The sequence below is a fragment of the Nuphar pumila genome, chromosome 10 (assembly GCF_984573655.1).
Source record: "Nuphar pumila chromosome 10, dmNupPumi1.hap1.1, whole genome shotgun sequence".
NCBI lineage: Eukaryota > Viridiplantae > Streptophyta > Magnoliopsida > Nymphaeales > Nymphaeaceae > Nuphar > Nuphar pumila.
The window spans coordinates 81476833-81537780 of NC_143258.1; the positions used below are offsets into that span (position 1 = coordinate 81476833).

Below are 60948 nucleotides of genomic sequence, written 5' to 3' on the forward strand. Positions count from 1 at the left end.
GAAAAAAATAAAATGGCCCCATCCATTATTGGACCCAATCTCCACCAAACGCATGTTTGTTCAAAATTTGACATCAACATGATAACATTCATATCCCTTCAAGTTTCAGGTTAGGTATGAGTTTACACGCAACTCAAACCATAGTCACAAATCTTATTCTCAGGAAAACCATTCAGGGAAAATACCGTGATATGTTTAAAAATTTGGCTTTTTCTTATAAAAATATTGTGTAATTTTGGTATATAAGAATATATATATATATATATATGTAATATATATAAATCCATGTAAATAATACGAAGAGATTTACAAAGAAATTATTTTAGCACATTAAAAATGTGAATATTTTTCAAATATGCAGTTTTTTGGAAATATTGCATTATTAAAATTATCGCAATCTAAAATCGTGATTCTGACCCTTGTCTCAGCTTGAATCCAGCTATGTTGTTTGGGATCTAGGATTTTCAAAATCCAACTAAATTTTAGTAGAGTCCAACTTGACATTGTTGAGTTAACTTGAGTCCAACCCAAATCCAGCCTGACTAAACATATCGCCGGCCCTATTATAAACACTTCTGAGTAGTGATACGACAAGATATACATATTTCATGCTGTAACTGGCACTATGTGAGAATTGTTTCTTGAAATTGAAAAAGAAAATGTCAGTTTGAGGATCGAGAAAATTTCTGACTTGATTGACGGCATCAAACAGGTGTCAATCTTCCAACTTGCAAAGGTAAGGAAATCATTTTCCAAGGATTATAACGGAAACCTTTTACTCCTTTTTAAAGTAAAGCCCGCCATGTTAGGCTTGTTTTATAATTAAAAAAGATTAAGAATTCATTTTCTTAGGGAAAAAATATACGTTGTCACTTTAGGTGGGAGAGATGAGGACTAAAAGGGTGAAAGATGAACAAGTTAATTAATTAATCCTTTTGTCAATAGATACAACCTTGAACCTTGACAAAGATTGTGATATTAAAAACCTTGCCCTCCAAATTATAACGAATTAAAGCGGAAGATACAAACAAGCTGCTAAAAATAGTGCTTTCACATGACAAAAATTGGAGTGTTGTTTTTAAAACTAATAAAAACTACACGATTTGTTAGAAAGATGCTCTTACACCTTCACACATTGACCAGGCATAACTCGGGTTGCTTTTGACTTTTTATGTTAATTGAGTAAAATGGAGTTCTGTTCTTGGTAGACTTTTATTAATTTTTTTTTTAAAGGGTTAGGCAGACCTCACAAATTATTATTCAACGTACTACCATAAGGAGACGTGCACTGACAGCTCTATTTTACTGAACTATAGAATTCTACTTTTTGCATGTTTTGAGTCCTCGAGCACACACTTTCCACAAAATTTTAAAAAAAAAATCATCTTACCAGCTCCCACCCTTCCTACATATGGTAAAGTGAGCATCTTTTCTTTTTTTATATTAAGTTTGAGTTCGACCCCAAGGGGGCTCGCTTAGTGGGATGGGGCCTTGGCTGCTAGACCGACAGTCAAGGTTCGATTCCCATGGCCGTGCCCCTCTGTGTAAGGCACCATGTTGCATAGGCCTCGGGTGTAGGGGTCCTAGCTTCGGAGTTTTATGGGCAGGATGACCATAGGTATGGTAGGTTGAGCCAGCGTGACCAGGCTTCTTCATATCGGGTGCAGTTTCTTCGGGTAATAAATCAAAAAAAAAAAAAAAAAACTTGGGTTCGGTACACTCCTAATAATTGAATATGGTTTACAAATCATTGACTATAGGAAATCGTTCGGGTGGTTTATCTTTACAGAATCTATCACATGCCGCCATAGCAAGGTCAGCTAGTGGTCGCTTAGAATTTTTTTTGTTTTATAGACAGTTCAAGGAAACAAAAACCATCACCCACCACATGTTGGCTGGCCTCCGGTTGGTAAAGCCCTTGAGGCCCTCCTGCCCACCAAAAAGTACACCCAGCTTTGACCTTGCAGCAACAGACGCCACCCATGTGTTTTGAACTTGTGACTTTCTATCAACTTGGTGATACATTTACAAGCTGCCCACATTAGACTAGTGGAGCCCTTATTAGGGATGGCAGTGGGGCAGGGCGGGGCGGGGGACAAGGTCTCCACCCCCGCCCCGCCTCAAGATTTTATCCTCCACCCCCGCCTTCATCCCCGTTTCATGTCCTCCATCCCCGGTTCAAACGGGGATGAGGCGGGGCGGGGCGGGGACGGGGCGGGGCGGGGAAAAGTGCACGTCCATCCCCGCCTCCACCCCCGGACGGGGATGGATTTTAACCTTCGTCCCCGCCTCCATGCCTGTTTCATACCCTTCATCCCCGGTCCAAACGGGGCGAGGCGGGGTGGGGCTCCGCTTTCCCCCGGTCCACTGCCATCCCTAGCCCTTATGGGCCAAGATTTTGAAAATGTGATAAACATGAACGTTCTGGAATTTATGGTAAAAGCCTCAAACAGAAATGCTAATCAGACTAGGCTGTCCACACCCTTCAGATGGCTGTTAGTCAGCCGAATCAGGCCTGGCCTAGAAGCATCATTGACTACAGGAAGTTTGATTCCTAATTAACAAACAAGAAATCTGCCTAGCCCCAGATTGCTAATAAACAAAAATTTAATTAACAAGAAATCTCTCTTATTAGGGAAAGAATCCTATTATCACAAAACGATAGACAAAATGAAAACTGCATTGCTACTCTACCACACACAAATGTAGAGTTGTTTTAGACATCAACCAAAAACAACTAAAGATTGAGGAAAAGCTTGTGTTTCAACCTAAGAAAATGGCTTCTTCTTTTTTTCATGTGCATGCTCTAGGTGTCCAAGCTATCCCCATGGTGCCTGTACGTAGTGCCCATCTATGGCCTTAGTGGCACTTACATGAGTGTAATCTCCTCGATCACTTGCAGTTCCACTTAAAGGGATGAGCTATGCTACTCGACTAGCAACTACGTACTAGATGTGTGAAATGATGCATTCCCTGACATACTCATGCATAGGATATTGAACTCGACAATAATTGTGAGCTACATACAACCCCATGTTAACAAATATGCAGCTGGGTTGTGAAGTGAGGAAAAAGGTGAAAAGATACGTACACATCTCATTTCTCAGTAAGATATACAATATATAACAATTACAGATTAATTGTACAGCAAGAAAGCAAATTTTAGAAAAGGAAAGAATCCACGATATATGTGGTTACATATATTTAGTTACAAATGCAAATCAGTAAGAGACTGGCAGGCATGATTATCGGATCTGGATAGCTCAATAATCCCCCTCAAACTGGAGCATGAAGATTAGTAATGCCCAGTTTGGAAAGGAGGAACAAGAATTAATTGGTCTCGACCAAGGGCTTTGGTGAACAAGTTTGCGACTTGATGTTTAGTTGAAACATAAATTGGGCAGATGTGCTTGACAGTCACTTGATCACGAACAAGATGGCAATCGATATCAATGTGCTTTGTACGGTTATGAAAGATAAAATTAGCAGCAATATGGTTTGCAGCCTAATTGTCATAGTGTAGTGTAATAGGGCGTACAAAGGTAACTTGGAGATCGTGAAATAAAAAATTTAACCAAATTATTTCACACATTGCATTCGCCATTGCTCGGTACTCTGCTTCAGCGGAGGATCAGGAGACGATTTGTTGTTGCTTTGTTTTCCAAGAGATCAAACTATGGCCCAAGAAGATGCAATATCCAGCGACGGGTGGTGGGGCAGGTTCCCCAATCAGCATCACAAAAAGCATAAAGTGTAAGATGAGAAGAAGATGAGAGAAATATGCCTTGACCAGGATGCTACTTAAGATAGCGGAGAGCAACTTGCATATGCGATTGATGGGGGGATTGCATGTAGTGACTCAACATGTGCATTGCAAACTGAATATTTGGACGTGTGATGGTGAGATAAATCAACCAACTGACAAGGCGCCTATTGAGCTATCCATATCCGATAATCACGCCTGCCAGTCTATTACTAATTTGCATTTGTAACTAAATATATGTAAACAAATATATCGTGGATTCTTTTCTTTTCTAGAATTTGCTTTCTTGTTGTACAATTAATCTATAACTATTATATAATGTATATCTTACTGAGAAATGAGATATGTATGTACGTATCTTTTCACCTTCTTCCTCATATTGAGCTATCCAGATCCGATAAGCACGCATGCCAGTTACTTATTTGTATTTGTAACCAAATATATCATGGATTCTTTCTTTTTATAGAATTTGCTTTCTTGTTGTATAATTCATTTGTACATATTATATATTGTATATCTTACTAAGAAATGAGATGTGTACGTATCTTTTCACCCTTTTCCTCATGGTATCAGAGCCAAAACAGAGGCTCCTATTCTTTGTTTCTTTACAGACGGCACTCTGGCCATATTTTGGTATAAAACATTAGGTATACACCTCAGCATATTGATTTGTTGTTTTTTTTGTTGCGGGTTGGACACGTCGAATCAACCTCCATCTTATTCAACTATTGTGAGTTTCTCTCATCATGAGTGGAGACCAGGTTTCATCTACAGCTACATCAAGTAAGTCGGACTCCAACCCCGACTCTTTAAACCCATCTTATCTGTATCATTCAGACAGTCCAGGGACTGTTTTGGTTTCTCAACTCCTCAATGGCGACAACTATACTACATGGAGTCGTGCAATGGTCATGGCACTTAGTGCTAAAAACAAGTTGGGCTTCATTGATGGATCAGTTGCTCAACCTGATGCGTCTTCATCTGAATTTCATGCTTGGATGCGCAATAATCAGATGGTTTTATCATGGTTATTGAACTTTGTTTCTCGAGATATTGCGGATAGTGTTATTTATTTATCTACAACTTTTGAAGTGTGGGATGATCTTAAAGATCGATTTACCCAAAGTTTGGCCCCTAGAATCTTTCAGATTTAGTGTGTTATTTGTCGTCTACAACAAGGTTCTATGACTATTTATGCATACTTTACTAAGATGAAAAGTTACTAGGATGAATTGTTATCCTATTCCCCTCTACCTACGTGTAACTGTGGTGAAATGAAACGCATTGCTGAACAACAACAATGAGAGAAGCTGATTCAATTTCTTATGGGATTAAATGACTCATATCATGTTGTGTGAGGACAAATCCTATTGATCGAACCCTTACCTTTTGTTGCTAAAGTTTACTCATTGGTTCTTCAAGAAGAAAAACAAAGGGATGTTCAAGAGGCATCTCCTCAATCTCAAAATAATACAGTCATGCTTGCAAATGACTCTCAAAATTCGAAAAACAAAGGGGACCGGTTAGAACACACCCAATTTGCTCATATTGTAATGGTGTTGGACATGTCAAGGACACATGCTTCAAACTCCATGGATATCCCCCAGGGCATCGCCTGCATAAGTTACCTTCATATGTTTCTTCAGTCTCGAACATCTCAGCTCCTTCATGGCAACCATATGGCTCTACCAAAGATGCAAATGCAAGTTTGAAACCCACTGTTGTAGCTCTGGTTCTTACTTTGGAAGAATGACAGCGGCTTAAAGATATGCTAAAAAACAACTCTTCAATGATAAATTTTGCAGGTTCAGTTTCTAACCCATCTTTATAGATAATTAACTCAGGTGCTAGCAAACATATCACATCTACCCTTGATTCTATGATTCATGTTCATTCTCTTCATAATTTTTCCTCTGTTACCCTTCCAAATGGAAAAACTGTCCAAGCTTCTCATCAAGGATCTGTCAAACTTTTTCCAATTTCAACATTCATAATGTTCTTCGTATACCTTCATTTCACTTTAATCTTTTATCAGTTAGTGAGTTGACTAAAATCAACAATGTTCTGTTATTTTTTCTCCTCATTCTTGTGTTATTCAGGACCTTTCAACGGGGACGACAATTAGAGTGAGTAGGGAACATGATGGCTTGTATTATTTGACGGTTGGATCAACAAATATCTCAGCATATTCCCAATTGTCCACATTTTTTGACATTTTGCATTGGAGACTTGGGTATTCGTCTAGTTCACGTATAAAAAAATTATTTTCATTATGATTCCATAATTGTTTCAAGAAATTGTCATTGTGATGTTTGTCCACGAGCTAAATAGACTCGTCTTTTATTCTCGTTAAGTGAAATTTTTACTTTTGCCCCTTTTAATTTAATTCATTGCGATATTTGGGGAGGATATTCTCATCCCTCTCTTTCTGGATAGTTCAATATGAAGGGACCTAATTACCTTCATGAGCAATGTGAATGTTCTAGTGGTCGGCCCTCCTAAGTGGCACCCCAGTTATGGGCCTGCCAAGCTGATCACATGCTTGCTAACAGCAAGTTGCCCCTACCATGATACACCACACAAGTTCAACCAAACCATGAGCAATTTAAAAAAATGTTTGACCCTTAGCTCTCATCTTCTATGAGAGGGGGAGTGATGTTACCCTACAATCACTAAGAACCCGATCAATAGGTGCATCAAGAAAGGTTTTGGTGTCCCAAACAGTAATTAGGGGGCTATTAGGGTTGGGCGAGAGAATAGGTATGCTAGTGAAAATAACTCAGGCAAGCTTTCAGAAAGCCGCTTTCTCCCTCGAAGTGGAAATTGACTCTCTCTCTCTCTCTCTCTCTCTCTCTCTCTCTCTCTCTCTCTCTCTCTCTCTTATTACACACACTTTCACACCCACACTCAACCCTCCCTTCTACCTTCTTCGCATTTGTCTCTCTATTTTCCTTCATGTCACCCTAGATAGGAACCCACCCTTGAGAATTGGCTGCACTCAATAATCATTAGCCTCCAATATTGACATTTTATCTAATTAAATCATCTCACGTCACCTTGCCTTCCTTTGAGATGTGCCTTGAAGGCCTTGATCAAGCTCACTAGATCCATCCCTGATCTTATTGTTGCCTTACCATTCTTTGCTTTTTCTTCAGTAAATATATGTAGGAGACTCACTCTACCCAGAACTTGGCCTGGTCCCTAGCAGACGATTGATTGAAGTGAGTCTTGTATGGGACTTGATGAGTATCTCAAGATCATCAATTTTGTGAACCAAGTTGAGCTAAATCAACATTGTACTATAGGAACCTTTGGACTATATATGCTTCCTTTCCCATTTTCCACTTTTTTGTTCTTTTGTTGATTGTTTAATTTAAGATCAGGTCATCTTTTTACTAATCATACATAAATTAAGGTGTTAAATGGAAAGAAAAATGTCGTCAACGTGTTCACCATACAAGTCTCTATCTCATTTCCATGTGGATTGGGATGTCTCCATTACTAATGATATGGTGACAAAAGTTTAAAACGGTAAGTTATCGCCAATAATTTTCTTGTGAGATTTTGAAAATTTTTATTTATCTTGAGTTTTTTTGAGAAAATATCAGCTAAAAATATATAAATGAATTACTATTTAATAAATATGAGGAAAAGTTAAAGAAATTTAGAAAATGATATGGGTTTAAGGTCTTGTCCAAAATTTAAACTTCTAAATAAAATAATTTAACACTTCAAAATATGGGTTTAATTTATACGTTGGACTTTAGGAAACCTTTCCTATTCTCAACACATTTAAAGCCTCATAATGTTTGGATTATAGTTTCATATTGGATACACCTTAGATCTATATTAGAATTAAGGTTTTTAAGATTTTCCTTTCTTTAATATATATATATATATATATATATATATATATATATATTCATTGTAGAGACAGAAAGAGACACAAATGAATAAATTATGAGTGATTTTTTTGTGAATTTCTTTCAATTTTATGTTAATTTTTTGTTTTTCGTACTTTCTTATTTGCTGGGGTGCCGATTAGTGTTGAGCATCAGGTTTGTGCTCAACACAATACTTCTTGGTTAAGACACTTGGATTCTTATGTATGAAGTCGAGCATACCTACCCCACCATCTAACATAAATTAAATCTAAAAGCAAGTTTGGATAACCAATATGAGGCCATACATGGAAATCAAGGCATACTCAAGCGCATCTATCTATTGGTAGAGGAATTTGAATTATAGGGGCATTAAATAAACCAAGTCAACCACGCTGAGCCATGTTAATGTCAGTATGCCATGCACCACATAACTGTAATGACCCGAAAACTTAATCCAAAAATATGAGGATTTTTTTTTTATACAGCGGAAATCATTTCACAATTTATGGTTAAGTAATCGGAACAATACAGGAAAAGGATAACCAAACACACTTCATTTATTTCATCAGAGTTTACAATTGAATGTTTACAATGAACAAATCAAAGAAAGAGAATCAATATCAAGCCAGCTCGGGAACCAGTAGATCAAAGCAAATAGTCGATGCCTCCCCTGTAGCCGCTAGTGGTGACTACTCGTGTCCTGAAAACAGTAGAGATATAGGAATTAGACTACAACTGTCTAAGTAGAAAATCTGTAACTTTTAATGTAGGTATATCATGAATCTAGTATGTGATGTGGGTGTCAAGTGCAATTCTTTAGCATAGGCAAAGGCACATAAAGAAAACTATTCAACAAAAATAACAGACATATATCTTAAGCAAGTAAACAGATTATGCAACAGCTATAATTAAGCAAGTAAAGCTTATTATGCAACAACAATAATAGTAAAATGCATAACTTTCATGTAACAATACAATATGAATTCAATTATCTTATATCCACACATTTTAGAATTTCATTTCATCACAAGCTCAGAATATAAAGCATGCTGAAAGTATATGAAACTGTCTCTCTGGTAACTCCACGCACTACGATACCTAACTGTTCTGAAATTATGTTTAAATTATCTTATCCCGCAGGTACACACGGGCCCAGGCAACCATCACAGAAGAGAACGTTCGGGGGTATATTATTCAAAGGTATTTTATTAACCTGAACATTCTAACTGAGACTATAATCTCAAGGGAGCGACCAGTAGCCGAGAGAACCTCTCAAGGGCTCGACTAAAAAAAAAAAAAGATGCATCATAAACTTCTGCAGAAGATGTGGGACTATCACCTAGGACACATAGGTAGTCTGGATCCCCTAACTCCGAGGATGGGGGACCAACGAGCCGCTTTACGCTCAAAAACCAAAACACAAGTCCTCAAAGTTTTGTACAACATACCCTCTCTAAGGTAAGCTCAAAAACTGAGTGGGTTGGTTTCATTATTTAATTACGTTTTCGAATTACATGGCATTTTCCCAACTTCCTCCTACTACCGTAGTAGTAGATTCCTAAGCTTAACCCCTTTTTGCCAAGGTTTATAACCCAGATATCAAATCTTTTCATATGAATTTCATATCCCACTCAGAGTGCTCTGGTGCCTTTAAACCAGTCAAGAACACAACCATTTAGTTTAAGATTTCTTGTCATGTATAATTTTCATTATACACAATTTATCACCCTCAAGTACCTGCATTGGGTACCTATATGTTATGTAAACTCAAATGATTCATTTGAGAATAATACCATGTAATCATAATGGTGTTATAACCAATTTATACACATATCAGTTTTATGCACAGTTAAATAGTAAATCCCAGGAACACTTAATTTGTTTCTAAACAGGTTGTTGTTGAGCAGTATATGATACATTGCAGACTAATCAATGATAACAGTAACATTATATGTTGTTGAGCAGTTTATGATACATTGTAGCCTAATCAATGATAACTAAGAAAATGAATCGAAATCAAGTCTGATAACATGTAACAAAAATATATGTATTCCGGCTTGATATCAGTTAATAAACCAGCATAGGAATAGATTTGATATAGTCAGCACACTGTAGTATAGTCTTTGTAATAATATAAATTCTGGTTTGATGACAGAACACAGGAATTCATAGAAATCAAATGTAATCACAGTTCAAAGGACAAAATCATAGGTAATTGGATTGGATGACAATCTACAACATAACTGTCAAACAATAATCACGCAGACAACTTTACATTACGAAAATCATATGAAATTTATAATCCCACAGCATTAGAATCTATCTGAAAACATGATGCACATCGTATAACATGCCTAAGTCAGATTATACATAACACTTCTCATACAAATTTAAAATAAAGAAACCCCATGCCTTAATCGAATAAAAAAAAATTTAGAACAACATAGATATATGGTGAGAATACGATCTTTCCTACTTTCTTTTAATGTTGAAACCCCATAATTCCTAATTGAATTAAATCTTTCGACTCTACCAACCAAAATCCCCAAACCTGGGGTTCCAATACTTTAGTTGAAAAGCTTTTCCCCTCCCCCCTAGATCTAGGTTATAAATTCCAAGATCGATAACCCTCAAATTCGGGGTTATCTTTTTTTTTTTTTTTTCTCACGAGTGAAATTACCCATCGTTTCAGCCAAAACCCCCAACTTTGAACAGATTTGGGATTTCTGGGTTAGGGTTAGGCAAGGAACCCCCAAATCGATGTCACAACTACCTAAAACCCTGACTCACAGAGTTGGGTTTCCAGTAGCCAAGAAATACATTGAAATGTTCGGATCATAAGAAAAGAATCGGGATTCCCCTTGACCGACCCAACCATAAACGGATTCAATCCACACTCAACAAAAATAGAGACAGAATCCTACATTTTTCCGGCGACTGGAGAAATTTGCTGACACTGCTACACGAAGAGAGTCATCGGCAACTGAAACGACAGGTGATCGGAGTCTTCTGATGTCAGTGCTTCTGCCGGTGTGAGCAAGAAGAGTCGAGAGAAATGAACAACAACAGAGAGAGGGGATGAGGGCAGAATATAGGGTGACCCGCCCTCCACCCCTCTTAAATGATTTTGAGACCCCTCCCCCTCCTCTGCGAGAGGTGGAAAGAATCGGTTACTGCCCTCCGTAACCATTTCTTTCCCCTTTCTTGAACAATTGCAAGAATCGTGCCCTAGGCACATTCTGGTATGCGGGTTTTTAATAACCTGAGGTCGGGTTCGGGTCCGGACCCTACGACCCGTGATACCGGATCCACCATAGCGTGGATCTGGTTCGGTAGTGAGTGGTGGATCCAAAATTGGATCTAATTGTGGATTCGACTCAACAAATATATATATATATATATATATATATATATATATTATTTTTAATATTATTCAATATTTATAAAAATATTTTGGATCTGGTACTTGATCCCATACCCAAAACATTTAAATTTTTGCAGTTATTACATCCTTTTCCTCCTAAAAAAGAAATTTTATCCTCAAAATTTACCTGTAAGAGCTTACTCGAAAAGATTGGGGTACTTCTTTTGCATCTCAGCCTTGGGTTTCCATGTGCTCTCATCTATGCCATGATATTGCTATCTCACCTTGACAAAAGGAATGGTCTTAGATCGTAAGATCCTCTCGTTTCGTTCCAATATTTTCATTGGCCTTTCTTTCATCGTCAGGTCTTCTCTTATATCAACGTCCTCGTATTGAATGACATGAGACGGATTTTGCTGATACTTTCTCAGCATCAAAACATGAAACACGTTATGTATCTGAGCATACTGGGGAGGTAAAGCTACTCGATAAGCCGTCTTTCCAATCCGTTCCAGAATCTTGAATGGTCGGCATTTCTTTAATACCATGAGGGAAATGCCTTAAGAAAATCGTGATAGTACTCATGCAGAAAGGTGGTCGTGGTCGTGTAGACTAAGTCAAAGGCAAAGTGCGCATGGATGCTATCAGAATTTTACTCGCCATAAATAAAAAGGACCATGCACCCTTAGCTTAATGCAAGCAACCTCAATTTTGGTGTTTTTCTGCTTTGGTCACAGGTGGCCATAAACAATCGGAAGCAGATCCCATGTACAGGGGCGAACACCAAATGTTGCTGTTCTTGCCAACTAGGGGGTGCTAGCTAGGGGGAGCCACTTATGGCTGCCTACCATCTTAAAAGACAACCCCGTCTCCCCACAACTGACAAAGTAGTTGTGATTGTTGATCACAAGGTCAATCTTTTGACCAACTTTTTTTTTACAAGATTGAAGGCAGAAATAATCACAATCATAACTTGTGCTTTTCTCAGGTTTCATTAACCTTGAAAAAATGTTGTAGTTGTTATTTGCAATTATAGCATCTTGAGCAATTGCAAGAATCACAGTGCATTGAAAACATGCCCTGTTACAAAGATGTTACTGCAAGAGAATATAGGCCTTGTAAGTTTAGTACTTTTAGCTATGATTATTGTTGTAATAATTTCATAAGTGCCAATTTATGCATAAAAAATGAGTGGATTATGCAAGGTCTTTTTTTTATCCATTATTATGTAGGGTCATTACATAAATTTGTGCGTGCACATATGAAAATTTAAAAAAAAAAGGAAGAAAGAAAATCTAAAATAAAATGTGCATTTTTCACGTAAATACATCATGTTCTATGAAAGAGACGCCATCATACGATTGTAAAGCCAATATTTTCACCAATTTGTTAATAAACAATGTACTCTATTCATAAAGATGAAAACAATGGATAAATAGTTAATTAATTAAACAAATACATGACGAAAATTTATCGCACACCACCACCATGTAGGCATTTATTTGTTGCAACATTGAGCTATCTGCTCTTCCTACTAGAAATTAACAAGCATAAAACCAATGAACTATCCCTCACTCATTCTAGGATTGCAAGAAAGCTTTGAAGGCACCCATCAATTGACCACAACACACTTCTTTCTTATTTCTCCTTGGTTCCCTGTTTTCACTTCAATTTCACCCATCTTGATCATTGCAGCAACGAATGTCTTTATCCAGATGGAGGGATGGTGGGCATTGAGTTGGACTTGTGCCTTGGTGAAATTGTTTGTTAGTGAGAAGTGCTGCATCAGATGTGAACAAGCCCATGTGCTTCAGAACACCCACATAGTACTTGTTGTCTAAGACATTTGGGGTTATGAAATCCAAAGGGACAGTGGGGTCTGTTTTGTGATCTGCAGGGCATATCTTATTTATCTCTGCTACAATTGTGGAGTTCAGAGTGGGGTCAGGCTTCCCAGTGTTCTGGAAGTCACTCACTCCCACCAATAACAGAGCAGTGTGAATCACCAATGGAGTCAGCACCTATAAAACAGATGATACATACATGCACCAGTTGTTAGAATCATGAAAAAAACTGCTAAAGTCGGCCTGATTCTCATCCGAGTTGAGAGAGAAAGATGCTAGGATGTCTTAAGAGCTCAAGATTTTCTTATTGTTTTTTGAAAGAGCTCAAGAATTGACACCTGCCAAGTCAGCTGATCCTCATCTAAGTTTTATATATATATATATATATATATATATATATATATATATATATATATATATATAGAGAGAGAGAGAGACTATAACCATCAACATTGCGAAAAATAGGTTCAACCAACATTGAACCTGCAGGAAATACAAAAAAGCCCAAGACAAGCCTAGAAGCCCAGAAAAGAAAGCAAGATACAAATACAGATGATCGACGAGCGTCACCCTGGTTCAGAAGGTGTCAATGGGTGCTGATTGCGCTGAAGCTCAGGAAGGCTGATGTGCAGAATGACGTACGTGTTTGCCAATATCAGGTTCACTAGTTTATTGAAAACCGTTGGAATATGCCGAAAAATGGCATTGTTGCGTGTCATCCAAACGGCCCACTAGGACGAGAGAAGCCAAGTTCGTCAAATAATCCGCCATTTGTTGCACTGATGTACTGGTTGAGGACCCCACAACAAGTTGTTGGCGAATGATTCCTGGCATACGCTGGCCACAGGCTTATTTTAGGTGACCTTAAAGATGTTTTGAAATATAGTGCACTCCCAAAATAGGTGAAACGCAGTTTCTTCTGCCGCCTCGTACAACACACATTTACTCGGCAGTTGTCAGTCTGCACCTGATCATGAAGGATGAGCCTTGCCAGGAAACGAGATCTAAGAGTCGGTCCCTTGCCCCAAATAAGGCTTGCCGGGAACCGATCCACCCCCGAAGGAAGGAGAGAGAGGTAGCATTCTTTTGCGCGGAAAGAGCCATTAGGAGCAAAGGCGCGTCTTAAGAATTGGGACTGCGAGTCAACAATATCATTATTTGAAAGAACCGCAGACTAAGCTTGGATCCATGAGCGACGAAGCTTTGACATTGCTTGCTGATTCACGTGAGTGGCCCCAACCAACGATTTCACACCTATGTATTTAGCAAGAAGAACGCTTGCGCACGGGGACCCATGTTGGTGTGCAAGCCAGCTCTGCTTCACGACGAGAATCATACTCCTCAATCTGATGTCCTTGATTCCCAAACCCCCCTATAAAGAGAAAGCCTTAGGGTTTCCCACCCTATCAGGTGACGCTTGTTGTTGGAACCACTTTCAGACCATAGGAAGTTCGTCAAGACCCGAGATAGCTTCTTACTAACCCCCACAGGCAGCAGGAACATTGACATAACAAATTCTAGTATGGCGTTTAAGATGTGCTTGATGAGAGTCAGTCTACCCGCGATGGAAATGTAGGAAGCTTGCAAGGCCAAAATTTTATTTTGAACCCTTTGAAGAGTCGTGCTCCAGGCTACCTCTGTGACCCTGCTTAGCTGAAGCGGCAGACCCAGATAAAAAAAGGAGTTGTCTGTTACCATGCATCTAAAAATCCGCTGGCCCATGGCTAGCATCGACTGAGGGGCATTTACCAAGGACAAATAACACTTATCATAATTCATAGATAAACCTGACATCGACAGGAAAAAAAGGACAAGATTGAATCTTAATATTTGTTAGATTGAAGCCCTTCCAAAGATAATCATATCGTCAACGTAGACCAGGATATGATACGGGAACTCCGGTATACCGAGTGGCTCAATTAGACCACACTCCACTGCCCTCTTAACCAAAACCACAAGGCCCTCAGAGACTACATTAAACAGTAAAGGAGACAGGGGGCAACCTTGTCGAAGAGCACGATCAAGTTTGAATTGCTTGCCTCTTACCCCCATTGATCTGAATCTGTGACTGGGCATTGGTAACCAGCTCTTACACCCAGCTAGAGAAACGTCTGTCGAAGCCCAAATTCACCAACGTGTTGAAAAGGAATGGCCAATGAACCGAGTCGTAGGCTTTATGGAAGTCAAGCTTAAGAGTGAAGAAAGTCTCCCCACTGATCTTGAGTGAATGCAACACTTCTGTGGCCAAAATGAAAGAATGTTGAAGCCTTATATTAGGGATGAAGGCAAACTGAGTATCAAAAAAAATCTTAGGAGCGACTTACCGCATCCTATTTGCCAAAACTTTTGTGATAATAAGGTATAAACCTCCTAACACAGAAATAGGGCAGAACCACGAGATGTCTGATACGGCAATCTCCTTAGGAATAAGAGACACAATGGCGAGGTGTGAATGAATCGACGATCGACCGTTGCAATGAAACTCCGTAAAGACACTAAGGATGTCACTCTAAACGCATTGCCAAAAAATGCGAAAGAAATCCATGAGATACCCATCAAATCCTGGAGCTTTTCACCCAGATGAATCCCGTACAACCGAGAAGATTTCATCTTTGGAGAACGACACCTGAATCGACTTTGAGAGAGCCTGATCCATGGACAAGAATAATACAGTACCCATAGCATTGCCTACCGCGCGGCTGCAGAAATACATGTTAGTGAAATAGTTGGTGACAGCATGAAGTACCTGATCACCCGAGTAGGAGACACCGTCGATAGACATAGAAAGAATCGCATAACTTCTATGCCTATGAGAGGCGAAAGAATGAAAAAACCTTGTGTTTTCGTCACCTGCTTTAAGCCAAATCACCCTTGATCGCTGCTTTCAGTGTATCTCATCTTTTAGACGCCAAGATTGCAACAATAGAGACAAGTCGGCCGATCTAGCATTGAGGCTTTCAGTATAGGATGCAAACATTAAGGTCATAACCAAGCGCGACTGATTGATGTTAGACAGCTCGCGCTCCCACTCCCCCATATTTTGGAATTTGATTATGTTATTGGAGACAAGCCAAGACTTGATGTCGCAAGATAACCGAAACAATTTAACCATGCACCGTAAAGTCGCCTGGTCCGCATAACAAGGTCTATTCCAAGATTGTTAGACTAACGACTCGAAACCTGCCTCCTTAAGCTACCATTGCTCAAATATGAAGGTTCTGTTGCCGAAAAAACCTTGACCTCATCGGATAACAATCTGACTATAGTCTGAGACAGAAGGAGGAAGAAGGCAACAAGAAATGTCATTAATAGGGTTCAAAAGATTCAGCGATACGAGCACCCGATCTAGCAGACGAAAGCATAGTCAAGAACGTCAATTGGTCCAAGAGAACGCTTCACCTACATGTAAGACGGGGTACAACTGGTTCATCTGAATAAAATTTTGGAAGCTCCTCATTAAGGCCGAGAAGGAAACCGAAAGGCTTAAGTCGGTTGGCGACAGAAGACAGTTGTAATCACCCATGATAATATGTTGATCCCCGAAAGTAGCAATGACCCTATTCAGATCCGACCAAAACTCCTCCCGTCGGGAGTTGCGGTTGGGACCGTAAACCATTGTGACCACAGTTGACATCGGCTTAGGCGGGAGTGGAAGAGAGATGGATATGGAAAATGTTCCTACGTCAACTTGGTGTAAGTCTAGATAATGCTTCCCAAGGATGAGTAGACCTCCCGCATAGTTAATCGCAGGCTTGAAGAAAAAATCTGCACTGCGCCAGATTTCAGAGAAGATAGAGCGCGAGATAACCGCCATCTTTGTTTCGCAAAGGGCAATGAGATCGGAGTTTTCTTGACGGATCCAATTTGCCAGGAAAAGACGTTTAGAAGGGCAATTCAAGCCCTGAATATTCCAACACAAGAACTTTATAACTGAAAATCCGGAAATCCCCTCGGAGTGTGGATCCTCACAGACCGCCTCAAAGAAACCCCAACTCGCCGGATGGAGAAAGAAGAGGCAAACGATGTCTCCTGATTGGAGGACCACCCTGCCCAGAAGGAGAGAACCCCCCGACTAAAATAGGAGGTTGGATGACGTTAGGGCTACGCCACTCAGTCTCGACCAAGGTCGGAAAGACATCAGCGATAGCGGCGAATGTTTCACGCATAATTGAATCGATGCTTTGTAATTGTGGTTGAGGAAGTGATAAGTCTAGGCGTTGAACGGCTTCGGCCACGGACAGACCCATATAGGATGAGATAGGACTGCTCGGTGCTGGCGTAGCCGCAATAGAATGAGAGACCTTGAGAGAGAGAGAGAGAGAGAGACGTATTACCCAGCAATGTAACAGCATCCTAAGGGTGAGTCCTTTGACGCGAAAGAAACGGGCGATGCCACTAACATTGGCAGAAGGAGGTGGTAGAAAAGTGTTGGCTTCCCTGGCCGGGGAGACTCTCCCATCCTTTCTTCCTTCACGAGTACCTGGGAAACTTACCAGCCTAGCCATGGGAAAACATATGAAGTTAGAATCTCTGCCTAACATCAACTTGTGAAGCAAATTCGTGGGAAAGGGCATGCTGTCCAAAATAACCAGGGCATGTCCTTTCCTGCGGGAAAGGACTCCACCCCCAATACCCCCCACACCAGCCCGCCAGTGGGGAATGAATTTCCCGGGAAATAGGCAAGCTTCTGACGGAAAGGTGGGGCCCACCACCACTTCATGTCGGCCTAGTACTTTGGAAAGGGACCCCATTTTTCTCACATCTCACAAGGATCCAAGGGAATCTGAACCTACTTAGGTAAGAAAATGACCTGTGATATATTCAAGCCATCCCCACATGGGCGTTTGGGATTAGGGTTCTTGGCCTTGCTAGATACATTGTGGGTTTTCTTCAGAGATTAGAGAAAGCTCTAATCTTTCAGTGTAGTTGTAGATTCCACAGATCACCATTATTTTGGCGAAGTACTCTCTGCTCCATCTTGTAGAATGCACCACCGGTCTAATTTTCATCAATTAAACTTAGAGAACAGTGTATGCTGAATTTTTTGAAATGTTGATGCTTGACCATAATGTTTGACATGTCTTGTTTATGACAGTGGGAGTGGCAGAATTTTTCAACTATGGATTCTATCTATTGTTGGATCATGATGCTTTGATCGTGTTACAACCTAATTGTGTTTGAAAAACTAAAAGCATGTAAGGCAATGAAAACAATAGATGTTAGCATTATAGTTCAAATGCTGAGCCATGTTGATTCCTGTCTGCAGGGCACAAGTAGGTCAAGGTCATTCTTGGTTAGACCTGATGAATGGCACCAGTAAACTTTTAAACTTCTTTTTTATTTCATGGATGGAAACTTTCATATGGACACAGGTCACTTAATGGGCCCATCCCCCCTACGAAGTAAAACTCCGGACGGGTCACCAACGGGGGCTCCACTTGTCTTGTAGGAGCATCTAGTGCACATCGCCTTTGTGTAGGGACATTGCAAGTTCAAATCTCAATGGTATCGTTGTATAATGGTAGAGGTCTGCTTAACCCCAGCTCGCCTTTCAAAAAAAAAATACGGGCAGGTCAACAGGCCCCTCAGCCTTAAGGACACCCACCCTTAATAAGGGCTATGGAACACTTTCCTGCCAACAAGAGAACTCGATCTCAGCCCCTTTTACTTGGACACCTTTCACAAGATCCCAATGGCCTCTCGTTTTCAACCCACAGGGTTGTAAACGGGCAGTTTTTTAAATTTCATATAATATCCAAAAAACAGGGGGTTAAGAAAAAATGAAGCACAAGATAATACAATTATATGATATGGGCGAGTGCATCTGATATGTGGGAATCCATAAAAGAGAAAGATTGGCTGCCAAGATCATGCCTTCAACAAACTCAAAGTAGTCGAGGAATCAATTTGGAAATGGCTCCACTCATCTCCTAAGCCATCCCTATCTTCGTACCCCTTCTTGGGATTTTATTGATGCAAGTTGTTTTGATCATTTCAGACTCCATAGCTGTGATCTATATCATTCATTTAGTGAAGATCGTCATTTAAATCACTGAAATCTGACGTGTGCAGGATTAGATTTTTTGGTGATATATGATTTGAAAATCATATTTTTAGTCAAAAAATGTATGCTCCAAGGGTTGAATCTTATTAAATTGACCATGCTGAATCCATCTATAAGGTCATATTTAATTAAAACAACCTGTCATAAGATTTAAGAGGGGGTATGAAGATGGGGGGTACAGGCCACTTTGGCTGTGTTATGAGAGGTTGGGATCGTACATGTAGACGTTATTTTAATATTTTAATGATATTTCAATAAAATTTCATTTTTATATTAAATTATCAAAAATACTTTAACAGTTAAAAAAAAATACATCCCATGTCCTATTTTTTCAAATACTTCATTCAACAGTCGCGTGTCAGGTAGAACCTATATTTATATGGCATAATAATACTCGTCCCTTCTTTAGCCCAATGTTGTCAGTATCAGCATCAGCCCTGTATCGTTTGAATTGGCCGATATCGATACTCAAGTGAATCATCGGCCAAAAAATAATTTGAAAAATATTATGTGTCAATCAGAACGTAACACACGTGTTAAATCTATTAAGATAATATTTAAAACTTTTAAGTATTTTTTATATTTATTAAAAAGTAACTGATTCAAGGGTGATGTATATCTATTTTCTACTGATACGATAAGTATCCGCCGATACAGGCCGATAAGCACCTATATATTGACAACATTGCTTTAGCCAATTCATTCCATGCCAACCTTAGGACCAGCACTCATGATGTAAGAAACTAATTTAGGACTTTCTGTAGCAGACAAAAATCGACAAGTCGTTGCTGTTCCGTTGGTGTAATGACGAAAATATTAATTCCAAGCCATCAATGGCTGAACGTGATGCTGCTGTTGCTGTTGTGTCGATACCAATGAGACCGATATGGTTCTCTCTTTTTTTTAGAAGGCAATTTATTCATGAGATAATATAGTACGATACATTTACAGTTTTCCATATACAGGCAGCATGAACAACAGTTCGTCGCCCTAAGCCTGCAGCCATGAATATCATTTCCAACAATAACTCGGCTTCTCAGACAAAGACTGCTTTGATTTCCTGATTTTATACTACTGACTACTTTGAGTTCACTGCGGATTTTCTGCAGACGTAGGGCCGTCCTTTTTAAAACTATCTCGTTTCAGTGCAGCCACATTTCTCCCCGTGTAATAAGCACCCAACTTTGCCACTTAAAATCATCTCCGCTGCCCACAGAACTAAGCTGATGAAACAGAAAAATGTCCTGCGGGTTCCTGCAATTACTCTGTAGAAGCCGCTTCCAAAGTTGAAGTGCAAATATTTGAACCATTTACATTGACCAAACAAATGTTTTATGTCTTCCTCTTCCATTTCACATAAGTGACATCGGCTTACAAGTTGTCTGTTTTGGCTTTACCATGAAGTACAAGCCACCCAAATATTGAAGAACGCATGGGAAGACCATTTCCACACAAACTATGGTATGCACCCCTGCTTCGCATGGTGCCCGATAGCAGGAGAGGACGCCACTGCGAAGTCCCTGACATTGTTATGCATCCATCGCACCTATCATCACTCGGTGAGGGCTGTATTCCAGCAATCAAGTGTGAAAGATCTCGCAATTGTCGGTGTGTGATATGAGTGTGGTTGCGCCTTACATGAATCTGTCATCCTCGCTGCATATCCGCAGTAACTCACTACATCCCTCCAAAAATTTGTGCATCTTCCATCCCCCACTCGTAGGAAGACCTCAAACACTTTCACTAGACCTAGTCTTCCACTTTGAACTTTTCACCCAATTCTACGATCAGCCTTGTATATCATATTTGCAATGGACGCAAAATATTGACCCTTTCACTTTTCTCCATCATACACCACCATTTTGCCAATAGCGCAATGTTAAACCGATGCAAATCTATAATCTCACCCCCCTTGCGAGATCAGTCTGGTGCCACATCCCACATGTTTGGTTCTTTGACCACTTTATCCGAGTGACCACCCCATAAAAAAATCTATTAATGGCCGGAATGGCAAAGAGACTCATAAAGTGTTGGCCGATAGTAGTGGCCACATGTTTAACCAACACTACTTTTCCAGCAAGGGCTAGAAACCTTGCCTTCCACAACTCCAACTCCACCGTCTTTCACCATTGACCATATGGAAGCTCTCGTGACCAAGGTATCGCATGGGCAAGCCATGCCGCTTGCACTGGAATATATTCTTTGCCATGACAGACGTGACCATATCCGTCCTCATTGAGTAAGGTAAAACTGCTTTTTCTAGCGTTAATTTTTAACCCCAAAAAAAACTTAAAAATGATTCTTACGTTGTCCCTGCTCCCCTCGCTTGCTTCTCCAAAAATTAGCACATCATCTGCAAAAAAGATATGCGTGAAGTTCCCCAATCCCGGCATGTTCACCTGCCTGATTGAGCGAGCAACTAAACTTTTCATGGCTATGATGAAAAGCAAAGGCCAGTTAGGCCCTTTTTTAGCTTAAAGAAAGAACCTTGGCTACCATTAATACACACAGAAATTAGATTTCATGGGTCTAGTAAGTTCTTAAGATCGGCCTCAGGGAGGTCTCATTTAGCATTAGGAACAAGCTTACATACGATGTCATAAAACCTTTTTAACTTGTGCTCCACAGGACAAACATCTCGTTAAAAACAGTCACATTTTCCAAAACTAAACTCGATTTAGATAACCTTAGAGCCAAAGCTCAGTCCATGGATAAATGTCAAGTAACTGAACCCGGGACCTGTTCCAAACGGCTGAGTGCATCAGTCCCCTACAGAAGAAAAACAGCATCCTCCAGAACACTTTCAGTAACCCCATAATAATATATAAATACCTACCAAAATCAAAGAGCCATTTTATAGACCCCAACTTCCCGTTGTTTTCACTGTCAACTATCAGAGTAACAATGGCGCCATCAAATATCTATACCAATAACTAAAAAAACACTAAAATATGGTTTTAAAAGAAAATTACAGGGCCTCAAGGAGAAAACATAATCCATAAAATTTTCTTTGCCAAGGATGCCCACCAAATATAGCAGGTACTTCCAAGTCCTCCAGCTGTGCGTGAGTCGCAGACACAAACTAGGAAAATCATAACGCTTCAAGGCTGATCAACTAAAATTGCAGCCCAAAGGCTAATCTTTACCAAAATCAGCATTATAATGTGCACTAGATTCCAGCTTCTTCGCCTCATTCAGCTTCCGAACAGCCTGAAACAGCAAAGCGCACAGTGAACCAAACGAATATCAACATGTCTAGCATATTCGCGCACACAAGAGAGAGAGATGACAACAGCTTCTGACCATAGAAAAGTCAATGTGAAGGCAGTAATCAAGTCCATAATCCTTGTTTCATATCATAAGTATTGCGGTGCACTGTAATACCATATGTGTTCTCCTAGATAATCATAAGCCAGTATGTGCAAAACATTAATGTTCCTCTTATCATCCATATCATATCCTTTGATGCCTTCCTCACACTAGAGGAAAGACCTCATCTAGTCGCCAAGTTCATTGCCACTTTCTCTAGTGTTGATTCAATGATGGCAGTCTAGAACCCACACCTAATTCACATATTACTGTAGCTCCCTTGGTTTGGTCATAGGAACATGTATCACTCCAATTTTCAAGAAACAGAAGATGGGCCCATGACACCCATTTTAACATCCTACTGACTCATGGTAGGAAGCATCACTTCAAGTAACAAGAAACAGAAAATACATCCATGGCAACCATGACAACATTAAATCAACCACTCTTGGCTCTGATGCCCATTATGATAACCTAGTGTCAATTCTTAATTACCTCAAACCAGTGCAGCATTTTTCAGAGTTGTGGACGGATAATTTTACCAATAGCATTTATGCAGATTAAGTATCGACTTTTAATACCTAGTACTTTGTGGGTCATACTTCAACAATATAGAAAAGAAGCTATTCAAGCAGTGACCGAGCAAGAAGCAGTTTCCCTATGATGATTACTGAAGATATCACATACCTTCATGAAGTCTTCATGTATGACATAATCACGTTCAGCCCTGATTGCAGACATACCCGCCTCCGTGCAGACGTTCCGAAGATCAGCTCCATTGAACCCCTACATATCATTATTCAAGAAGTAAATAGGCTTTCTTGATATTAAAGTATAATAAAGAATGTAATCACCTCTGCAAGCTTAACAACAGCCTCATAGTCAATCTCGCCATGTTTTGCAATTCCAGCAGCATGGATTTTTAGGATTTCCATCCTTGCCTGCTCATTTGGTAAAGGGATCTCAATCTTCCGGTCCAATCGACCTGGACGGAGCAGGGCAGGATCCAAAACATCTGGACGATTTGTCGCCATGATCATTTTAACCTTTAATCAGAAGCCAAAGCAATCAAACTTAAGTGAAAAATATCCAAAACAAAAATGTTTCACCATGTAGCAGAATGTGTATGTGTGCATATGCATTATTAGTTACATGTGGAGAAGGCTGAAGAAAAATAATCAAGGATCAATGTAGAAGTCAATCATGAAAACAGGATTCCATATGGTAACATCAGAATATCATCTGCTGCAAGCAATAAGCTCAATTTTTAATGATCAACTACACAATTTAACAGCTTTACCTTTCCAAGTTGATCAAATCCATCAAGTTGATTAAGAAGCTCCATAAGTGTTCTTTGAATTTCACGATCAGCACTTGTCCCCTCACTAAAACGCCTACCACCAATGGCATCGATCTCATCCATGAAAATGATGCAAGGCTTGAAAAAAGAATGAAAAAAAAAACAATGTTATCAAGAGATCATAAGATATAATTCCACTTGGACAAATCAGGCAGAAACCAAGTAACATAGAGTTTTTCCAGAGACCTAATCAAGGAGATAAACATAGCTTCCAGCTCTATAACTTGGAAATTCAGAAAGACACTGAAGAAGTTGGTTTTTCAAGTTGAACATGCACTTACATATCATTGTTATTTTCATCCATCTGAAGTGAACAAAAGAATCAAGTCAATCATGCATAACCAAAGGGCTATATTAATACTAGTCTTTTTTTAGAGTGATATTGATGATGTTATAGACTGAGAAAAAAATTGACATGCAGCAGTAATCCAAGCTCCAATTTGAAAAGATTGTGTTTTATATACACAACAAAATAAGCTATCAATCAGAAACGTTATTCTGAAGGTGCACATTCAACAACTGGGATTTTCTTACTTGATGGTCACGTGCATATCCGAACATTTCACGGATCAACCGAGCACTTTCACCAATGTATTTGTCAATAATTGCACTGGAAACAACCTGCATTTAAGAAAGGAACTTGATCAAATTTACACAAGTTGGCACATCGAACAGAAACAAGTTACTATTCCCAACCAAATGAAACCTTACCTTCAGAAAATTAGCATCAATATTACTAGCAATAGCTCTTGCTAGCAAGGTCTTTCCTGTGCCAGGAGGACCATAAAGAAGAACACCCTGACATTAAGAAAATAATTAAGTCAATATCAACATTTTTCAACCCAATACTACAAGGTATCTTCATGGACAGAACAGACGATTTGTCCACAAGTGAATCTTTCCAAAAGAGTGATATTTTACATGACAAAGAACCGAGGAAAACAAGCACATTCCACTGCTTACCACTATTAGTTAACTGTACGAAACTCAATTTACTCAAATTTATATAGAAATTTAACCAAATGCCAATTGAATGTTAACAACAACATGGTGGAAATTTTCAAGCCATAGACAAGAAGAATGGAAAACAAAATGATTTAAAATGCAATCACCTTGGGAGGTTTAATTCCAACTCTAATAAAGAGTTCAGGGTTCATGAGTGGAAGCTCAATAGATTCTCTAAGTTCTCGAATCTGATCAGACAAACCCCCCACAGCAGAGTAACTAACATTACCAGGGTCTTCATGAAGCATGCTATACACAACCGGATCAACCTGGAAGACACAACATCAAGTACACATAAGCAGAGGAACCATGTTTTCATACAAGATTACATGTGCAATGTTGAGAAAAAAGTCTGAAATATAACTTTTGTCATTACAGAAAAAACGCTAATCCCTACAGTTGCATTAATAGGAAAAGAATTTCTGATTTCAGAAATGATTTTGACTGATGAATGAAAAAAACAGAGAAATAAATTGTAAGGTGCTGTTTACCTCACGAGGAAGTGCACGCATAATTGTCAGAGTTGTCATGTCAAGAACAACACGTGTTCCAGCTGTAAGTTTCTCCTTATCAACTTTACTCCTACAACCAACCACATATCTTGGACCACTACTAGCTTTCACGATCACTGAAGCAACACGCAAGCAGTTGGATGCACAGACAAACTTTCCAAATGGTTTACATAAGTGACTAATAATGAAGGAGAAAACATGGGACCTAGCAGAAACCATCCAAAGCATGTAATATGAAGCTACTTTCAATGAAACCTAATAAATATATAGATATAACCTAAATGATTGTCAAAAAATCAGAACTCTGTCTAGGACTCTAGAATAATAAACAAAATAGAACATCCAGGATCCACAGGATAAGGTGTCACAGTTCATTCTCGTAAAATAGAAGGTATATCACAGGAAATCCAACCATATATAATAAATTAATAATGCACCCATTATAAGCATACATTTGGATGTCGTAGTAATCATGACTCCTTTCTTAACTAAAAAGGGAAAAAAAGATGTATACCTCCAAAGTACCTTTTAACCTAAAAATCAATAAATCTGTGGCATATCCACACCACTACTATCACTGGCCACTCCACACCCCCACATAAGCCACACACAACTTGACAGTACAATATAGGCAGGCTTACTTCCTCACTTATTTCATATGTAGAGATAGACATTTTTTCTATACGGTTTCAAATTAATATTAGAAAGATTTCAAGTATCGGGTGGGAGTGAGTTATGGCATGTGAAGAAGAAAGAGATCACAGCTTACATTTCATGAGTTAAAAAGGTAAGCAAGGAGATGGATAACCAAGTATAACTAACCCAACTGCAAGTGTTCAATTACCACCAAAAGATAATAAGTACTTCACATGAAGTCAAACAGAGTTTTAGCATCAAATATGTCTCTACCATCAACTATAGCTCATTAATAACAAACTAATATCAACCACATGTCAGCAGGAGAAAATGCAAAGTATTTGTCCACCTACTTGAGAAGAACAAGATACAGACCAAATCATACTTACAGCGCTCATTGTCAAGAGGCCTAAGGACTTCTCCTATGATTTGTCCAACACTCTGAAGTGACTTCAAATCATCCTCTGTTTTAGCAAACTCTTTTTTTCCAGTTCGTACATTCTCCCTTACTGCATTTTCCAAATCCCAACAGGTTCCATGCACATCACAATTCAAATGAATAAGAAAGACAGTTCGTAAATTGCACTAAGATAAACCAAGATATGTCATTCTTTAGCTAAAAAATCCAAAATTCATACAAAGGAAAAGCATGGTAAAAGTTCTATTAAAAAGAAAGCAAGCATCAAAATAAGAAGCCATTCACTAAAGCCCAATTGAACAACCCTCATGCCATGCTTCTGGACACACATTTATCCAGACACAGAGGATAAACACAGATAAAACATCATATTTCACAATGTCATAACCCAACTCATCCCATTATCAGTGTAGTTGGTTGACAACAACAACAACGCCTTCATCCCAAAACAATTGGGGTCGGCGATATGAACCAACAAAGAAAATCATTCTAGGTCTTCCACATGAATCCTTCTCCTCCAATCATTTCTATCCAATGCATGTCCTCGGTGAGGTTCAAAGCATTCATATCCTTTCCTATCATCTCCATCCAAGTCTTTCTAGGCCTACCCCGATCTCTTTTAACTAATATATTTTCCCATTTCTCCATCCTTCTAATTGGAGCATCATTAGGCCTTCGCCGAATATGTCCAAACCACCGTAAACGATTCTCTCTCATCTTATTTTCAATGGGTGCAACGCCTACCTTCTTATGTATCTCCTCGTTCCGAATCTTATCTTTTATTGTATTTCCACACATCCATCTAAGCATACGCATCTCAGCTACACTCATTTTTTTAATATGATGTCTCTTGGCAGCCCAACATTCCGTACCATATAGTAAAATGGGCCTAATAGTCATCCTATAAAACTTTCCCTTCAACCGCAATGGCATTCTACGATCGCACAACACTCCAGTTGCACTTTTTCATTTCATCCACCCAACCTTTATCCTATGATTTACATCTCCATCAATTTCTCCATACTTTTGAATGATAGATCCCAAATATTTGAAACAATCATCCACCGGTATTTTTTGCTCACCAAGCTTCACTACACTCCCATCACTACTTCGTTGCTTACTAAACCGACATTCCATATATTATGTCTTACTCTTACTCAACTTAAAACCTCTTGCTTCCAATGTCTGTCTCAATCTCCATAATTCTAACTTAGCATTAACCCCAGCCCTAGACTCATCAATCAAAACAATACATCAGCAAACAACATACACCACGGCACATTTTCTTGAATTGATCTCATAAGCTCATCCATCACTATAGCAAATAGGAAAGGGCTTAAAGCAGATCCTTGATGTAACCCAACCGTTATAGAAAAATTGGTTGTCACCCCTCCACAAGTGCAGACATTGGTTACTACTCCTTCATACATATCCTTAATTATACTAATGTGCTTGAGAGAAACACCTTTCTTCATCATTGTCCACCAGAGAATGTCACTAGGTACTCTATCGTATGCCTTCTCCAAATCAATAAAAAACATATGCAAATCTTTGTTTCTCTCTCTATTTCTCTTAATAAGTTGTCTAAGAAGATGTATAGCTTCCATAGTTGATCTTTCAGGCATAAAACCAAATTGATTCTCCGATATCATGACAACCTTCCTCAACCTCCAAAGGCACCATTACTAGAAAACCGCTTGAAGCACATGAGCAGATATATTTGTTGAAAAGAAAAACCACGAATGTTCATTTGGTCGATGATCAAATAGGTGCTCCATGACAAAGAGAAGCTGGTATGGAGGAATAGGATCTCCTTGCCCAAAACCTCTCACAGTTTTAAAGAGTTTCCCAGGAATCCCATTAATCGAAACCACAAACGAGACCGTGGACACGCATTCCATCATCAAGTCAACCCACTTACAATCAAAGCCAAGTGTGGATAGAGACTCGATCAAAAATATCCAACTGATACGGCATTTTCGAGAAGTCTGATTTTGGCATGACCGCTCTTCGCTTGCTAGTATAAAGACTATGGACCAATTCATGAGCTAGCTGGATGCTGTCTTGAATGGACCTGCCCCGTAAGAATGCTCGGATTCTGTTTTGCAAGCACATGTCTTCACAGCCTGGTGGACGTCTAAATGATGTACAATTTGCACGAGCACTTAAACAGAGGTTGCACCAAAGAACCTCTCAAACAAACTAAAATGACTTAAAGCCACCGTGGTGTGGACGTCTAAATGATGTACAATTTGCACGAGCACTTAAACAGAGGTTGCACCAAAGAACCTCTCAAACAAACTAAAATGACTTAAAGCCACCGTGTAATTCCACGATGGCCTTTCATAGAAATCATCCACCTCTGCCTCCTATAGTTCTTAAAAATAGAAGCACAACACTCTTTCCGGTATCACCATTATGAACAGCCACTCTTCTATCCTCACATTTTGCGATAAATTAACGAATAAATTTATAAGGAAATAGAGGAAACTGCTTGTGGCAAACAGAAAACCGAGACTCCCACCCAAAATACACAAAAACCTACCTTTTGGTCGCAATGTACATCAAATCCCCCAGACAACTCACCAAATTCATTCATAAACACAACATCGATGTAAACGAATAAATTCAACTCTACCTCAAAAGAACAAAAGAAGGGAACACCCAGGCGCGCAAAACTACAAAAACCCCAAATTTCTCAAAAAAACCTCATCCATAAAACCCTAAAAGTGACGACAGAAACTTTCCGAACCATGGAAAATCTACAAGGGAGAACGCAAAGAGAAAACTGAGACTCCCACCCAAAATACACGAAAACCTACCTTTTCGTCGCAATGTACATCAAATCCCCCAGACAACTCACCAAATTCATTCATAAACACAACATCAATGTAAACGAATAAATTCAACTCTACCTCAAAAGAACAAAAGAAGGGAACACCCAGGCGCGCAAAACTACAAAAACCCCAAATTTCTCAAAAAAATCTCATCCATAAAACCCTAAAAGTGACGACAGAAACTTTCCGAACCATGGAAAATCTACAAGGGAGAACGCAAAGAGAAAGAGAGAATCGAAGAATTCACCAAACACAACCAAAAGAGACGAGATATCGAGAACGATTAGGAGATAGGGTTAGGGTTTTCCGTACCGCCTCGGACCCTCGAATCGAGCTCCTTGTGCTGGAGGAGTTTCTTCCGGTACTCGCTGACGACGGAGCGGCGCCGTACGGCCTCATCCGAATCGTTCATCTTCTCCTGATTCTCTTTCTCCCTCTCCCTTCTCTGTGCGAGAGACTCCTCGATCTCCCTGCAGAGCAAGCCACCCCAGGGAGTAAGGGAAGAAAAAGGGGCCCTCAGCGGATCGGGTATCCGACCCATTTTTTTATACCCGAACCCCACCAGATAACATGAAAAGTGGGTGCTAATGGATCTAATATAGTTGGATATTCGATCCAAACTTGAGATTTTTTCGGATACGAATCTTTAAACCCAGATCCGAACATGCATTTAGATCATATTCAGATTTGGATTTGCATAATCTTTTCCTTTTTGGTTCCAGATCAGTATTTTAGGTCGGAACTAATTCAGATTCGGATGAAAATTGGAACTGTTTGTATAATTTGCATGTAAGAAGGCCAGCCGCTGTGCCCTGTTTAAATGGAACATGGTTTGAAGCATAAATAAATAAAAATGCATCCTCAAAGGTAAGAATATTCATGTTCATTGAAGAAATCAGCTACAATATCTTTTGTCATTATTCCAAATTCAAGCAGAAATCCTAGTTTTAAGTAGCAACAAGTTTCACTGCTAATGTTGAACGATCCCAAGCCCCAACAAGGTGCAATATCAAAAAAGCTCAGTATTCTAGCACCAAACATGTGGTTCGGCCAAGAAATGCTTTGATATCATTTTTCCACCACAAGGTGGGGCAGTACAAAGTTGTAAAGGGGTCTCTCCTAGCCAAGGATCCAAAAACAATCACCTCCATGGATCCTACTTTAGCACCACTGCCTTCTAAGGAAGTTTGTAGATGAACAAACCAAAATTTCCATTATCTTGAACAAAATGTCACCTAGTTTATTTCCATGTTGAAGTAAATCTTCTAGATCATTCATAGGAAGGTGAGCCCAACTATTCCTTTGGATGTAAATTCTTCATGACCACTTAATCATGAGATATATGAATGCGTCCAAGGGCAGTTGCACTCCAACAAAATCACCTCTTGCCATCTGACCATAGGAGAAAGACAAGGAACAACTATTCCCAATGAAATTCCTTAACTAAGATATGGTCTGATCTAAGATTTTTTTGGAAGGCAGAGAAATCATGTATAAGATAGTCTCATGAGGACTGGGAAAAGAGAGATATCTAGTCTTCCATGAGGATAACATCCTCTATATGCTATCCTCTGCATTTCTCTATAAGGATACAATGGAAGGTCTCTTGAATGGACACTAAGGTACCTGCAAGGAAGTTTGCCTTCCATGCTACTGAAAATGCCTAGGATGAGTCTTTTATTATCCTTAACAGCATTGAATGACACCATTTAACGTTTGGAATGGTTTATTCTGAAGCCAGACTGTCTTCAGAGGTTTGAATAGTAAGCCACATTCTTCAAAATTTAGGTTCAACATAAAAACCAAATAGGAGAACATCATCAACATATAGGAGCAGGGTGTAGAGCACTACACCAAGAGGATGATACTGTGAAGAAGAATGCAAAGGATTTCACCAACCAGAATTAAACAAGAGGGCAAAAGGTGTTTCCTTGCCAAAGCCTTCATGCAGGATAAAAATCTCACCAAGCACTTCTAAAAGAGATTACCGTCGACATGGTGAAAATGCACACCCAACTTTCAGAACGTTCATGGCCAGGAACAAACGAGAGGGTGGTGTATGTTCTCCCCTGATGATTCACTGAATCCCACGTCTGTGTTTGGGGGTCTGAATGAGCACCACGTATACAAGCACATGGGGCTCGTATTCCCGTGTATGTTGACATCACTTAGCATTGGAGTCTGGTGTGGTTGCAAATACTTCAGTACCCTTTCTTGTTATTTTTCTCATAAAGCGATGGTTTGAGAAAATGACAAAAATGTCCTTCATTCAAAAAAGAAAAAACAAACAGTTCAAAAAAAGGACAAACATGTCCTCCATCCAGAAAGTCGATGATGATGTTGACTCTTTAAAGTCTTCTTCTTCTTTCTCCGTAAAACACTATAAAACTCTCTCTCTCTCTCTAGAGAAGAAATCAAGGGAGGCAAAGAGTTCTCTCTGGAGAAGGCCATGAACATCAACCCTCTCACTCTCTCTCCCTTTTCTCTCTACTTCTGTGCACATCCAACAGACGATCCTACATTGCTCCATCAAACACCAACTGACCTGCACACTGACTGTAGCATCGTTCAACTTGATGAGTTGTGGAGCCTGATTCATAGTTTTTGCCCTTATAGAAAAGGGTTTGGGGGCTCCTCCCAGCGTGGGTAACATCATTCAACTTGATGAGTTGTGGAGTCTGATTTAGAGTTTTTGCCCTTACAGGAAAGGGGTCCGGGGGTTCCCCCGGCGCGGATCCCAATAGCGATTTGTAGTATTATCGGGCTTTCCTATAACGATTTGTAGTATTTTCGGGTCTCCAACGAGCCCCACAACGATTTATAGTGTTACCCGGCTTTTCAACAGCGATTTGTAGTGTCTTTCGCAAATCACTATAGCGATTTATAGTGTTTTTGAGTCTCCAACGAGCCTCACAACGATTTATAGTGTTATCCGGCTTTTCAATAGCGATTTGTAGTATCTTCCGCAAATCACTATAGCGATTTATAGTATTTTTGGGTCTTTAACGAGCCCCACATCGATTTATAGTGTTATTCGGCTTTTCAACAGCGATTTGTAGTGTCTTCCGCAAATCACTATAGCGATTTATAGTTTTTTGGGGTCTTCAACGAGCCCCACAACGATTTATAGTGTTATCCGGTTTTTCAACAGCGATTTGTAGTGTCTTCCAAAAATTACTATAGCAATATATAGTGTTTTTGGGTCTTTAACGAGCCCCACGACGATTTATAGTGTTATCTGGCTTTTCAACAACGATTTGTAGTGTCTTCCACAAATCACTATAGCAATTTATAGTGTTTTTGGGTATCCAACGAGTCCCACAGCGATTTATAGTGTTGTTGGATCTCACTATAGCAATTTGTAGTGTCTTTCGCAAATCACTATAGCGATTTGTAGTGTTATTCAGTAAACAAATCATTGTAAATCGCTACCTGAATTAGGACAGACTTGCCAGTCTATTGTCATTTCATTCTCCATTTTAACTAAAAACCAGACCCCTATTATTCTGTGTTATTTGAGTTGCACAACACCATTCTCGCTTGACATCCACATCTTGATTCTAGCATGCTCCTTGTTGGATTTTCCATTAATTTCTTCCAACCTTGCTTGGAACAAACATATGTCTTTCTCACCACGACACTCTGTGCATTTTTTGACCACGACACCCGAGACTCGTGCCAGAGGAGCCCCCGGACCCCCCTTCTGTAAGGGCAAAAACTCTAAATCAGGCTCCACAACGAATCAAGTTGAACAATGCTACCCACGCTGGGAGGAGCCCCCAAACCCCCCTCCTGTAAGGGCAAAAACTCTGAATCAGACTCCACAATGAATCAAGTTGAACGATGTTATCCACGCTGGGAGGAGCCCCCAAACCCTCCTCCTATAAGGGCAAAAACTCTGAATCAGGCTCCACAACGAATCAAGTTGAACGATGCTATCCACGCTGGGAGGAGCCCCCAAACCCTCCTTTCTGTAAGGGTAAAAACTCTGAATCAAACTCCACAACTCTTCAAGTTGAATGATGTTACCCACGCTGGGAGGAGCCCTCAGACCCCTCTCTTGTAAGGATAAAAAATCTGAATCAGGATCTACAACTCATTTAGTTGAATGATGCTACCCACGCTGGGAGGAGCCCCCAAACCCTCCTCCTGTAAGGGTAAAAACTTTGAATCATGCTCCACAACAGTCAATGTGCAAGTCAGTCGATGCTTGATGGAGCAATGTGGGATCTTCTGTTGGATGTGCACAGAAGCAGAAAGAGAAGGGAGAGAGAGAGTGAGAGGGTTGATGTTCATGGCCTCCTTCAGGGGAGATTTCTTTCTCGGATAATCCTACAGTGAAGAGACTAGGTCTTAAATAATCATCTTCGGGGCACTTAAGTCTTTACAACCAGTCCTTTTCAAGAATCGTCATTGTTTTTTTGCACCAATGGAGGAGAGGGTACTTAAGTCTTTGCAATCGCATCAAACTCCAACACTAATTAATGCTGACAAACATGGGCATACGAGACGCACATGCTTACATATGTGGTGCTTTTTGGGACCCCTGAACATGAGATGTAGCTAACTCCCCTGTTTCGGGGGGGGGGGGGGGGGGGACATATAACCTGCTTTGGGAACAAACACATATACAGGCTCTAGCCAAAAGTATTGGGAACAAAATAGAGGCAGCTCCGTCAATTATTGGAAAGACAAAAATGTCACTATTGACTAAAAGTCAGCTCCAGTTGGATGATTCAACCAGACTCAGCAGAGTTTTCCCACTCAAATAACTATGCTTGTTTAAAGCTGATGAACGACTTGGCTGAGTTCAGGTCATAGAGTTGACCTAATAATGAGCATAGTGAGTCCAACGTGTGAGCTTCATTTCATAGAATAGGAATATTAGAGCTCATGTAATCTACACCAAAACCAGCATACAAGAAGAAAAAAGAGAAGTGAAGGACCCTTGAAGTTCCACAATTCCTGATGTGGGAAATCGTAACATGTTTCTGATTATATATTAGAAATTATCACAGTATTCTATATGCCACAAATACCCTTTGCAATAATAAAAGTAAACATTAAGGGTATAAAAGGAACTGAAAATGCTTTTAATAACAAACAAGAACAGTCGCCCATTATAAGAATGGGTCGGATCCATAACGTGTGGAATGGATGCATAACCATCACAACTTGACATCATATCCTAGAAAAATGTTTGCCCAGGTGACTATTCAACCTACACATATTAAACTTTAGAGAAGGGGTGGATCATCTTCATGTGAGGAAATGTCAAACAACCATATTCCATAAAAACAACAAAACTGTCAAGCAACGATGTGTTTAAAACATTAATGCAAATCAGTGAGCATAGCAGCAAAAAGATTTGAGTATGAATAGGGATACAAAAGTACAGAAAAAGTGTGTCACTGTCATATCCATTATGCCCATTGATAAGAGCAATGTGAAGTACTTAGATCTTAGGGATCAACAGGTACACATTCATCATATGTCAATTTGCTTGCAAAAGGGTTGTTGTACTACTCAACTGCTATGTTGCCTGGGAAGAGGCACATATATGGATATGGACCAACATTCCAATCATATAAAACCATAGTCACAGATATCGGCGATATTTTCAAAATATCATGATATTATTGTCGTAAATTCAACAAACGATAATATAGGTAAAATATCACGAGAATATAGCGATATTCTTGTGATATTATCAATTAGTTTTACTGTTTATTTATTTTTTACATTTTAAATGTCTAACCATGATATTTTCTTTTTTTTTATTTTTTTTTATTTTGTAAGCCCAAAGATTTTCCCAAGATTTATCACCAAACCTATAATATCGCAAGAAATAGCCTCGCCGAGATATAGTTGATACCGATATTTGTGACTATGCATAAAACACAAGTACACATTTATACATTTTTAAGTTAAGACTCAATACCATCTAAAAGAAAATAAACAAATCCACAAAGATAACAAATTCTACAAGAAAATATTAAAACACATTCAGCATGTCCAGCACCACCTTCACGTCAGGTCACCTTAAGAAACATGCTTCAAAACAACGTATTCTATAACACAACCAACTGTACCAGTCAAAATGCAAGTCAACATTGGTGCTCACACAACTAAATCTATATTCATACACAAAAATTATCAGCAAAGCAACAAGTGAAAGACTCCCTCACCATCCCCCATTTCAGCTGAAGTCCAAAATAAAGTAATTCAGGAATGCAGTGAAAAGACTCACCAACAATGGAAGTTGAAATTACATTGCTTCAATAGTAATCCTCCCAAAGCATTCTCCCCGGGCCTATGATGAAAACAAGAGTAATGATAAAATAACAGCAATATAGTGTTATCGAGTTTTTAAAAATTAATGCATTGTTGTCAGCACCTTTGGGCTGACTCTTTGAGTGTCAAGTGATGAAATATGTAAATAGGAATTAGGCAACTCCAAAGTTACACTTTCTATATCTCTATGCCCTTAATCAGTAATGTGGCCTTTTAATACATTTCCTTCTATTACTTAGAAGCACAAAGAGACAAGACTTGAAGGTAGAGACCAGAATCATTTTAGAAATCAAGGTTGAAGATAGTGGAACCGTAACTGCTTTGTAATTCTTAGAAGCACTATCAATGCCACTTCCTCCCAAGCTTGAAAACAGGTTTGCCAACTTTAATGTTGATGCATGGATAGCAGGATCCTCATAAACAATATTCTTAAGTCTAAAATCACTAAATATAGTTGCAAAAAGGCCCTGTTATAGGGATCATCAACAATAAACAAGGCCAACATCTTTCACAAACCGCAACAAATACCAATGTGCAGAAGTAATTTACAGGAGATGGGAGAAGTTAGCATTCACGTTAAGAAACAAATTTTGTCCATGACCATAAACTTGAAGAGCTATAAAGAAAGACCAAGTACAAAGAACCTGTACCTGAGAGTTCTGTACAAGAACATCTATTGCAGCCAAATAGGGGATAACCAATAGTGTTTTATTAACAAAAATCACATGATCTTGAAGCCTCTTCTCTGACACAAAGCCCCGTGTTTCAAATTTGGTCTGTGCATTCATATCACTTCCAACTATTACCGCATGAATTGGTGGTGCCTGTTAAATAATGTATAATTTTATTTTATTTTTAGATTGCACAAACTATCGTGGTATAAAACTCATGAGTCATACTATAAAACTTTGGGAGAGGGTGATTGAGTCTAGGTTGAGGAAGATTGTCATGATATCGGAGAATCAATTTGGTTTTATGCCTGGAAGATCAACTATGGAAGCTATACATCTTCTTAGACAACTTATTGAGAGAAATAGAGAGAGAAACAAAGATTTGCATATGGTTTTTATTGATTTGGAGAAGGCATACGATAGAGTACCTAGGGACGTTCTCTGGTGGACAATGATGAAGAAAGGTGTTTCTTTCGAGTACATTAGTATAATTAAGGATATGTATGAAGGAGTAGTAACCAATGTCCGCACTTGTGTATGTTGTTTGCTGATGATATTGTTTTGATTGATGAGTCTAGAGCTGGGGTTAATGCTAAGTTAGAATTATGGAGACAAGCATTGGAAGCAAGAGGTTTTAAGTTGAGTAAGAGTAAGACAGAATACATGGAATGTCGGTTTAGTAAGCAACGAAGTAGTGATGGGAGTGTAGTGAAGCTTGGTGAGCAAGAAATACCGGTGGATGATTGTTTCAAATATTTTGGATCTATTATTCAACAATATGGAGAAATTGATGGAGATGTAAATCATAGGATAAATGTTGGGTGGATGAAATGGAAAAGTGCAACTGGAGTATTGTGCGATCGTAGAATGCCATTGCGGTTGAAGGGAAAGTTTTATAGGACGACTATTAGGCCCGCTTTACTATATGGTACGGAATGTTGGGCTGCCAAGAGACATCATATTCAAAAAATGAGTGTAGCTGAGATGCGTATGCTGAGATGGATGTGTGGGAATACAATAAAAGATAAGATTCAGAACGATGAGATATGTAAGAAGGTAGGTGTTGCACCCATTGAAAATAAGATGAGAGAGAATCATTTACGGTGGTTTGGACATATTCGGCGAAGGCCTAATGATGCTCCAGTTAGAAGGATGGAGAAATGGGAAAATATATTAGTTAAAAGAGGTCGGGGTAGGCCTAGAAAGACATGGATGGAGGTGATAGGAAAGGATATGAATGCTTTGAACCTCACCGAGGACATGGCATTGGATAGAAATGATTGGAGAAGAAGGATTCATGTGGAAGACCCAAAATGATTTTCTTTTTTGGTTCATATCGCCGACCCCAATTGTTTTAAGATGAAGGCGTAGTAGTTGTTGTTGTTGTTGTTGTGGACACTTTTAGGTTGTATTTGACTAGTCAACAGTTGACTAAGTCAAATACAAAAGAGTGGTTGGGCTACCAACAACTCTCTCATTTTCTTGCTCCTCTTGTGTATATAAATATGGGGCATTCTCCTCTCTTGTATGTATGATTTGTGTGTGATTCATACAAGAGAAATGTATTAAAATGCAAATAGGAATTAGGCAACTCCAAAGTTACACTTTCTATATCTCTATGCCCTTAATCAGTAATGTGGCCTTTTAATACATTTCCTTCTATTACTTAGAAGCACAAAGAGACAAGACTTGAAGGTAGAGACCAGAATCATTTTAGAAATCAAGGTTGAAGATAGTGGAACCGTAACTGCTTTGTAATTCTTAGAAGCACTATCAATGCCACTTCCTCCCAAGCTTGAAAACAGGTTTGCCAACTTTAATGTTGATGCATGGATAGCAGGATCCTCATAAACAATATTCTTAAGTCTAAAATCACTAAATATAGTTGCAAAAAGGCCCTGTTATAGGGATCATCAACAATAAACAAGGCCAACATCTTTCACAAACCGCAACAAATACCAATGTGCAGAAGTAATTTACAGGAGATGGGAGAAGTTAGCATTCACGTTAAGAAACAAATTTTGTCCATGACCATAAACTTGAAGAGCTATAAAGAAAGACCAAGTACAAAGAACCCGTACCTGAGAGTTCTGTACAAGAACATCTATTGCAGCCAAATAGGGGATAACCAATAGTGTTTTATTAACAAAAATCACATGATCTTGAAGCCTCTTCTCTGACACAAAGCCCCGTGTTTCAAATTTGGTTTGTGCATTCATATCACTTCCAACTATTACCGCATGAATTTGTGGTGCCTGTTAAATAATGTATAATTTTATTTTATTTTTAGATTGCACAAACTATCGTGGTATAAAACTCATGAGTCATACTATAAAACTTTGGGAGAGGGTGATTGAGTCTAGGTTGAGGAAGATTGTCATGATATCGGAGAATCAATTTGGTTTTATGCCTGGAAGATCAACTATGGAAGCTATACATCTTCTTAGACAACTTATTGAGAGAAATAGAGAGAGAAACAAAGATTTGCATATGGTTTTTATTGATTTGGAGAAGGCATACGATAGAGTACCTAGGGACGTTCTCTGGTGGACAATGATGAAGAAAGGTGTTTCTTTCGAGTACATTAGTATAATTAAGGATATGTATGAAGGAGTAGTAACCAATGTCCGCACTTGTGTATGTTGTTTGCTGATGATATTGTTTTGATTGATGAGTCTAGAGCTGGGGTTAATGCTAAGTTAGAATTATGGAGACAAGCATTGGAAGCAAGAGGTTTTAAGTTGAGTAAGAGTAAGACAGAATACATGGAATGTCGGTTTAGTAAGCAACGAAGTAGTGATGGGAGTGTAGTGAAGCTTGGTGAGCAAGAAATACCGGTGGATGATTGTTTCAAATATTTTGGATCTATTATTCAACAATATGGAGAAATTGATGGAGATGTAAATCATAGGATAAATGTTGGGTGGATGAAATGGAAAAGTGCAACTGGAGTATTGTGCGATCGTAGAATGCCATTGCGGTTGAAGGGAAAGTTTTATAGGATGACTATTAGGCCCGCTTTACTATATGGTACGGAATGTTGGGCTGCCAAGAGACATCATATTCAAAAAATGAGTGTAGCTGAGATGCGTATGCTGAGATGGATGTGTGGGAATACAATAAAAGATAAGATTCAGAACGATGAGATACGTAAGAAGGTAGGTGTTGCACCCATTGAAAATAAGATGAGAGAGAATCATTTACGGTGGTTTGGACATATTCGGCGAAGGCCTAATGATGCTCCAGTTAGAAGGATGGAGAAATGGGAAAATATATTAGTTAAAAGAGGTCGGGGTAGGCCTAGGAAGACATGGATGGAGGTGATAGGAAAGGATATGAATGCTTTGAACCTCACTGAGGACATGGCATTGGATAGAAATGATTGGAGGAGAAGGATTCATGTGGAAGACCCAAAATTATTTTCTTTTTTGGTTCATATCGCCGACCCCAATTGTTTTGGGATGAAGGCGTAGTTGTTGTTGTTGTTGTTGTTGTTGTGGACACTTTTAGGTTGTATTTGACTAGTCAACAGTTGACTAAGTCAAATACAAAAGAGTGGTTGGGCTACCAACAACTCTCTCATTTTCTTGCTCCTCTTGTGTATATAAATATGGGGCATTCTCCTCTCTTGTATGTATGATTTGTGTGTGATTCACAATCAATAAAATCATTTTTGTTCTCTTGTTGTTGAATACCTATGTCACATGGGTGCGGGTGCGGGGATGCGGCACTTCCAAAAAACCCGGGTGCGGGGGTGCGTCAGGGGCAAAAATGTAATATATATATATATAATTTTGACGTTTTAACAATTTAACATTTAACAGTTAACATTGTCGTAATATCATTCATCATGCATGCAGCTGAAATCTTCCTTACTGAGTTACAGACAATGCAATATGTCTTATGATGTAATGGAAGTAGCTTACTGGTCTATGTTCTTTTAGTGAGACATGAATTATACCGGATTTTTACGCATATTGCTCTTTTCCACATCTATATATCTCTTTCAAATTGCAACAACCATCAAATCCAAGTCCCAAAAAAACAATAATATAAGAAACAAAACAACATCAAACCAATAGTGGAATTACCCCAATTAACTTCGACGAGTATCTATAAAATCTCACTTGCTCTGTTTCTTACCTTCCGGTGCTTACAAGGTTTACACAAATATTAAAAGCAATCTCGAAAACTATAAAACCATATACACGATCACTTGGTTCTAGCAGAGGGAGCCCAAAAGAAAAAAAAATCTTCACATTGCCATCAAGATTAAAGTGCCAAAAATGCTAACATGGTGATTTGGGTAATCGTGTATATGCACATAAGCAACAAATAAGCAGTGATAAGTTCCAATTTGTTGAAGAAAACCATGTTTAAAGAGGAAAAAAGGGTACCTTGAGAGAGAGAACATCTCGGATAACTAGCCGATAATCGACAGCGATAGCGAGGAAGCACGAATCGGGGGAGAAGCAATAAGGGCCGGTTTGTTTGTAAGAATCTGTGAATTCCATGTGAAGAAACAACAAGGTTTCTTCAGATATGCGATTTCCGAACCACCCAACTCGTCATTACTGAGATGTTGGTGAGCAAGATGTCAATGCTGATCTTATTTTGAAAATCACTCCTCTCTCCTCTCCCGAGCCCCTCCCCTGCCGAAAATAGAGAGAGCAGGGGGGGCGGGGGCTCAGCCCCTCCCCTGCTGACCCAACAAGAGAGCGAGAGGGGGGGGGGGGGGGGGCTCGGCCCCTACCCTGAAATCAAAAGGAGCAGGGTGGGAGGCTTGGCCCCTTCCCTGCCGAAAAAAGGGAGGGGCTCAGCCCCTCCCCTGCCAAAAACAAAGGGAGCAGGGGGGGCTCAGCCCCTCCCTTGCAGACCCAACAAGAGAGCGAGAGGGGGGGCTTGGCCCCTCCCCTGCCGAAAACAGAGGGAGCAAGGGGGGCCCAGCCCCTCCCCTCCCCTCCCCTCCCCTGTCGACCCAACAAGAGAGCGAGAGGGGGGGCTCGACCCCTCCCCTACCGAAATCAAAGGGAGCAGGGGGGGATCAACACCTCCCCTGCCGAAATCAGAGGGAGCAGGGGGGGGCTCGGCCCCTCCCTTGCCGAACCACCTTTAGAGCGAGAGGGTGCAGGGGGGGCTCGGCCCCTCCTCTGCCGACACAAGTAGAGAGTGAGAGGGACGTACCTGCAATGAGGGAGAGGAGGAGCTTAGGAGGTGGCATTGGGAGGAGAGGGCTCGAGCTGAGCTGCGTGGGAGAGGAGAGGAGAGGAGAGGAGTGATTTGGGCAAAAAAAAATTGCCCTAATCACTCCTTTTCATCGGGGTTTTCTTCTTTTTTAATGTTCGAAATGTGGATGAAAATGACCCTAGGTGCATTGACCGCACCCAGAGTCGTGTTGACAGCACCCGGTGCCGCACGCGCACCCGCGTCGCATCTCGTCGACGTGGGTGCGGCACCTGCTTTATTGAGTCCCTGTTACTTAGTTGAATACCCTTTTTGGGTATTTTGTGTACGAACCTTTCTTGGTTCTTGTGAGTGTTCTTCTTCGATACTTTGGTTGGAGCTCTTTGAAGTGTTCATTGTTGGTAATCTAGACGCTCATCTTCTTTCATGGTATCAAAGCTTGGTAATCAAGCTAAGTTTGTTTTCGGTACATCGGGAAATGTGCCATTCAAAATTTAAAAAAGAGGTGAAGCGCTTTTGCAATTCCTAACCAAGTGCGTGTAAAATCGTAATCGTGTAAAAGCTTGGAGGAGTACTCGTACTCGTTATTGGTGGTGGAGTTATGTTGTTTATCTTTGCAGAATCTTTGAATACAGTTATGTTGTCTGACAAAGAAGTTGGCAGATGATCCAGAAATATTATAGGTAACATCATCAGACTCTTTTATATGAGCTTCATTAAACAACATCAGACTCTTTTATCAGAGTTTCATGAACCTATAGTAAGTTATGTAACTCCTCCAAAGTGATATACTCTTTTTGAGTTTCTATAGATGTCTTAAATACCAAGTATTTGTTAGGTAAACCTCTCAAAATTTGGAAGATCATGTCTTTTTCATCAACAAGCTTAGAAGCCACAATTAGTTTATGCACAATGGCTCTAGCATGCTAAAAATATTCATTGATAGATTTACTTTCTTTCTTTAAATCTTGCAATTGTGACTTAAGTTGTATGATACACGATCTAGTTTGAGCAACATAAGATCTCTTTAAAGTTAACTACACAACATAAGGAGACTGGAGACCCATGATTTGACCATGAACGAACTCAGTTAAAGAATATATGATCTAGATTAAAATAAGTTGATCATACTTTAACCACTCCATATAATCAGGATTCAAATCCATGGAGTTTTGTAAAAACTTAGAAGGAGCAGGTTTGTTGTCATCAATGAAACCCATCAGGTTGTAGGTATGCAAAATAGGAATGAATTGAGATTCTCGGATATGGTAATTCTTTAAAGTCAATTTGGTGGCCAAATAATGGTTAACATTGATACACATTGAGATAGAGATCGTATTAAAAAAAATACCAGTTGTTTGAGAAGAAGGCCCTGACATCGAGCTTGAGCTAATGCGGGAATGAATTGACAGTTGTTTAAATATCATGAGTTTTATCGTGTATTTTGTGCATTGCACAGGACTCTGCGATGAACAAACAACTAATGCGACAGACGCATGGAACACGCACTCACTGAGTCCTTTGAATGACTATTCATTGTTTCACCCCCCGTTACTAAACGAACAGGGACAGAAGGGATGAGAGGACCGTGTTTTAAAAAAAAATAGGCAAAAGGTGGCATTCTATCCCCAACTCTCTCCCTTCCCTTTGCAGCGATGGGGCAAGAGGTAGGAGGCCAGCAACAAGGCGGAAGGCCTGATCTCCCTCTCTCTTCTTCATTCCTCTCTCTCTCTCTCTCCGTTTTGTCCTTTTTTTCCCTTTTTCTTCGTTCCTCTCTCTTAATTTTTCTTTTTCTTTTCTTTCTTTGTTCCTCTCTCTCTCCCCTTCTTCTTTTCTAATTAAGGATTTCTTTTAGCTTTTTATTTTTTATTAGGTCTTGAATCAAATTTTTTCAATAAGAGATTCTTATAGTTAATTTGATTATGGATTTTCTTGTATTTGATTAGTATTGTTTTTCTTTGATTTTTTTTATTAGGGTTTGAATTAGGGTTTTTTATATTTAATTTTATAGCTTATTTTTCTTGTAGTTAAGGGTTTTTAGTTTATTTATGATTTATTTTTCCTGTAGATTAGTTTTTTTTTGTTTATTTATACTTTATTTTTCTTGTAGTTTAGGATTTTTTTTGTTTATGTATGCTTTATTTTTCTTGTAATTTAGGTTTTTTGGTTTATTTATGCATTATTTTTCTTATGCTTTAAGGTTTTTTGTTTATTTATGCTTTAGTTTTCTTGTAATTTAGGGTTTTTTAGTTCATTTATGCTTTATTTTTCTTGTAGTTTAGGGTTTTCTGATTTGTTTATGCTTTATTTTTCTTGTAATTTATGTTTTTGTTTTATTTTTCTTGTAAATTAGGTTGTTTGTTTATTTGTGTTTTATTTTTCTTGTAGATTAGGTTTTTTGGTTTATTTATGCTTTGTTTGTGTTATAATTTAAGATTTTTTTTATTTATGGTTTATTTTTCTTGTAAATTAAGGTTTTTTCTCAAATTACCCAAAAATCAAACAAGTTTTTGTACTTGAATCTAGTTTGATATCCATATTTTGGGCTAAAATCCATAATTTTTTGATAAACATTTATAATTAGATCCAATTTGACACCAAATAAATAATTTTTATATATATATATATAATATTAATTCTCAATTTTTCTTAAATTACCTAAATTTTAAATATTTTTCTATTTTTTAGATCAAATCTGAAATCCACATTCGGAGCTAAAATTCATAATAAAACTCATATGGTTGCATGGAAGTCTAATGATCTGAAGTTATCCGACCCATTATCTATGTGTCCATGTTGAAATAAAACAAACCTTTAACACAAAGAGTACAGTTTCTTGTCCAGTCAAAACAAATACTGTTTTCAGTACTACAGAACAGATCATTCCGTTCAATTTGGACAAGCCATCAAACATTCCCAAAAATGCCATAGGACGTTCCACTCTGACACAAAAAAAGGGGCTTCATTTGTTCAGTTTTCAGAGTTTTATTGAAAAAACGTTTTACGACCAGTTTTGATATTCACGTCTCTCTCTCTCTCTCTTGTTCGTTCGCTTGCGGGGCTCGAGTGAAGAGCGTCGTTCAGGGTCTCGAATTTCGTCTGATATTTGCTTTCGTTTCTCCAGTCTCCCATTTTTTCGTGGATCTCTCTCTGCAATAGTACTATATGCATTCTTTAATTTCCTCTGTTATCCTCATTTCGCCGCATTCCTCTCCATTTAATCCCAGGTAGTTTTCTTCATTTTTTCTACTCTTCCTCTTCAATTTTTGGCAAAGAATTTCTTCAGTAAATGCCACATTTCGTTTGATCAATATGACACTCCGTACACCTTTTGATACGAAAATGGCGCAAGAACGTCTTTTTGTTAAAGGGGTCGCATGGGAATTGATTTAATTATACCCATCTAATCGACCCAGTACCATTTTCACAATTTCTTAAAATTTACGGAATTTATGTTCTTGTTGTGGCTTTTTTTTTTGTATACATTTGGATGATTGGTTTCATTTAGTTCCGAAGAAAATGCTCTACAAAAGAAACGTTAGAAATTTAAAAAAATACGCTTTTTTTTTGCTGAATTGTTTCCAGGAGCTATTTTTGCAACCAATTTACAGAAATCAGAGATGAATTTCACTCTGGAATTGCTTTGAGTTTCACTCTACAAAAATGTTTGTTAATTTTCTAATGCATGCATGTGGATGTGTTAGACCACGTTCAGGGTTCGCTATTTGCATTCATTTTTGTTGATTGTAGATGGAACCACAAATTTTAAGGTTTAGGATTTAGGTTTTATCTCAAAAGGTGGTGTTGTTATGTAAATCATTGTCTATTTGTGCTATAGGCTGTGTAATCTGTGTTATTGGGTCTTGTTGTATGCCTTAGTAAGCTCGCTCTTTGTAAATGTGGCAGAAATTATTCATGGTGGAAGCTTTCAATTATGAAAAAATTCAACTGGCCATCGTTACCTTTCCTTATAGGTAAGCTTTCAATCTTATTCCGTGTTTCTTTTGTGTTATGTTTCTGAGAGCTGTATCGGATATATTTGTGCTCCAGTTCTGATATTAAGATATGCTCTGTTAGTTAATATCTCAATATTTCATGGAAATTGGTTTTCTCATTTGTTTTTTGCCTTTTGGTTGTGTATTGGCCTACTTTCTCTCTTATTTCTTACACTTGTTTTAGGTGTTGGACTGCAGCTTTTCTACAGATTTCTAGGGTTGAATCCGTTGTGGCACCAAGCTCCAGTTGTTATGTCATTGATAGTAGCAGCCACCTTCTTGATTTTGTATCCTTTAATACGCTTACAAGCAACACTTGTTTTACTTCTTGGATTAAAACTTAGCAGTCCCAATAAACATGTTGCTTCTGAACTACTTTTCAGACAGATTGGATTGGTCACACATTTGAGTATTCAGGGAAGGTAATTTATGGAACCCGTTGCTCTTACTCTTTTGTGGTTCTTATGCAGTGTATTAGTTTTTGCTGGCTACACTGAAGTCCAACTTAATTGCCTTTGTGGTTTGTGATACCCAAATTCTATTTCCTTTTTTATCACATCACAATATGACTAGTGATGCATGCAGCACAGTCTTTCAGTGAGAATATATTGATCTTCAGAAAATAAAATATCTTTGGTAATAACTAGAACTGTAAACAGTTGAACAATTTGAAAAGATTTCAATACTGTTGAGATGAAGTACTAGTTTCATTATGTTTGGTTTACAGACCTCATCTGCATTGCACATACTTTATGTAATTTTGTTCCAGTTATATAAGTAAGCACAAAAGGATTAGATTTCTGATCTAGTATTCATGTCAAGCTGGTCGATGAATGCTAGAGATTTTCAATGGCTTTAGTAATGGCTTATGTAGCCAAAACAGCTATTGTGCCACCTTCTCATGGTAAGGTTGGTAAGGGCATCTTTATGACTGGAAGCTAGTGCCATATATCTGCTGCACTTAATGTTAGAATATATTGTGGGCAGATGATACAATTTCTCATTCTTAAGCTGTTATATGAACAGAATTTCTTTATGATCTTTGCATGTATGTTATCATTGAACAACATTTTTGAAGTTTCAATACTATTGCTGATGCCTGTATTATTTATACTTTGTCAACAGCCCATTATTTCTCCTAAGAAAATTTTGGATGAGTTTTCTGTTTCTTCATGCACTTTATTTTGAATCAATTAGATAATCTGTTTCCTTGTTCTTCATTGGTCAACTTTGTGTGCTGAAGAAAAATATGAGAAGCTCACTTCCAGAGGACACAAAGAAAGGGAGTTCAAAAATTTGTTTTGATGTGCTATACCCTCTATTATCCGAGCTTGTCTTTCTTTATAAAATTTCTCGTGTACTTAGTTGTTGGTTGTCAAATCAATGTATGGTTGTTTGGTTATTCTTTAACTGTACATGCTATAGATTTTTGCTCTGTTATATCTAGTTCCCTTGTATAATCAAATGATATGATAGCCATTATTGTGCTACATTTTTGCTTAATTCATGATTTTTTCTGCAGTACTCATGCTGGATTTGTGTTCAGTTATGGGTGATATCTCTTCTTTTTAATTTCTTTTGCTTGGCGCTTTAATTCTTACAATTCAGATACTTTGAACTGTAGTTGGCTTGACACTTCATATGAATGCTTAGGAAAAAATTCTCAAAGGTTCATGTATTTTATGGTTTTCATGACCCAGGACTCTGATATAGCTGTTCGCTTTTGCAAGGATGTAGAGCAAAGATCACAGACGGTACAAAAGATCATGCTTTTCTTGGGTTTTGATTTGGTTAAATAATTTCTTCTGCGGTTGTGTTAGTTTCACATGTGCAACTGCCACATAGATGGTAAAGGAAAAAAATGTACTGTTCTAGGCCCATCATTTGAGCCCATGATCTACTACTTTATGAAGTTATAATGGTCTTTGTTCTGTGAAACTGCATAGCATAAGGTTAATTGTGCTTATTGCTTGTGTAATCCTTACAATTTTTCCAGATTTGTGTTACATGCTGGCAGTGGTCTCTTCTCACTTAATCTATTAAGCAGTTGAGGTTTTGGCACTGGAACCACATGCCCATGATCATTCAAGTGAAATTGTCATGAACCTATGCCCAATTTCAATGTGGATTCCGATCCCAATATACTTGTAGGACCAATAAATGGGACTGTTTTTTTTTCTATAATCCAGTACTTAATTTTTCTTTACAGCAATAATTTCTCAAGACTGCTTTTGGTGATTTATGTTATGGCATGTTTTTGCAGGGTTACATGGATTTTGGACATTATGACACCTCTAGTTATTTTGTCACAAGTTCTAGTGGTGTGTGGAAATTTGTTCAAGTAAGTATGTTGGTTCAATTGTAGTCAATCCGCTCTAGTGTTCATTGAACTCCTGCAACTCAGCAATACCATGAAACACTACGACTTAGAAGCTAGAATTTCTTATACACGTTAACAGGTAAGTCATTTTGTCCATTTTCTTTATCTTCGGAGAAGCTGGTCAGAGCTAAGCAATTTCAGATTTAGGTTAGAATTCCCAAAATCAGTCCAAGTTCATTCTGGAACTGGGTCCAGGTCCAAACCCTAATGCAGATGAATCCAATTATGGATGTGTATGCATTTTGCTAGTCAAACCTGAGCAATTGTTTTGGGTGGTTACATTTTTTGACAATGTTTAGGTTGTATAATATGGGGACGTAGACATAAAATTATTTCAAAAGTGATTAGGTTGTTTGCTTTTTTCTTTCTGATGCCTAAAAAACCCCACATGTGTCTCAGGTATGGAAATTATGTAGCAAAATAATATTTACTATTTTCTGATAATCTATATAATAAAAGGGGAAGTATGAGTCCAAATTACTAGCTTCAGTGATGTTAATCTAAAAGGTTTTGAGATATATGAGAGTTATTGGCATTTAGGTGGGAAAGTGCTCCCATTTCCCATCCTTTGATTCTGCCTCTGCATGTAAATCACCAAGAATTGATCCATTAAACAACACGTTATGCATCATGTAAATATTTGTGTATCTCAGCACTTATTCATATATCCAATTGGCATAGGGCAATGCCTATGTTACTTGATTATTATATCCATCGTAGTGTTTGATATTTCCTTTGAAATTGTTCCTTGAAAGGCTTGTTTGAATCATAAAATTCTACTTCTTAACATCAACAACTGTATTTACAGGAATATTATGGTGGAGATCTGCAGCATTGTGAACATAGCTTTGACAAAATGGGTCGTGCTGCTCAGGTTGGAATAGCATTTATTTGATGCTTGTAATGACATTTGTAAATAAGTTACTAATAATCTCTGTATCTTGCAGATTTAGAGTTCGTTATGTAGCATTACTGCATGACCTGATCCTTCTATGTTTTTCAGGTTGATATAAAATGTGGAAGTTGTTCAAACACAGAGGCATGCACAGGTGTGTGTGTGTGTGTGTGTGTGTGTGTGTATTGTTTCACTTTTCCAAATGTTAAATTTTACTTTGTCTCTATCTATTATTGAACTGAATATATTTTCTTGTGCCTTATGCTATTTCAGACAAGTATGGTTGTATATGCAATGTATCTTACGACAATACAATGTGCAGGTTTGGTCACCTGACCTTGATATTTTCTTTCTCAGATTTATGTTTTTTTCCTGTGTGTGCACATGCACACTTGTGTTTGCACATGCTTGTTCTTGTAATACTTGCACACACACACACACACACACATAACTGATCAACAATGTTTAGCAGTATGGGGCGATCAACAAATGATAGAACCAGTCTACTGTGATCAGTAGCACGAGAAGATCTACCTTGGTCCCTCAGTCTCAAAGAAACCAACTTCAATATTTACATGTTACTGTTTCAACATAAATACTAAGTACTATTTCAATTAGCTGGTTAGTGCCTAAGAAGCTAGCAAAATTTAAATGGAGGGAGCTTGAAAAACAGTCTTTTTGTGGCTGTGTGCTACAAAATGGAGTAGAGAAGCATATTCAGAACACTGTAAGTGAGTCTCATGCATCCCAACTGGAATTGCGAGCAATCTTCCTTTAAATGATTGGATTTTTGTATTTGTCCCACTTAACATCCTTTCCGTATCTTTTTATGCCCCTACCTTATACTGGGCATCCTTCTCCAACATTTGGAAAATATTTTTTGCCTGTTTTACTATTCAAGTTTCTTTTCTGCATTTCATGTCATAACATGCTAGAAACTCTAGGAAGATGGGTCTAATTTTCTTATTTATTAGGGTCTTTGTTGAGCTTGCACTCTCCTGTGGTCAGAAAGGTTCACGAGTATTTGAAGGTTTCACTGTTGGGTTTCATCCAAGGTCATATGAAGTTGTAAGTCATATTGATGGAACCTTGTTTTCTGCAAACTTATTAATTGATCTAGTTTTACAGAATAATTTAATGCTCTCCTGGTTGCACAGGTATACAATGGAATGACTCAGTATGGGTTTGACAAAGCTCACCAGGAATTCAGGTCTGGAACTTATAAAGTATCTCTCATTGTTCCTTATAATGAAGAAACATGTGCTTATATCTTAGGTCAAAATGCTGATAAGTATTCTGTTCGTTGTTGCTTAGCAGAAACATATGATCTCAAACTTGGATTTCATTGCATTCTTCATTATCTGAAGCAAATACCTGAATACATTTTGTCTGATATACAGAAGGATTTTATTGTTTTTAATACTGGAAAATGATCTCCATATGAACTAGACTTCAATATACTATCATACTTAGAAGCTCTCTCAAAATTCGCAGCTTTGCAACAGAACACACTTATGTTCCTCTTTACCTTACTGCTGTCTCTGCCCTTTCTGGACTAGTGGGAAAGCCAGAATTTAAGGTGCTCTTCAAAGTTATATTACACATCTACATGTTCTTTGGACTTGCAGATTCTTACTTTCTATTCATCATTGGCCCTGCTGATCACAGTGGGTTGGTCTTGTTTTCTTACTACAGGTATACCCAGAAAAGGGTCTAGAGGTTAAGCTGTCTGGATCAGGTGCAGTTGGGAGCGCACCTACAACCTTGTCACCTACCATATTGGATGTTAGCTGGAGATGTGAGTCTTCTTTTATATGTGATCTCCCTTCTATTATGTGCTAGGCATTTATTATGTTCCTTTTTCAGGTGAAAAAGCCCTTGGAACTCCATATGAAGTTTCCATTTCAATCCCAGTCAAGGGTTATGAACCTATTGAGTTCACCCTTATGAAATCATGTGGTTTGTTTCTCTGTCACGTCCATGTCTCTTGCTTATTAGTATTGAACATATGTGTGTTACAGGTTGATTTAAATAGTCTCACAGATACATTCCCATTTTTCTCATGTTAAAGTGTCTGAGATATGTAGTAGTACTAGCAGTTTGGTGTTCTCTTTGGAACAATCACTCAGCCTAAAAATATGCTGTTTTTCCTCGACCACATCTGGGTTCTGAGCCAACATGGTTTTATATATGACTTTAAAATAACTTGAACGTGAATCGTGCAAATCAGATGCCTGAGGATTTTAGACTTGCTTGGTAATATGCATAATGACAATTTATATCTGTTTTGTCATGATAATGCATCTCTGAACATGTGATTCAACAATATTTATTTACTCTCACTAGTGAATTCATGATATAATCAATTTAACTTGCATACAGAAAATTGCAAGCCAGAAAATGATACCATTGCATGTTTGAAAGGTTCAGATTTGAGGGTTAAAGTTCTCCGGATTCCATCAAGGAAATGTTTGGTCCTCTGGAAATTTAATGATTGTAAAGATACATTGTCGCCTGAAGTTTTGTTTTTACAGATGGATTAAGCATGTAGCAACTAAACAAAATTTCATTCTAGGAAGTTCTACTTAATCATTCTTGAAGAGCTACTAGTATTTTTCTTTTGAAGACTGTATCAAAAGTTCTAGGTAAACAAGCATCAAGTTCCAGGCATTTATAGTCCTTATCTAGTTCGACGCTTTTCAGGAATTCAATTATTTAGAAGAGTTATTTACAGAATAAAGTTAAAGTTGGTCTGTATTTCAATTAGAATACCCTTTATCGTGGTCATTTTCTTTTGTACTTTTCATACATTACTGTGAATGGAAAGGATTCTTCAAGAGTCTCACCAGATACATAGTATGGAAGAGTGTTTCAGATTTCAGAACTTGCCCATTAGGACCTACCCCAACCATTAGTAGATAGATGGGGAAGTCAAATGAATCCTTGTTCATACATAGGCTTCTCCAGTATGAAATGAGCCACCTCAAATAAGTTTGTTGCTTCAGCTCAGAATGCAGTTAAACCAGATGGGCCATGTTGAGCTTTGAGTAATTTATTGGTCGGTTTGATAAGTCGGGCATTCCTTGCCCACCAAGTGAAATTGGTGGTTTTTGGTCATGGCCATTGATGCAACTTTTTGATAAAGTATTTGTGAAAGATAATTTGCAATAAAAGTGTTCATGTAAACCATGCATCAAATTGTAAAAACTGGCTCACACTAGTGGTGAAGTCTGGGTCGAACTCAGGGAACGTGTTTAATCACTTTTGTACCCCACACATAAATGAACTTTATTGCCTTTTAAGAAAAGAAAAGAAAAAAGACTAATTAACTAATTACAGGAGTTACCCTATGCAAAGGGCTTAAAATATTAAAATAGCCTTATTACAACCCAATTAATAAAATGGCCCTCTTGCAAAAAAAAAAAATTAAAGAAAGGTAAAAATTGCAGGCTTCTTTTCCTCATGCTCTAGCCTTCTTTTTGTAATGCTTGCACGGCCCCTTGCTATCGCGCTTGTATCTTTCAACGTGAGCCCTCCTGCAAAACACAAAAAAAGAAGAAGAAACAAAACACGAAAACTAGAAGGCAATCGGTAGGGAGAGAGAGAAGAGAGAGGAGAGAGAAGGGGGGTGGGGCGTGAGATTCAATATGAGAAAGACACCCCCTCTCTCTCAATACTATTATTTATAGTACATAGTTAGGGCTAATCAGATTTTTTTTAGAAAAATTTCAAAAAGAGTCCAAAAGTTTTCAAAATTTTCAAAAGACCCTTTTTAAAAATTATTTTTTAAAAACTTATTCAATTTTGCTAAAAACTCAAAAAGGACACTAATTTGCTCAACTTACTATTTGATTGAATTCAATAAGACTTCTAACAAACAAGCATTCTTAACTATTTTTCACACATAATCATGCATGTAAACATATATAAATTATGCATAAATTTATGCATGATCAGCCAGCTAAAGATTCATTTTCTTTTTTGAAGTTTAGCTAATTCTGTCTCAAATTTTCTTTTAATTGTTAAAGTGGTTGATGTTATCTCCTACTATTTGCTTGCAGAGTATAAGCAGGAAGAAAATAGTGATGGTACAAGAGGATGGGCTACATTTGGTGTGATCTCTTGTGTGTATGTTGATTTTACATTTTGGTACTATAGCTTATTCTGATATTTTGCTTTATCATCTGTGACATGAGTCACTTGTTTCATCGTTAGGTATTGTTCCTCTGGATGAAACTGATAAACCTGATTGAGTGGATACCTGCATCTAGGATTGTCCAACTAGATTGCATATACAGTAGGCAGCAGCAAATGTATATATATAGAGTGAGGAGTGTGTTTGTTAGGTTCTTACAAAAGGTCATAGTTGCAGGCATTCTTTTCCTTAATCTAAACCCATAGATGTAATCATTGTTGTTTATTAACTCATAGGCGTGCTTTTGATCAAATTAAGTTATTGAAAGATATTGAATATTTTATCTAGTTTTAGTGTAACCCGAGCTGACCTTTTTATTTATTTAAAGCCCATCTGAGCATGAAAAGCACCTAAGTTCATTTTCTCTACTGGGTAAACTATGATAAATGCATCTACTGGTTCAGATTAAACAGAAAAAAAAACATCTGCAACTATGATTTTTTGAAGGGAAGCTGATCTAATGTATGCATTTTGGCCTATGTGCTTCTGGTGTAAGTTCAAATCATGCTCTGGTCAGTTTATTGAGCATTTTGTTTCTCTGTTGTTGAACTCATTCAATCTCATTCCCATGAGGCATTTGCTGACTTATGCCTGTCTATCTGGTCACCTTGAAAGATATAGCATAATAAGGAGTCTTGTTCTCTTTTGTATGGGTTCCATCTCTTAAAATTTACTCCATCATCCATTTTTGTGTTTCATTTCATCATTAGGGAAATAAGTTTTTTATTACTGGTTGGCTATGATGATCATAATGGCATTGTGATCTAGCTTAAAGAAGAGGTCTTTGGTGCTATTCTTTCCGCTTTCTAACCGGCCAATTGGTTTAACTGTGTGCTAGTTTTTATTTTTTTACATTATTTACTAATCATGACATAAATTGTTTTCCAATCAGATTAATTGTGGCATCAACAGTCTTTTGTTGTGCGGGTTTCATTTACAGGACTAGAGTTGAACGTCAGGTAAGATTGGTGATAACATTTTGCAAGAGACAGTAAAAAACATTTCTGTTATTATTCTTAGTTATCAAAAATTATGCTGCTGCTATTTAAATTTACATGATCTGCTTTCTTGCTGCAGTATGGGTTGGATGCGATGCCTGGGATGACCATTCTTTCTGCTTGTTTAGAAGCTGTAAGTTATTAGATCATTACGCTCTTGAGTATTATGATACTACAAAGTTCTATTAAGCAAGTTGCTTTTGTTATCATCTTTTAAGCAAATAGCAAAATACTTCTTTTTCTGCTATGAGTTGACACAATGGTTTAATCTATTACATATCAGGTGAGTGGACCAGACACAGGCCACAATCGTTCAGAGAATCTTAGCAGCACGTTCATCGACCAAGCAGCATGGGATCGCCTCCCTGTTTCATCACCGGGAACACAAAGGTCAGGGAACCGAGGTTATGGGTCCATATGAAGGCCTTCTCATTTGTTCACTTATCAGCTTAAACGCATCTCTGTATCAAACTGTTCATACATACAATATCATCCTATGTATTGGTGTTAAAAAGCTGGCTATTGTTCTGTCTTGTTAATTAGAAATTAAAAATTGCCGCTCAGCTTGAGGCCATATGGTACTTCAAGGTTTTGATTTTGCTGTCAGCTCGCTTGAGTAGCACATATGCCTGAAGCTCAGCTATGTTAAACAGCCAATCACCAACTTAGCCAACGTGCAGCATGAGTTGACTATGGATTTAGGTGAGTGAAGATGCCGCCAGGAGTTCCCAAAAGGGTTATATGTTAAACCGGCTTCTGCATTGCACTTTGCGGTTCTTGGACATAGTTGGAGTTTAGTCGATTCACTTATTTCAGAAGATCAACCAAACTTAAGAAAAACAGAATTCATAAGACCAATTTTCATCTATCACAGACAATTCTAAAGGCTTGACATACTACAAGATTAACACATGCATGAGCATCCCAAGCTACAATGGAACTCTTCAGTTGACCCTATGGCAGTTGGCTCTGACTTCCCCATTGGAACCAGTTAGAGGGCTGATGTTCCCCATCTTAACCATCGACTTTGCGAATTGGTCAAAGAAAAGATCCTCATCCTCTGCATAGTTTTGAACCAACTTCATGGTGTTCTCAGCTCCATTTCCAGTCAGGAGCACTTCATCTGAGTTCAGGAGTCCCTTTCCCCAGAGTAGTAGTTTGTAGTAGTAGTTGTCAAACTTGTTAGGGGTTATAAACTCCAAAGGGGAGATGTTGTTGTCTCCCCCTGATATTGGGCACACTGATTTGAGATCTTGGTAGTATGTTTGCTCCAATGATGCATCTGGTTGCCCATTTCCATTCTGGTTGTAGAGCCTCTGCTTGAAGTTAACACATCTTGCCACCCCAATTGTATGGCCACCTGTGGAAGTTGATTGAGAGCATTCAATGTAATGCTTTTTTTTAACCTTTTCATGAGAAAATGTGCACGTTTTTATGCACACGTGTGTGTTTGTATGCACGAGCATTTTGAATGCACCTTTCAATGAGACAGGCCTTGGACCTGCTTATAATAAGCCCAAGAGGATCGTATTGGATCAAGAAAGGCCTGAAGCCTGCTTGGACTGATACATTGTTTAGGCATTTCCAATAGAAGGAAATGGAGATAGAAAAAATAGAAAAATGGCAAATCGGAAAACTTGTAAATAACGTCCATTACAATATTGGGAGAATCACCCACAAATAAATGCCATCACCAATCAACTGTGGTGCATTTTTAACGGTAATCTGAAATAGGTCACTTCCAATTTACGCCATTTTACCCTGACAATCACTACTAAAGAGACCAGGCTGTGTACCCTGAGTAGACCAGGACCCAACCCATGGGGTTTCTTCACCTTGGTGGGAATGGTTTTGCGACGGAGTGGTTGAGGGATGAAGCATACCCGCGAATCCCTCTGGGCCAGACAACCCACTCAGGTGGTTTCCCCGTTATCAAAGAAACATAACTAATAAAAAGATGAAGTAAAAGTTGGCAAAAGAAGTGATTGTGACAATTACCAGAGAGTGCAACAAGGTCTACTTCATCAAGTCCTTGACGACTGAAGAGGTTCTTGAGGTTTTGGAGGGTTGAGTTTGGTGGAGGGATGTTGGTGTTTGACAAGCTCAAGCTTGCGGTCTTTGAGTCCGTTCTTCCCAGTGGCAGTTCCCACCTTGGTCCACCAGCCTGTACCAAAACCATGTTGTGAGTAGTTAATTTTCTCAAGTGCCCAAACTATGGAAACAAAACAACACAATAGTATATGTTCATAAAGATAGCCTTCTTACAACCACTAGAGGAACTGTGAGGCTCATGAGATCTTGTATTACTAGTTATGCCAGTAAATATTACCAGAATTGTGGATCCTCTAGCAGCAAGAGCAAGGATATCAGCACATGAAACAACACCAGGGCACGCTGCTTCCAGCTCGGCTTTTATTTCGTCGATAACTTCAAATCCTCGCAAGGAGTTCCTGTTTGGGTTCGAGTTTTTCTCACTGACAATGTTTGGGCCATCGTCTAAGAGTACAGATGCATCACACCCCTGTGTAAAGCCACATGAAGTAAACAGTTAGTTTGTGGACAAATGACTGCTCGCCTTCAAGTACCAAGAGTTCAAATTTTAAGCAGCTCCATAAGAAACACAATACAGAAGAAACCACACTGTACTCACCAAGTTTTTAGTATCTTTTTAATTGAACTTATATTTTGTAAAAAAGAGAAAATTAAGCAGCTCCACTGAGTAACTTGATTAGCTGTTAGACTAGCACGCACTCTCTCTCTCTCTCTCTCTCTCTCATAATTAAACAATAAACTTCTTCAAGCAAAATACCAACTGTAACAATTGGGTTCAACATTTACTGCAATGCTTTTGTTTTAAAGGATGCATCTCGGGTTCTAAAGATATTCTACTGTTGCATTCCAATAATGAACATGTTAAGTGTGAATCCACCTGAAAGGAGACTGGGTGCATATTGCCAAGTAGGGAAAAAATAAAAATGGGTGGTCTTGCTTCTTGGGAAGATGTCATAGTAGCACAAGCCCATCAATTTGGCAAAGAAAGATTTATTTAACTAAAAGGATTGTTCCACCTTTTTTTTTATTTTACCTGCACAAAGCAATCATGGAAGTGCAGCCTCACCAAAGCAGCAGCAATCCTTGGGTTCTGTGAGATTGCCTTCTCCAACACAGACATTACAATGTCATTTACTTGTGGACATGTATAATCATAAAACTCAGGCCACAAACCATAGTCCCCTTCCCAGTTGTAGCCAGGAAAAGCTGAAATCAGAGGTGAGAAACACAAGAGACTGAGGACTAAGACCACAAAAGACCCACTAAAGAAAGCCATTGTTCTCACTTGCAGCCATCCCATGGCTACTCAAGGCTTTATATAGAGTTGAGATAAACACCAAAACACAAGAAAATGCATAGTTGGTGATGACCAATTCCAACTCTTAGACCGATTTGTGGCGTTTGTGTGTGTAAAGGAAGATGACATAAAGAAGAGAATAGTTATCCTGATAAATCAGTCGGTTATTATTTTACCTGCTCCATGAACATGGTGCAGGTAATGCTATCTCCACTTCACCTGTACCTACCAACATGATAATGCCCTCTTTTGCATCTCAGGATTTTTCTTTTTCAGTTTTGGGTTGTGACACAAATTGTTTACACTTTTTGTTATTAGTGTATGGTGGAAACCATGCATTTTAAATTATGTGAGAGGTATCTCAAATGGAGAAGCATTGTAGTTTTGGTGGGCAAAGTGAGGGCAGTATGGCCATCATTCACCACCGAATCCACTGATAGTGATACTTGTGGCTGGTTCGAGAAAATTGACTCTTTCTATATGTACTACTTGAGTCCACTAAAGTGGATGGGCACAAATTGAGTGAGAGAGAGAGATGACGTTGGGAATCCATTCACTAGACGTAAAAAATTTCCAGAGAGAGAGAGAGATGACGTTGGGAATCCATTCACTAGACCAAGAAAAGGTCCAAGGAGAGAGAAGGGCTTTACCACCTAGCAAAGGCCCACGGCTTGAATCAGGATAGATAAGGATCTGGATCTGGATATCTTATCTCTTAATTGGATATGGATCCATACAAATGTAGTCCGAAAGCCATGTGCTTCGAGTATCCAAACCTAGTTTTGGTAAAAATATGAGCGTTTTCTAACATACACAAGTGTGATCCGTCTAGCAATGGATCTTTACGGGCCCATTTGATTCACTAGAAAAGGAGTCATTTTTCACATGAAAATGTCTCCCTTGCCCACCTGCTTAAGGACACGTTTGAAAGCAAGAAAGATGTAGGAAAAGTGATGCAAAATAAAAAAATTCGTACAGATTTTCTGACCCTTCCAAACGAGAATTTTTTGCTGAGAGAGTTTTTATAAAAAGTACAATTTTTATTAGGAAACGTTTCTCCATAGGAAGGGAGGGTGTGGAGGAATGATTCCTACTAAGAAAAAAATTATTTTTACACTCTCCAACACCATCTCACCACCCTCCTGCTGCTCTCATTTTTTCACATTTTCCACTCTGTTTTTCTCATGCTACACAAACAAGAGAAAAACTTTTTTTTTTGAAAAACTTCTCGTATAAAAAAGTCTCATAGGCAAAACTTTCTTTTCCTATGAGAGTTTTTCTCTCTTTTAAACGTGTCCTAAAACAAAAGGTCTCACAGAAAATGCAGGACCAACACACTCACTGCCTATGTGACCCCGAAGGGGTTGGAGCGGACCTTGGGTGTGCAGTCCGGAATGGCGACATCATCTCCTTGTCCTCGACACGGTTTTTCCAGGCAAAATATGAAGAAGAAAAAAACATACTGCCTACGTGACAGACAGTGCATTGGGCCTTGAGTTTTCTAGCAGGTCGCAACACTTCACATGAAAACTTTTGCACACTTCTTGGGGTAGGGAAGAGTTTTCATATGAAAGACAGCTGTAGGTAGTTCTCATTCCCCCTTTCATACGAAAGCGGGTTCTCTCTGGAGCCCTGCAACAAATGGGCACTATATGTCCCAAATGTAAAATAACACCACATCCATACCCAAACCCAGATTTTGATTTTTTGATCAATGGTAAACCACCTGAGGCAGTAGCTAATAGGTTGCTTGTGTCATTGTGTGGTGTAGAAGGCGATCAAATTCGAATGAGTAATCTGCTAAGTAGTGTTGTCTTATTCACATACATCTAGTGGATGTGGATCTGCTTCTAGAGACTGGCTATTAGGGTATGGAACCTCTTGAGCCCATTCCTTTGCTGCAACTAAGTACTGCTACGTACCTAATTGGAGAAGGGTAAAAAATGTATCCAGCGCAATGACTAGGGATGCCAACCGGTTGGACCTAGTTTGGTTCTAAGCACTACTATATCCAACCTAATGGGATTGAGGCATGGCAACAATAAAGGCAATATATATTAGTAATGATATGGTGCTTCACTTTTCAAAAATTTCTAACTTTTTCCGTTGATCAGACCCTCTGTACATATATACATATGATCTACAATCATTATTTAGCAGAAAACAAGCTTTAGATCATGTGATTATGGCATACATGTATGTTATTAAATATGTCATCCAAAACATGATCTCTATCAAATAAACTATGTTAAGTACATCTATAAGGTCTGATTGAGAAGATGCAACCTACAACTATGATTTCTAATATGTGGGAGTAGGTGCTCCCAGAGCACCGTAGCATTACTATATATATATATATATAGCGATATATCGCCATTTGTTTGAATAAAAACCACGGTATCTTCCTTTATTTTGTTTCTCTTCAGATTTTGTCTTCCAAAATAATATGGGCTTTAGAAGAAGCTGATTTTTAAGGTACTCATTTTAAAGAGTTCGATGTTTTGCCATTCATTATTATAGAAGGTAACTAATTTTTATTTTCCCTCTATTTATCTTTTTAATTTTTCCTTTTACTTTATGGGTTTGTCATGGTCGGATGTATACTCTTCTTAATTTTGTGCAAATATTTGCAGGTTGCACTCTTTTTTCTTTTAATTTTGTCATGCCATTCTGTTTAAGCCCATTTTTTTTTTAATTCATGGTATAATCTAAATTTTCTTCATGTGTTCCAATATTTTGGTAGTTTTTATTTTTATTTCTGTTTCAATTGAACATATATTTGCTGCAGTGAAAATTGTCTTTTAAAAAACTACTTTTTGCAGTTTTTTTTCTTCATTGTGTTCACATTTGTATATAAACATTCTTTGTTTACATAAGATGAACTGATAGTTGCAGCTAATGAAATTAAATTAGTTCCTCATATTTACTGATTTTCTTGTATATTTTAATGGCAACTAAGTTGCCAATAAATTAAGGGCATATAGACTATATATATATATATATATATAGCTGATATGCGATATGAGTGGCAAACGATAAGTTGCTGATATATTAATTTGTGACCATGGATTGAGGTTCAAGTTCCATAGGGTAAAACTTGGGGCTGGGAGCTATAAGCTGGTTAAATGGAAATTAGGCTGCGAGGAAAAGGTGAAATTTTGGACATGGCCTTGAACCCAACCCATTCTCATTGAGCTCTCCCTGTGAGGGAGCATGGAGCTATTGAAAACCAGCTGTTTCACATCTAATATTTCACCTTAAATCAGTGGCGGAGCTAGAAATCCAAGTTAGGGTGGGCACAGGTGTGTATATATATAGTAGAGTGTAGCTGCTTGATCATGTTGACCGTTCATTGCGCGCTTGATGGACTGTCAATGCAAAAAAAAAAAAAAATCCCATAAAAAATGGCTCAAAAAGCTTCCAAAGGAGCTTTAGCGGCACACTTTCAGCACCACTAAGGGTCCCTGCGAAACTGGGACCTTTATCGGCACTCTAATATCCCAAGGGACATGAACCTTATTAGAAATTTTTAATGTCATGCGTGTCCTTTGGGACTTTTAGTGCACTTGGAGTGCTGCTAAAGGTTCATTTTCTGCTGGGACCGCTTTGGGCGCTTTTTGAGCCATTTTTTATGGGAAATTTTTTTGCGCTGATCACAGTCCATCAAGCACGCAATGGACGGTCAGCATGATCAAGTAGGTGCTCAAGCACCTGTTGATCAAGCAGCTAAGCTCTACTCTCTCTCTATACATATATAAATATATACATATAGAGAGAGGATGTAACTGTACTGCTTCTATCTGGAGCATGGTTACAAGTTAATATATAGACAACTTATCGTTTGCCACACATTTCACTTATACGTCACTAATTTATCGGCAACTTAGTTGCTATTAAACTATACACAAAAAACAATAAATTTGAGGCACTAAATAGCTTTCATTATCTACAACCAACAGTTGAAAAAATTGTAAACCGAGAATGATCCTAG

General features: G+C 38.5%; 3 protein-coding genes across 3 annotated transcripts; 1 reads left to right on the top strand and 2 right to left on the bottom strand.

Annotated features, from left to right (window-relative positions):
- Window positions 1-21748: 21748 nt before the first annotated feature.
- Window positions 21749-29480, bottom strand: LOC149827028 (26S proteasome regulatory subunit 10B homolog A). Its single transcript, XM_090019121.1, has 10 exons — window positions 29309-29480; window positions 26131-26250; window positions 25085-25221; window positions 24701-24862; window positions 24300-24386; window positions 24123-24209; window positions 23529-23666; window positions 23083-23274; window positions 22916-23014; window positions 21749-22129 (listed from the first exon to the last, which is right to left on the bottom strand). The coding sequence occupies exons 1-10, from the start codon at window positions 29406-29408 to the stop codon at window positions 22055-22057; spliced, it is 1197 nt and encodes a 398-aa protein (XP_089875247.1). The 5' UTR covers window positions 29409-29480; the 3' UTR covers window positions 21749-22054.
- A 15574-nt stretch (window positions 29481-45054) lies between these two features.
- LOC149827029 (uncharacterized) lies at window positions 45055-54143 on the top strand. The gene is made up of 18 exons (XM_090018414.1): window positions 45055-45119; window positions 45339-45427; window positions 45524-45562; window positions 46841-46930; window positions 47237-47287; window positions 47404-47481; window positions 48329-48394; window positions 48524-48569; window positions 48689-48737; window positions 49390-49483; window positions 49573-49625; window positions 49910-49994; window positions 50111-50213; window positions 50282-50374; window positions 52477-52543; window positions 53503-53569; window positions 53688-53741; window positions 53892-54143. Exons 1-18 carry the CDS (start codon window positions 45080-45082, stop codon window positions 54027-54029), a joined length of 1302 nt encoding a protein of 433 aa, XP_089874540.1. The 5' UTR covers window positions 45055-45079; the 3' UTR covers window positions 54030-54143.
- Window positions 54144-54552: 409 nt separating this feature from the next.
- Window positions 54553-56936, bottom strand: LOC149827030 (peroxidase 9-like). Its single transcript, XM_090020205.1, has 4 exons — window positions 56694-56936; window positions 55938-56129; window positions 55607-55772; window positions 54553-54968 (listed from the first exon to the last, which is right to left on the bottom strand). Exons 1-4 carry the CDS (start codon window positions 56934-56936, stop codon window positions 54553-54555), a joined length of 1017 nt encoding a protein of 338 aa, XP_089876331.1.
- Between the last annotated feature and the right edge of the window lie 4012 nt (window positions 56937-60948).

Excerpts from the sequence above, each read along its gene's own strand:
- LOC149827028 (XM_090019121.1), bottom strand. The coding sequence starts at position 29,408 with ATGAACGATTCGGATGAGGCCGTACGGCGCCGCTCCGTCGTCAGCGAG. Across the intron at positions 24,863-25,084 it reads TGCGTGCACTTCCTCGTGAG|GTTGATCCGGTTGTGTATAG; the intron begins GTAAACAGCACC and ends TGTGTCTTCCAG. Across the intron at positions 23,275-23,528 it reads GATTTGATCAACTTGGAAAG|GTTAAAATGATCATGGCGAC; the intron begins GTAAAGCTGTTA and ends TTCTGATTAAAG.
- LOC149827029 (XM_090018414.1), top strand. The coding sequence starts at position 45,080 with ATGAAAAAATTCAACTGGCCATCGTTACCTTTCCTTATAG. Across the intron at positions 48,570-48,688 it reads AAACACAGAGGCATGCACAG|ACAAGTATGGTTGTATATGC; the intron begins GTGTGTGTGTGT and ends ATGCTATTTCAG. Across the intron at positions 50,214-50,281 it reads ATTGGATGTTAGCTGGAGAT|GTGAAAAAGCCCTTGGAACT; the intron begins GTGAGTCTTCTT and ends TTCCTTTTTCAG.
- LOC149827030 (XM_090020205.1), bottom strand. The coding sequence starts at position 56,936 with ATGGCTTTCTTTAGTGGGTCTTTTGTGGTCTTAGTCCTCAGTCTCTTG. Across the intron at positions 55,773-55,937 it reads CTAGAGGATCCACAATTCTG|GCTGGTGGACCAAGGTGGGA; the intron begins GTAATATTTACT and ends GTTTTGGTACAG. Across the intron at positions 54,969-55,606 it reads AGACCTTGTTGCACTCTCTG|GTGGCCATACAATTGGGGTG; the intron begins GTAATTGTCACA and ends CAACTTCCACAG.